The sequence below is a fragment of the Phaenicophaeus curvirostris genome, chromosome 2 (assembly GCF_032191515.1).
Source record: "Phaenicophaeus curvirostris isolate KB17595 chromosome 2, BPBGC_Pcur_1.0, whole genome shotgun sequence".
NCBI lineage: Eukaryota > Metazoa > Chordata > Aves > Cuculiformes > Cuculidae > Phaenicophaeus > Phaenicophaeus curvirostris.
Genome location: NC_091393.1, coordinates 33613003 through 33685091, shown reverse-complemented (window position 1 = coordinate 33685091; position 72089 = coordinate 33613003). Strand labels below are relative to the sequence as shown.

The window sequence follows — 72089 nt, the reverse complement described above, 5'->3', positions numbered from 1 at the left end:
CACACCACTTTCTCTCTTCCCAGGACCCACACCACTGCTTTGCTCCCAAGAAGCTAATCAGATGATGACATAAGCAAGGCTGACAAGACTGGGTATTCTGTATAGCTATGTTTCCCAACCGTATATATGTTTTAGACAATTGATTCTTAATTTACAAAGTTGCTTTTACTTATAAAGTTGAATACTTTGGCAACAGACACAACCCAATGACAAACCTCTCTGAATAACAATAGACGTCATAAAAAAGAAAAGGCATTGTAATAAAAAATAAAAATAAAGTCACCACTAACTAGCATTATAAATTCTGTTCTAGTGCTCAAGGTTTATCATGCATTCAGAGAGTAACAGAATGAATAACCTTTCCTCTCAGATCTAGATATTGAAATCATTCTTTAAAACCGAAGCTTGCTCATACTCCTCCTGCCCATGTTCCCAAGCCATGGTACCAAAAAACCGGCTCTCTGCAGGATGTATTCCCAAGCTAAGCTGCATCTGTTTTCTGGTTCCAGGGTCCCATAAGTCAAGTGCAGCTGAAAGGCCAGCCAACCAACTGCAAATGGCAAGGCAAACAAGGGAGTCCACAAGGTGGAGGAGCAACCAACAGTATGTGCTGGAAAACAGACTCCCCAGCTATGGTTCTGGCCATCAACAGGTCCACTGTTGCTTGATCCAGTGCTTCCAGGAGGGAGCAATCAACAGAAACCTTGTTATGTGTTTGGATTCAAGGAGAAAAAAGTGTGTGATGAAGATGTTGAGGTCTGAAAATTTCAAAATCCAAATTTGGGCTTCATGCAGCAGAGGAAACCACAAAGAAGAAATCTGGAAAACCAGCTTTTTAGCTTTTTTTCATTTTTAAGCTGAAACTAAGATAACATCAAGAATCCCATCCTTCCATGGCCTTGCTGTTAAAGGGAAACCTTATCTTAAAGTACACATCATCCCCATTTGCGTGGTGAGCTCTTTAGACACACTACTAAGTCTCATCCTGTCCTCTGGGATATACTCCAGTGCAAGGAAGCAAATGAGACTGCAACAGAAAGCTCGTATATCTGCATGTCTCATTGGGCTTGGGTTTGTTTGTTTTCTGCCTATAAATGCATGTTCTGAAGGACTGAAGAGATACTGGAAGCTGATGCAGAAGAGAAGAATAAGGGTAGTGTTTATGGGCGGACGTGTTTTTAAAATAAAAATAATGTGTCAGAATAGAAAGATAAGGAATGTAATAGGTAAGCTTAGGGATACAGGGCAGGAAATGGATTGTGAATTAGAGTCTTGCCATGAAGGGAAAGTATACATCATCTATTATCATCGCTGTCAATGGGTAAAAATGAAGTTGAAAGAAACATCAATATATAACTTTGTCTTAAAATGTTAAAACCAGAAAATTATATACTAAGAACAGGTGGACAAGTGAATAACAATTAAGAAGCTGATTAAGCATCAGGCAAGGAAAGAAAACTCCCTCTAATGGAATGCAGTAACTCTATTATCTGTCTTCAATGAAACTTGAGCTCAGGTTGTGCTGACTAAAGCAAAGCTACCCATGAAACCAAATGCTGTAGGAGCTTCTGGTGTAAAAGCTGGGGAGCTATACTAATCAAGTTTGCAAAATGAACAAGATCTTTAAATGGCAAATTCTAACAGACTGTGTTTAGAAATGTTGAAAAATATAAATATGATTGACTGATTGGTCCGAAAATTTGATCTTGGTATCTTGGAAGCATAGGACTTTTTGCTGAAAGTATCTATGTCAGCTATATCTTTAGATAAGCCCTGGTATTTCATTATCTTGCTGACATGTTGTATTTCTCTAGTGGTACTCATTAAAAAATAATTGATGAGTACTAAATCAATGTATGCAAACTTCTGAGTCTATGATTTTATATCCCTTGTGACTGTGGTAGTGGTCAATGTGTCTGGTTGCTTTTCAGAGAAGAAAGTACACAGGAAGGAACTGATTTTGTACCAAAACTCAGACAGATTCCAAACAAATTACAAGATAAAAGTTGAGAGGAAAAGGAAACAACAGCTTTTCATCCTTTGTTACTTCTCATATTTGTAAAGGATACTGTTATTATAAATGATGTATCAGGAAGAAGCTTTAACATCCCAAAACATTTTCCCTCCTAAATTTTGAAACATCCTACCATAACGCATTCATTTTATGAAGCATAGAACAGATCTCAGCAGAACATGAGTCATCTTTTAACCACGCACACAGATAACCTACATTTACAGGCACACTTGTCCCAGAGAGCAGGTGACTTTCAGCTATGGGATGTGGACTTCTGGAGGCTCCACTCCAGTGCATCTCCCACCTTTTGGCTATCTTCATTTTTAGGGGGTAGTAGTAGGCAGTTGCAAGGTGATGTCTCTGCTTTCTGTTGGCTTCTTACCACTCAAAACCCCAGAGTCGAGCCCCACAGCATCTTTTATCTGCCTGTTCTCCCCATAAAGCAAACACCCCAATGGAGACCATCATAGGGTATATTATGAAGCCTGAAGACAAATGTGAATTAGATTTTAAGGCTGAAGTAACTTTAGTGGAAGTGTTTTTACTTAACAGCAGAATAACAAGAGTTGGTCAGCTTCCGTGAAGAATTTTGTAAGACTGGAGGACTGGGGTGCAGGGAGGATGACAGTCTGTGTAAGAACCTTGTAAGACGAGAGCCTAGGAATCTGCCTGCTTGCAGAGAGCTGAGGGCCAGTGAAGAAATTAAAGGTTCGGGGCTGAATTTCCAGATGTGTTGTAGTACCTTGGCATATTTCACATGTGAGTTGAAGTGTAAGGGTTTTAATTGTGTTCTGGGCAATTTGTCTGTGTTTGCTGAGGGAGCAAATACTGAAGCTTGCCATGGCATCTCACAATGAAAGAATCAAAGGCAAATCTGGGTCAAAGCATTTTTTGGTATTTTGTCTTTTTTTTTTTTTTCAGTGCATGGGTAAAGTCCTGCTGGGAAATTACCCCTTTGTGGCAAGGTCTCTGTGCAGATCCTGGGTATCACTTCAACTTTTTAAGCTCAACTGAAAGACTGTATTGGCTGCAGAAAGAAAGGATTGAGCAGTGACACTGGAACAGTCAGGAGTTTTGCTGCAGAATAGAGCACAGCAAAGCAGCACTGTGTGAACAACCAGCAGGAACAATAACAGGAGGTTGTGGATGATAGCAGTAGCTAATGGTAAGTCTGGCCAGTGTGAGCAACTAGTACCGAACACAAGTGTGAGTCACTAAAGGCAAGGAGAGCATTTGTACCCCTGGCAGACAATGAGGGAATAGCTTGCAAAGTATTCCAGGAACAAGAATCAATATACGTCACTTGGATGTCTTCAAATCTGGACTGGAAATGGATATTGAACTTTCTTATGAACTTATAAACATTCAGAACTATAGTATGAGTATATAGTAAAGAATATTAGAAAAATAAAGATAGCTTTACAGGCAAAAGCCTGATGTTCATCTAGTCTGATACCTCAGCTCTGACAGCAGATGTTTAGAAAAAAAGCAGAAAACAGAGGGCAAGCGGGGAGTGACAAATCCCTGCCATTTCCTTCCTGTGAGTCTCAAGCAGAAGGGTTAAATCTTCAGCTTTCTTTTCTAGTGGAAACAAGTGAACATGGGGACTACACTTGGAGGTGATATTTCATTTTTCTGAATACCTTTCTGACTAGGAATGTTATTTTTAGATTACTTTCTCCACAAAATTTTCAACATGATAGTTTTCTCCTATCTAATTACTTATCAGTTAGGATACAATCAGAATAATCTACTGTAATTCATTAAGACTGACATCTTGTGGTTGCTTTTTGTATGCCGCCTTGTACTTTAGTTTCTTAGGAAAGGCAGAATTTCTCCCTTTGCTTAAATAGCTGTTGTACATCTCTCTATATCACCGGTTGTGTATTAGCTATGCGATTCTGAAAATTATTCAGTAACCCCTAGAGGAAGCTGAGAAAAGAAGTAATGCTGTTATCAAAATTGACTTCTATTTCTTTTCCAGAGGTTTATGGTTTTGAATTGCTAATGTACGAAAGCATTCTTATGACTGCAATCACAGTCCTTGTTAACAAGTCTCTGTTTACATGCTGATACTTATCAGCTTAAATATTTTTTAATCTCATAGAATCCCATCCTAGAACACTAAACAAACTTAAAGGCATTGGCTAGAGTAACAAGGAAGTATGTTTTAGTTTGAAAATATCTCTAATGATGTTCTGGTTTTTGTAAATTAAATGCCATCAGTGTCCAGCAGAATATGTGTAGTGAGGCCTGCCTTTTGCATATATTTAGTCAAGATAATTACAGAGAGCACTGCTGTGCTTCCCAAGGTTTCATCATTTATTTTGTTGTGGTACAAGCTTAAAAGACAGACCTCCAATGTCTGCAAAATAGGAACAATTTCAGAGAATGAAATACTGCTATTGCCAGTTCAAACAGTATAGCATTTACTACATTAATTTTTTAGATCTCAAGGATGTTATAATAGCAGGCTACTCGTTTGCATTTTTTTCTGAATTTAAAGGTAGAACTTTCTTTCTTAGACAGCACTTTGCAACTTGCAATACATTGATACAAAGATGGAAAGTAATTTGGATGTTTATCTGCAACTTTCTGATCATCTGTTGGTACTTTGTTAGCTTGCTTACAGTTATCAACATATTCTGCAGCAATATTTTACAGGTTTGGGAGCCCACTTCTTGCTGTACAGCAACAGCAGCAAGTAGCAGAGAAACAGCAGATAGGTTATCTCCAGTTATTATTGTGTTAAGTAGGGATAGATCAACCCAGTATTTTCTCATGTGTTTATAATTAATTCATTTATTTATTTGCTTGAGAACAAAAGATTGCCTGTCTTTCAACTTTCCTGAGTGACAGAACGCTCACAGCTAAAATTAGCTCAGTTTTAATACACTTCCAAGAAGGAAATCAGTTGATCAGCAGCAGACTAATAGATTTTGCTTGTCCTTCAACTTTTTGAACAATTTACAGAGTTAATGAGAATCCGAAACAGTGATAGATAATGAAAATTTCAGGATTTTAGGAACTCTAAATTTGCATCAAATGCAACAAAATAAGTAGTTCGAGTGTCCATTTAATATGTTTGGGTTCTTGTTCAGGGTGTAATGAAATGTAGTATTTCAACATTGTTCACATTGCAGGTTTCCTTATTGCAATCTTTACTTAGTTTAGAGATAATGAATTACATGACCTGAAGTCTACTATTGCAGAATTGTAAATATGTAGGTTCTAGAAACATAAGAGAATATGAAAATATTGCCCCAATTTTCTAGAGGAAAACCTCTGACATCTGTAGAGAGCTGCAGCTGCACAAATTAAAGCTGGAAACACAACTAACTGAAGAATTGGTAGGGAAAACATGACAGTCAGCAAGAATCTTACAAAACCAGCATCACCTAGGTTAGTCAGGCTAAGAAAGAATGATTATTGACTTCTTATTGCCCAAGCAGATATTTAATAATCAGTTCTTCACTGATTCCACCTAGGCTAATACTGAGAGGAGCAGAATAATTAGCACAACAAAGGCTCTTGTCTGTGTCTTACCATTTAGTATTTTGTGCTCAATGCAGAAGATGGGTTTTACTAAAAATAGAGTGATGCTGTTTTTTTAAACATGAGATACAGTTGTAAGCTTTCCAAGCTCCAGTAAAGATATTGCAAAGTTAAGGGCGCAGACATTATGGAAACAGTTCAAACCATCTTCACTCTGACCCTTGAACACTGTGGATTTGTTTTGAGGTACTGTAAAACATCCTTTCAAAAAATAAAACAAAATGCAGCAGAAATAGAGCAGAACTACAACAGAACTGACAGAATTGCTTCAGACCAGGAACATGGATGTATTAGACAAAGAGAGAGTCAAAAAAATTATCTTCAAGCCCAGACACTCTATTACAGAGAAATTTCAGCAATTCAGCTTTAGGGAAATGTAAGTAGGCGTAGTAGCACTAGCTGCTTCCCAGGGAATAGAAATGGATGCTGCACAAACTATAATTGGTGGTCCTTTAGTTTAAAAATATTGCTGAGAGTCAGCGTAAATTATGTGAGTCATAAAACCAGACACTAACATTTTAAAATATATGTTAGATTCTAATTAAATTTAAAACAAACAAACAAAATGTGTACCTCTTTTGCAGCACTGTAATAAGACTCAGAAAGAAAAACCAGGATTTAGGATGGTTCATATAACAAAGCAGGAAAGAAATAGAATAAAAGAATTAACAACTCAGATAAAATAAAACCAGAAAAAGTGATGGGGATTTTCTCTGATGTTCTACCCACAGCTAGTTACCTGCCAACTGTCAGAATCAAAGCAACTGCAGTGCTTTCAGAGCCTTCTTTGAGTGTATTTCGCCTCTTGATGAAATCTCTTCATAATAAAGTGAAAAGAAACCCAGTCAAAGTATACACAAGTAGTACTTTTCTAGAACATGGGTTTCAATATTATTTGGGGAACTAAGTTTGTCCATTAAAAGAAGATACTAAAATAGTTTTAAGAAATACCACAAAGTGATTATAAATCCAGCATATTTTTACATAGGATAATATTCCTCAAAAATAAGACAATACATAGAAATAATAGGTCTTATTTTGTAAGAGGATGATGATGATTATTATTATTACAGTCCCTATTAGTATTGCTTTGTTACCTATGGTATAAATAATGTGGAACAGAACAGCCCAGTTCACATTTCGTTCAGCAGCAGGAATTGGTGTGGACATAATCCATATTATTATTATTGTCTTATAAATCTCATTGACAACACAGCGAGGCTACACTGATTGCTTTTAAGATGGATATACAAATGGAACTATTGATTTCCAGTCCAGAATACAGATAAAATTGATGCAACACTTTCTTACCCTCAATACTATTGATCATGAAGCTAAAGATAAATTCTGGAATCTGAAAAGCATCTGGAAAACCAAGAATTCATGTACATATATATAAAGCCTATCTATCCAATGATACACAGCCACTATATCCTGAAAAGGTCTCACAGTGGCAGCATTTTACATAGTCAGATGTACTAAAATATAGCTGTACGAATTAGAGTATAGGACAGAAATTAATCTTTGTTAACAGTGGAATTCACCAAGATACATATAGATTCTTCATCATTGTTTTCACTGGGATTATGCACTGTTCTCTGTCTGGAGTGGCTTGACCTGATTTCCTCAGTCCCTAAGAGCTTGTATCCAGCAATAAGAACAGTCTTCCCAAAAATCGAGGGAAAACAGCATGGACTTGTTATCTCTGAATGTCTTAAGTTCTTTGATGGTAACATGCAAAAGAGGAAGGTAGCTGCAGTAGGTTTCTGTGAATTAAGTTGAACTATACTATAATTCTGCAAAGGTCCTCTGTTAACGTTGCCTCATCTTCAGCAAAGGCAAATTTCTGCACAGAAGATGCAGACAGTTTCCAGCCTCGATCTGCTGGTGTGTCCAGAAGAAGCTGGCTCACCCCACAAGCAGCGTGTGGCTGCTGGGAAAAATGGCTCCAAGCCACACTCTGAAGATGTGCTGAGTCCTAAAACTGCAATGCAGCAGAGAAGAAAATCTTTGCTGGCAGAGCACCTTCCAGGAAGGACTTAAATTGCACTTAAGAGTCCACTGGCAGAGAAGGAATTCAAGGCTAATGGAATTGCAGTGGGAAGTACAACAGATTCTACCTGCCTGGCTGGATTATCCCATCAAAATATCACACTCTGTTAGATTTTAGTTAATTTGTTGATGAAACATGAGCTACCATGCTACCTGCTCTTTCAGCATGAGTTGCAGGCAAAAAAAACAAACAAAAAAAACAGGAAAATATACTTCTTTACCTTTCTAGTAAATATTTAACAATATTTTTCCTTTCTGAGGAGATTTGATGTTTTTTTGATCCAAGTAGTCCTGTTTCATAGTTTGCCAGTAACTGACTAGAGGCTGCTAAAGTGAACCTGAACTTTAGCAGAACCTCTTTTTTTTTTTTTTTTTTTTTTTGTAAAAGAAGGCAATATAGCTTTAAAATTCTTTCCTGTATTCTGGCATCCAGTGATTCCAAAAGAATCCAATTGAGGACTGGCAATCTAATGATAGGCAAGATACGACAAAAAAACAAGATCCAAAGTTCACTGAAGGCTTTATGCCACAAATTTCTCCAGGGATTTCAACACAGAAATACCAATATCAATATCAATTTCTCTCTTTCTTCTATTCAGTAGGCTAACTAGCTTAAAATTATAATTCTGTAAGTCTGTGTGAAGAATGTGCAGAGGAAAAAAAAGAGTGAAAGAACTGGAAGTTTTTATTTTTACATAGCACTGGATTCCCTTTATGATGAAAATCTGCATCCTCCAAATCCTGAAAATAAAATGATTTTTATCCTCGCAGAAGACTTTGCTTGTAGCAAAATAAATGCCTTGAGCTCTGCAGTTTTAATTGTTTTGAAGGTACTATCTTTTTGAAAAGAGACACAGCCTTTCTCTGGTCTTCCCTGAGAACGCTCACAACTTCCTGTAAAATCCAGTAACAGTGTTTCTCTTGCAGGACTGATAATTGATTTCATTCACTGTGAAAGACAAATTTGACCAACTGCTTTTAGGCCCTTGAACATGACATCTTTAGAAATGCGAGTGCAATGGATAGATATATTAGTGTCTGCTTATCTCAGCATTGAAGAGAACTCTGTTGACTGTGGAAGTGTTGTTCTGCTGGAGGGTAGGGAGGCTCTGCAAAGGGATCTGAACAGGCTGGACCACTGGGCTGAGACCAATGGCATAAGGTTTAACAAGGCCAAGTGCCGGGTCCTGCACTCAGGACACGACATCCCTATGCAGTGCTACAGACTAGGAGAAGAGTGGCTAGAAGGCTGCCTGAAGGAGAGAGACCTGGGGGTGTTGGTTGACAGCGACTGAACATGAGCCAGCAGTGTGCCCAGGTGGCCAAGAAGGCCAATAGCATCTTGGCTTGTATCAGAAACCAGCAGGTCCAGGGAGGTTATTCTCCCTCTGTACTCGGTACTGGTGAGACCGCTCCTTGAATACTGTGTTCAGTTCTGGACCCTTCGCCACTAGAAGGATGTTGAGGCTCTGGAGCAAGTCCAGAGAAGAGCAACGAAGCTGGTGAAGGAGCTGGAGAACAAGTCTTATGAGGAGTGTCTGAGAGAGCTGGGGTTGCTGAGGTGCTCAGGGACATGGTTTAGTGGTTGATAAGAATGGTTGGACTTGATGATCCTGGAGGTCTTTTCCAACTTTGTGATTCTGTGATTCAGTGACTGATTCAAGGAGTAAATGACTTACAGGCCGTTAAGTGGTAAGATGCGACTCTTAGCCTTTCCTTGGGATGACATTTTTATCCTTGACACCAACGAAGTCAAGGAAGTTAATAAAATCTGTGAATATTATTGATGATACCTGTCATGGTATAACAAATTTTAGCTAACTTTACGACTTTCATCTAATTTTAGTCACTTATAAGTTTTCAGTTTGTGGCTTACTTTTACTACAGGTGTCTTACAGACACCTCAGAAGGTGTTTCATCCCTCTATAGTACCAATTTCTAAAGCAGATGAATTAATTACCACCTGGAGGTGCCTAATTCTCCATGACAGTCAATATAGGCATAGACAGTAGCAATACTACTGGAGAAGCTCACTTTTCAAACAGGAATTTCCCAGGATATACTAACAGATCATAGGGTTGAGCTGAGGTGTTTTTGGATAATAAAGTCTACCATAAAGTAGACAACTAAAAAGAAAAACACTTAGCCATTCATGCAGCCCTAAAACCAGCTGAGTGGATCTGGAGTTTAAATCGGCCTCTGAAACTGACTGAAATTTGTGATCACTGACACTGACTACTGAGATCACATTACCACTACGTGCTTTGCTATTGGGCCTCCACTGGCTTTTCCCTCCTGCAATTTTTATGCAGTCATCAGCGTATCTTCTGCTACAGTGGAAAGAATAAGGCTTCAAAGCTGCAAACGCCCAACAATATGTCCTAAATGTTTGGGAAAGTCATGGCAAGCAGAATGAGTTTGTTTAAGAAAATCTTAAATAAGCAGGAGCAAAATTAGTCAAGGTGCTTGGCTGATGATCTTCCCTGATGAGTCAGGAAAAAGGGTCTTATGTTTCCTACCCTGATGAAGCCCAAGCTGTTTTGCTGAAGAGCAGACCTCATGAGACAGCTAGTGGAAGACCTTGTATTTAGGTCTAGGAAAACCTTTTATTTAAGGTTGAGAGACTGTGTAGCTTATTGCTAGGGAAATGAGTCAGGTAGTGGCTATCCTCCTTTCCTTCTTTACGGAGCAGTTTGTCACAACATGGAAGGTAATAACCATTGATTCTATCCATTCTGTTTCCCAAGAACAAAGAAAAATCTTAAAACCACGGCTGAAGTAAGACCAAGAGCTTATGTTGTTCTCTTTGCTGTCTACCTGCTCTCTAATAGCATTTCTGTTCTGCTGATTGCAGATCACAGTGCACCCAATGTTTGACTGTAAAACATTCTCTGTTTAAAACAAAGTTTACTAAGGATTTTATATCACTGCTGTAATAATCCTTTAACTTTCAAACATGCATCCCTTGATATATTTTGCATTTAGCACTGAACTGGAAGTTAAATACATAAGAATTTATAGCAAAAAATTGCATACCCTTAATGCTTTTCTTTTGTTCCAGCCCACTATTTTGATTCTCTTAAAAGGTGCCACCAAATACATTCTGTTGCAGTGGTGTACCCTTGAAATATCATTGCACTCACAGAGGGTCTCAAAAGACATTCACTTAGACAGGACAGACGCTCTCAAATTTTCCTGCTTTTCTGCTCTTTGATCAGTATGATGAGCAAAGGCAAACAATGGTTATTGTTCACACATGTTGTGGTTATACTATTAGGTATATCCAGAATCATACAAACATAAAAGGGACCCAAAGAGGTCATTGAATTCATCCTCTACTCCAGTAAGATCATTTAGAAATTGGAATAAGCTCTAATGAAATTAGAGTAAGCTTTGATCTTGGTCCTTGAACAACCTTAGTTCTTCAAAAGTTGGAATAAAAGGGAAAAGCTTTGGATATGCTCACAGTTCATCACTGTTTAGGAGCACACTAATACTGTTTATTTTCATGAGCAGCAGCAGCCTTTGGCAAAGCTGAATGCGAAGCGTTGCCAACTTACATATAGAAGCAGAACAATGAGGGGAGAATTGCATTATATTGTTCGTTTTACTTAAGTAGAATTCAAATATTAATTTTTTCTAAGTATACTTTAAGTATGGAGACATTCTATAGTCAATCCTTTTTCTTTCCTGATATCAATGAAATAAGAAAGAGAAAAAGGCAACTATAGAATGTTTCGGATGAGTAGAGGTAGGCTGTGACAGAGGATGGATTTCAAAACCATGGATAATGTGATGACACTGCATTTATATCACATTGCTTGTTCCATTATCTGCCAGAAAAGTCATGTGATAAACTCAAGTTAGGCTGATATTCTTGTCAAAAGGGGTCCTCTACTCCATCAAGTATTTGCAGCAAAATAAATCACATTTTTACATAATATTAAAAAAAAAATTTTTTTGTGCTCTATAAAGCAAGTATGGGACGCTTACAGGAGGTGTTCTGTACAAGAGCTGCAGATGAATATTGTCCTGGCAACAATATCATGCAGGTCTGGAAAGGAAGGACGAAAGTGTAGCAAGATCCAGAGAGCAGAACCCCGTGAACAAGGATTTTTTGGCAACGCAGCTAGCAATAGGCACATTTACTCTTCTGTGGAGATCCGCAAAGGCATCTGCATGGAATTAAAAGTGCCAGATGTGAGCACATGCTGTTCCCAATAAGAACTGTTGTACTACATAAGGCCAGTCTGGCTTCTTGTGTCTGACCACGATAGGTAATGAATACGTCCTCTTATGGAACAAGGCGTGCACAGTGTAATTCTTTAGCTGGTTTCCACACCCAGTTGTGGGAGTCTGTCATTTAGTGACTGAGTCAAGATTCACCCACCCTCATCATGCTTAAAATATGCTGATGACCCAGTACTCCATGTGCTGTTTAATTTTTACTGGAACACATTTTGCACACTGGCTTCTGCAACACATTTGTTTTAAGCTTGTTGCTTGCTAACTTCATTTCCTAGTCACCTTCTCCACACAGATAAGATTTTAGTATTTTATAAACCTTTCTCATGCTCACTTGAATCCACCCTTTTCACAAGCAATGGTTCTAGTCTTTTTCATCTAATACACAAGCCATTCCACGTCATTGACCATTCTTCTTGCTTCGCTTCCTGAGTTTTCAGAGGCAATAAGAACTTTTTTTTGAACCAGGTTGACCAGATATGTGTCCATAATATTCAAAATATCTATTTTTTTTTCTGCTTTTACATGCTACAGAGCTACAAAATCAACAGCTTCACATATTGTCATTTGTAATTTAAGCTACCATTCTATCACCAATAAAACAAAGGCCTGAGAAAACAGATGGGCTTTGCAACATTCTTGAAAGTTGAGATTCAGACTGTCAGATGAATGGAGACCAGGAACTCCAGTGCTGAAGGTCTCTCACTGTGTGTGCCCTCTTAACATTCTCCAGTATTTTAATGGGCTGACTTTCAGATGGAATACTTCAACTGCAATCACCTGCCAGGGGAGTTCAGGCACCTTGGTGTTATCCAGATATCTCAGAGCCTTCTGAAGATCAGGCAGTGTTATTACATGTTGGCTTGGTTTTTTTATTTGGGTTTTTTTTTTTTTTTAGATATGTAGGCAGGTTAGCAACCTGTTTTCTTCCTTTGAACCTTCACTTAATATCTGTTCATTTTTTCCCTCTTGTTAAAGGCTGTCTTAGAATTTAAACAACTATTCTGTTTTTACCTGCTATCTGTAAACTAAGTCTGGTCCCTAGGAAGCACAGTCACCTTTCATTCATTGTTGGGGTGTGTTAAAATCACAAGTCCTGTCTGCATAATCAACATCTCGATGATCTTTTAAAAAACACTGTGAAAAATGAATCTGATAAAAGGACTGGAAGACATCTTAATTTCTTAGAGAAGACTGGAGCTTACCCACTACATGTCTTGTAGGTATTAGTTTGAGACAGGAACTCATTGATGCAGCACACTAATAATTATTCTCCCTCTTTTCTGACAGATCTACTACAATATCCTGTGTAATGTTAACCATTAGAAACATTCGTCTGACAAAACAATAGTTATTAAATTGGCATTCAAATAATTAAGTAAGCCATTTTGCTGAGAAAAGAAAGTTTTTAGTTGGTATCTCATACATAAATTAATGGTAAAGCTTAATTTCTTAAGTTTATTAGCATTTTCAAAATACAAAATTTGCATATAATGAATTAACATACAGACTTCTTTTTTAAAGTGCTGTGGGTATTTGCAACATTTTTTTTTGAAAAATGGAACTTTTTTTACATTTTCACAGTATTCCATCATCCTTCGCTACAACATTAAAACCCACTGTATAGTTCTATTCCTCCTCAACGATTTTGTATTTTCACTTAAAATTGTCCTCTTTGCATTTTGGATTTTTTATATTATGTAAATTACCTGGTTTTGTGATTGGGAATACTTGTTTAAAAACATTCAGGGTGTGAACAATGTGTGATTAACTGACAGCAATCCCCATTCCTCATCCCCCTGCGCCATCGGCTGGGGAGGAGGTAGAGAATTCTGGACTCAAGTTGAGCCTGGTGAGAAGGAAGGGATGGAGGGAAGGGTTTTTTAAGATTTAGTTTTTATTTCTCATTATCCTGCTCTGATTTGACTGGTAATAAACCTAAATTATTCTTTTTACCCAAGTTGTGTCTGTTTTGCAGATGACAGTAATTGGTGCATGATTTCTCCCGATCCTTATCTTGACCCACAAGTCTTCAGTTATATTTTCTCTCCCCATCCAGCTGAGGAGGGGAGTGATAGAATGACTTTGATGGGCACCTGGCATCCAGCCAGGGTCAATCCACCAGTTGTCTTCTGTGGATGTTCATTTCATTAACTTCTGCAGTGTTATTATGTCAGTTTTCAGCAAATATCACATCATTTTGCAAGAGCTGCAGTTTCTTGATTGTCCTTGTTGTCCTTTCTGAATTTTTTCCAATTCTTAGATCTCTTTTCTCTGATTTATTCTTCCAGGTTGGAGTCATTGGAAAATGTTATGGTATTACCTCACTGAAACATTGTATAGAATGAAACAATGAAACCATTACACAAAGTCAGGTCAGGACAAATCCCTGTAGATTCCCACATGCTTCCTTGCTTTTGGAAGTATATAATTAATAACAACTTGTTAGGTTATAATTATCCCACCATTTTTATGTTCTCACTATACAGCTTTTTCATATAACCCACGCTTCCCTGACTTGCCAAGATTACATTAAGTAACACCTGAAGCATCATTAAAGCCAAATACCTGACATTGAATGCTTCTTCACACTTGACAACATGTATTATACTGCCAGAGGAAGAAATGAATTGACAGACTCATGTTGGCAGTTGTTTCCTTGCACAGTTCTAGGTGTCTGCAGTTTTTGTTCTGGCACTTTCATTGGAATTTAGCTTACAGAGGCTTGCTGATAAATTCCCAGGTTTTCCTCCCCCATACTGGCAGGTACTACACCTGCTCTTTTCAAACCCCATCAGTCCTCCAGGAGTCCATTTCAACAAGGCTTTGACAAATCTTAGGAGCGAGATCATGAGGTGCAGCTGACTTTAGAGCACCTAACTGATCTTTCCTTAGCCTATTCTCAGAATAAACACTTTCTCCTTGGATTCAAGTACTTTATCTGTATTTCTTTTGCAGTTGGGAGTGACAACTAAACCAAAAATTACTTCACAAATAGTTTATGAACATTGGCTCTTTGTTTCTTATGTCTTACACCATTTATTATCACTGTTATTAAATGCTGGTTTCTTTTTTTTTACGTTACAGGTCCTAAATCTTCCTTTTCCTGTGTTTACTTTGAACGTGCTAGTAAAGCTGATCACACTTTTCATCCTTGCTACATGCCTTCTTTTTCGGTAACTCCTGAGGTTTAAAGGTCCTAGAATCTGGTTGGTGAAAGCCTCTTTTCCCCTAGCCTGGGGGGGTCTTTAAACAAGTATGCAGCCTGGCCTGCAATTTCAGGGTAGGGATGACAGCAGAGCTGCCCCATCCTGCCTCAGTGCCTTTGCCAGGCACTGTTACAACCTCTGGCTCTGCGGGAACAAAGGCCCTGAAGCCACACTAGCAGGGCCACTATTTCAAAAAGCAGTAATTTTTTTCAAAAGCTGTAACAAGCAGATGTTTAAATACCTATATTCCACAGATTTTGAAAATCTATACTCCTACATCCCGTTATTCCCTTAGGAAACTAAAGCAAAAATGCATAACGCTCCCCTGCGAGGAGAGGCTGAGAGAGCTGTGGTTGTTCTTGGTGAAAAGAAGACTCCGAGGAGATCTTATTGTGGCCTCTCAGTACCAAAAGGGGGCTTATAAGAAAGATAGGGGTAAGCTTTTTAGAAGTGCCTGTAGCAATAAGACATGGGGTAATGGTTTTAAACTATAAGAAAATAAGTTTAGACTAAATATCGGGAAGAAATCTTTCATGCTGAGGGTGGTGAAACTGATACAAGAAGTGGAGTGTTTTTGATTTAAACTAAAGTTTCATCTAAGTAACTGTACGTCATGAAAGTTAGACAAAATGTCCATCCATCTGATAGTATGTTTTCTTTAAAACTGTTTTTCCAGACATTGTTCATTCTTTGAAGAAGGTAATATCTTGTGTGAAGTGTGATCTGTGCTGAATTGTGGGAGAGACACCAAGTATATGGAAGATGAATTGCGACTAAGATAAAGCATGAAGCTGGTACCAAGCATATCAGAACAGACAGGATTAAAAGACCAGGTGATTCCAATAAGAATCTTGAGCGTGTGAGAAAGCCAGGCTGGAAAATCTCACCTGGGAATGAGAATGTGTGTGTGAAATAGACAACCCAAAATATCCTGTTCCAAAATATCTTGTTTGTCTTCTTAGTTTGGGAACTGAAGAGCTGTATAAATCTGCTTGAAAGAGAGAAGCCAGTGTATTTTCTTAATTGGACTTCTGTGTGCCTTTCTGATTAAAGGATTATACTTAGAGAAAACTGCAAGGTCTGTGTCTCCATCACCAAACTGAACAGATGCCTCTTCTTCTGTAATCACCTCTGTTTTCAGTCTTTCCCTATATTGAATGTAAGGTCATAGAGAGAGCCAGAGGCAGCTCAAAATTAGCAAGAGTTTTGACTGTTATGAAATTCATAATAACATTAAAAGTAGACTTTGGAAAGTAATAGAATATGCATAAGGTTTCTGGGAAAATTTATACATATGCATCTAAGTGGGAAATATATTTTGTAACCAGCTTTTGTCTCGTTGTGCGTGGTTGATCACTCTCTTGTGTTATCCAGGCCTGACAAAGGATGCTTGCTTTCTGAAACACCAAAACAAATCTTCGGAAGTTTTATTTGCTGTCATTTTCAGTATCAAAACACTGGAGCAGGTTCCCCAGAGAGACAGTAGACGTCCCATCCCTGGAAACACTCAAGGTCAGGTTGGATGGGGCTCTGAGCAACCTGATTTGGTTGATGATGTCCCTCCTCATTGCACGGGTGTTGGTCTGGATGTCCCTTACAGCCCAAACAAACTTGACATGAGCCAGCAATGTGTGCTCGCAGTCCACAAGGCCAACTGTATCCTGGGCTGCATCAAAAGAAGCGTGGCTAGCAAGTCAAGGGAGGTGATTCTGCCCCTCTATTCCTGTCTTGTGAGACCCCATCTGGAGTATTGTGTTCACTTGGAATCACCAGCATAAGAAGTATATGGAACTGTTGGAATGGGTCCAACGGAGGGCTACGAAGATGATCATAGGGCTGGAGCACCTCCCTTGTGAGGACAGGTTGAGAGAGTTGGGCTTGTTCAGCCTAGAGAAGAGAAGGCTCTGAGGAGATCTTGTAGTTACCTTCCAGCACCTGAAAGGGGCCTACGAGAAAGCTGGAGAGGGGCTGTTCACCAAGGCTTCTGATGATAGGACAAGGGGGAATGTGTATAAACTGGAGAGGGGCAGATTTAGACTAGACATTAGGAAGAATTTCTTCCTAATGAGAGTGGTGAGAAACTGGAACAGGTTACCAAGGGAGGTTGCAGATGACCCATCCCTGGAGGTTTTTAAGGCCAGGTTAGATGGGGCCTTGGGCGGCCTGGTCTGGTGGGATGTGTCCCTGCCCATGGCACGGGGGTTGGAACTAGATGATCTTTAAGGTCCCTTCCAACCTAAACTGTTCTATGATTCTGTGGTTCTATCACTACAAGCTTTTGTAAAAAAAAAATTCTATGGAGGTGCTCCAGCCCTCGGATCATCCTTGTACCCCTCCTGTGGACCTATTCCAACAGTTCCATATCCTTCTTACGTTGAGGACTTCAGAACTGGACACAGTACTCCAGATGAGGTCTCCCAAGAGAGGAACAGAGGGGCACAAAAGAGGAATAGAGGGGCAATAGGACTGGGGGCAATGGGTCTAAACTGGAGAGGGGCAGATTTAGACTAGACATAAGGAGGAATTTCTTCACTTTGAGGGTGGTGAGGTGCTGGCACAGGTTGCCCAGGGAAGCTGTGGCTGCCTCATCCCTGGAGGTGCTCATGGCCGGGTTGGATGGGGCTCTGAGCAGCCCGGTCAGCACGAGTCGAACACACAGCCCCTCACCGCTGCCCCCCGCCACCCCTCACCCCCCTCAACCCCCCCCGCCCTACGCGCCTCCAGCCCGGTGCCGCCGGCCCCGCCCCGCGCACGCGCAGCCGCCGCGCACGCGCAGAGGGGCGGGGCCCGGGGGCGCCACCGCCGCCGCCGCCATGGGCTGAGGGTTGGGATAGGGGTGAGGGGTGTCGCGGCGGCGGCAGCAGCGGCGGCAGCGCGGGGTGGCCGCGGGTCCGGTCCGCTCGCCCCGAGGATGGAGAGAGCCATGGAGCAGCTCAACCGGCTGACGCGGTCCCTGCGCCGCGCGCGCACCGTGGAGCTGCCGGACGGTACGAGGCGGGGAGGCGGGAGGCGGCGGCGGCGGCGGCTTCTCCGTCCCAGCCCCGCGGGGCGGCGCGGCGGAACGGGAACCGGCTCCCCTCCAGCTCCCCGAGGGCCTCGTCGTTTGTTTTTCGTGGCGAAAACGACGGTGGCAGCGGCTTCCCCGCCCTCTGCCTTCCCCCGGGGTCTGCGGTGCCGCGCTCCCTGTTATCTGCCTTAAAATCCTCCCTCGGATGCTTCGTCGGTGGCGCATCCTTGTGGATTTGCTCTTTTTATAGTGCTGACTTTTCTTTAAAAAGGTGTTATAAGTCGCTGCTGCCGTCGCTGGTCGCCGCCTAATTGTTATTATTCTTTTTCCCACTCTGAACTACTTGTCGTGGGTGCTGCCCTCCCAGTACCAGGATGGTGATAGAATCATAGAATAACCAGGTTGGAAGAGACCCACCGGATCATCGAGTCCAACCATTCCTATCAAACACTAAACCATGCCCTTTAGCACCTCGTCCACCCGTGCCTTAAACACCTCCAGGGAAGGTGAATCAACCACCTCCCTGGGCAGCCTCTGCCAGTGCCCAATGACCCTTTCTGTGAAGAATTTTTTCCTAACGTCTAGCCTAAACCTCCCCTGGCGGAGCTTGAGGCCATTCCCTCTTGTCCTGTCCCCTGTCACTTGGGAGAAGAGGCCAGCACCCTCCTCTCTACAACCTCCTTTCAGGTAGTTACAGAGAGCAATGAGGTCTCCCCTCAGCCTCCTCGTGTAGCTTCACGTTCTCACGGCAGGTAGTTCGGTGTTCCAGCCGCCTCCAGCTTTGGGAAGGCTGCTCCTGCAAAAGCTGTTGGATGTGCAAAAAGTTTCTGTTCTTGTGAGTCATGGGCTGTCATTCTGCTTTCTTCAGGGTTTGTGTTTACAGGTGATGCTTTCTCTGTCTGCTTTCCAGCTTGCATTTCCCGTGGTGGAGGACAGGGAGTGAATGATATTCTGTTTTCTTTGTGTTCCCGGTTTGGGCTTTCTGGCAGCTGCACATGGATTTCCCCTTATGCGGAGTTGCTATGCTCTTTCCTTATTTCCTTATATGTCAACAGTTGTGGTGTCTGCCAGTGTAGTTGCTCATAAATTTCACAAAATGACAGAAATTTCCGGCAGATTTTGCTGCTTCTTTTAAGCTCTTAAATGGCAGCAGTGAAAACTGATGTAATAATGTAAGCTTAGACTTAGAGAAATATTGTAGCAGCCCCAGTTTAACTAAATGATGATGGTAGTAGGAATAACACTTAGCACAACTGCTTTGATTTTACTACAGTGCTGTTGTAGGCAAAGTCATTCTGAATTTGAGTTCAGCTGTTTTCTTCCCATCTTGACCATTCATTAGGCAATGGAACGGTCTGTCCAGAGAGGTGGTTGACTCGCCTTCCCTGGAGGTGTTTAAGGTGCGGGTGGATGAGGTACTGAGGGGCATGGTTTAGAGATTGGTGGGAATGGTTGGACTCAATGATCCGGTGGGTCTTTTCCAACCTGATGATTCTATGATTCTGTGATTATTATCTTATGCTTCAGAGGTAATAATGTCTGTGGCAGTCCAAGTACAAGCCCTGTGACCTCCGGAACAAATACTTATCTTGCCCTTCTCTCAGAATTACATGAAACAAATCACAGCTGGACTGAAATAAGGCGATAAATGGATTTAGTCACTGAAGTCTCAAATTGCATTCCAAGATATTAGCCTGTTATATGTCTCCTTTCTTGATCTTGGTGTTCTCTAGGTTGATGCAGGCGTGCCCAAACTCTTCTTGAGAAGCAGATTTGTGTTGTACTGTTTTGTTCCAAAAATGTACTAACATGATCAGCTTGGAAAATACCACCGCTGGTCTAATATGGCATGTGGTTCGGTGGCTTCTTGTGTGCTGTGTTTGGCCTCTTGAATTATGAGGGTTATTTTCTCCACTTACGCATGAATAGCTTTAATTTGGAAGAGATATAAGATTTCCAACCTTAAATTAAGAGTCGTAGTACGCTCTTAGGAAATGAAAATGTATTGGAACTTTATTATGTTGAAGAAGGTACTAAATCCAGGTATTCTTTTGCACGTGCTGTAGCCATTAGGCTATTATATGGATAGTGCTAAGTCTTCTTTAAGATTGTGTTCTGTGCGAAATTCAGGCCAGTATGTCTTATGAAGATAAAAAAAAAGTGTTTACTGCTGAGTACAGTGCTAATGAATATCCTGAGCTGACCTTGCCAATAAGAAGTAGTGTTGTTTTTTCATCACTCTTCTGAAATATCCTTCAGCAAGTGTTTTCTCGGCACTTAAGGCTTGACACAGATTTCTGGATTTTGCTGTTAAAAGGTCAGTGCCTGAAAACTGGGTCTTGCAAACCAAAGCTTGTAGGTTTTAGGCCTTTTGTTGGCTCTGACTCTGCATTTTGGGTGCTTTTGTGGTCTAGATAGTGATGACTTGTAATGCATACAAGTTAGATAAGTTCTATGTGTTCGTGAGGCATATAATGATTTCTCTCTCTCTGGTGTCATGTACTTTAAGTCAATAGGAGTTTGTTTATAAATAGGGATAATATTTAATAAAAATAGGCACAAATCTCTTCAGTCTCACACCATTTTAATTCTTTCTATGCAGGAAAACTCTGGGAAAATGCATAATGCTCCACAGTGTCGATTCTGTTAATAGAAGAGTAAAGGACTTAGTTTTGCAACTGTGCCATAAACGCATTTTATGGCCCAGCCATACTCATATTTAACTGTTGTGTTTTTCTAGATCACAATACTTGAAATATAGTGAAATTGAATTAGATTCAATATTAAGCATTTCACTCAAGTGTGCTGGTATATTTATATTTAAAGTTTTTTTTTTTTTATTTGGTCTCGTCTCTTTAATAAAGCACAATTTTGGAAATACATAGGGATGTCATGCACAGATACAGTTGGCATTCTAAAGTTCTGTTTTCCATTTCAGTTGAAGAGCTGTATCTTCTTAGTAAGAGATCTGTGGAACAGAGCTCAAACAAGAATATTTTTCTCAGTTGCATATATAGGAGCTAATCGTAGGTACATTTTAAAAAAGTGATAGAATCTTTTCCATAATTGGTATCTTTATTTAGCATCTATTTAATTTTATTTCCAGGACTCTCTCTCTCTGCATGTGTCCCCTCCTTCCTAGCCTGCTCCTCCACCCCACAACAGTCAAATTCTAGTAGTGTGAGTTGGGTATGGAGTTATCTGATGATCACAGAGCTCTGCCATAAGGAACAATACGTAGACAGTTAAACCTCTTGAACTTGGTGACAGTTAGGATTCCTTTCTGCATCTCTGGAACATCATTTGGTGTTTTGAGAGACTTGTGTCTCTTCTACCATGTATTCACAGTAAGCAACATGGATTTTTATTTTTATTTTTTTTTTATAAATAACAGAATTAATATAATTTGGGTACACTTTAGTGTTCAAAGGTAATAATAAATTAGCATTGTTTCTTTTGTTGGCTACAGACTGCTTCAGAGAGTGGGTAACATCACTAATCTTGGAGCACTGTAGAAGAATAATAATGAATAACATAGCTGCAGCATTATAAAGGTTTCTCTGATTCCACTTGAAGAATTCTTTGTTTAATGTTTGGTAAATGTCAGCTTGCTTATCTAGTGGAATGAGTGAACTTAGAGAAGCAGGGTACGTAAAAGATACGAGAAGCTGTAGTTGTTTGGGTCTGTTTTAATTCTTCCTGTTCTGATTGCTTTGTAACTTTGGTATGTGGGTCAATTAAAATGATGAGTAAAAGATTCAAAACAAAAGTTTTATGAGAACAGTCCTACGCTTCCATATCATGGAACCACGTACCTGAGTTCTAAGAAAGTACAATCTCTCCTGTCATAAGCTGACACCTATGAGGAGTCTTTTAAGACTGTACTTCCAACGGTGGATAGTTTGCATTAAGACAGATATTATAGTCATTATAAATCAATAATAGTTAATAGTAATTATTATCCATTAATATTCTTAATTATTATTATACATTAAAGCAGTTTAAATTTTGTGAAGTTCATCCTTTGAAAATAATGTTTTACTCCAGAATGTCCATAAGTGACCACACAGGCACCTCATACCCATAGAGTGTGCTGCTGTGTGCAGCAGTAGTACTGAGAGAGACTATATAGCTGAATGTCATTCTCTTCCCACTATTGACTTGGATCTTTGTGTTCTGGCCTTTTTTCATTGCCTTCAAACGTGGAAACTGGGTAGGAATTAAAATGAGATATATTGTATTCAGGCATTCAAATTTAGAGACGAAAATTAATGGTTATGGAATAATGTAGTTTAAAGAAATAACTTTTACAAACTTATAGGTATCAGGACTATGGAGGTCACCTTGGAACACAGGACATTTTCTTTTTAAAAGAAACTATTTACTTTTTTTTGTTAATGCACATTTCTTAAATACTTTGACTTAATTAATGGAATTGTCAGTTGAAATAAATTAATGCTCCATTGAAAATTCTGTAATTATTACTTTGTAAAAGAAAAAAAACTACATTGAAATGCCACGTATTGTGGTCCTGTTAATTACATCTTCTGTCTGAGTATGGTGGCTTTTTCTTTATAATGAAACTTTAGGTATGTATAACTTCTGTGAAAAGAATGGTCTATTGAACAACTATGATCTATTGGACACTTTAAAAGGTAAAGAAGTGCTGCTAGATGAGTTTACTTTACATAGAAGATTTCTTTTTGATAATGGAGTAATTTAATTTCTTCACAGATAATGAAACTGCTGTCTATACGCTAATGCCGATGGTTATGGCTGACCAGCACAGGTGAGAGCTTCTTTCAAATTTGATTTTTTTTTTTAAGGTTTGGAAAAAACAGCTAGAATTGTAGTTGCTAGAGCATTCTCAGTTCTGCTGCTATCTTCTGTAGCTGAAGTTAGTTACTGACTGTATACATCCTAGCATATTCTTACCTGAGAAACTCCTTTTGTCCTATGTCATAGTCCAGGGCTGGGATTTGTTCTGTTGATGCATGTAGAGAAATTTGTCCTAGCATAAGAACAGCAGCATTGCTTTGTAACTGGGTTGTAGTTCTGAGTGTGTATTTATTGATGACATGGAAACTCTTAGTCTCATTAGACATCTTGGAAAGACATGGAATAAGAGTTTGATACTTCTGGGATTCCTCATATGAGCAGCTGTTTCCCTTATCCGGTTGTTGTCAAAGTGATTGGGATCTGGGGGCTGTGTAGCACCAGCTAAGTGGTGCTACCTTCTGTGGAATTGTTAGGCAAGCAGGTAGTAACTCCTCCTGAAGCTGTAAACTGTTTATCTAATCAGGATAAACATTTGTTCTGCTACATAAAACCTTGTTGAGATTGTGTGCAAGGGTTTTAAGTTGTGTGGTCAGCTCATTACTGGAGGTTGAAATCACCAGTTCACTTTCAGTTTGTACTGTTTTGAAATATTTCGTCTTAACTAATTTTATATCTGTACTAATTAACTAGGGTTTAAAGTCTCCTATTTAAATTTCTTACCCTATTGGTGTATCATGTGTCCTACTTAATCATGGTGGTTTCACGTACCAGACTTCCTTCTGAACTTTGCCTGTGTTTGGGAAACCCACTAGGTTGGTGTCTGTGTTGAAAATGGGAATCCATGTTTTTTTCAAGCCAGAGCTATTAGTACACTTGTTTTCCCTATTTGTAAAGAATTTATTTGGCTATCCAGTCTAATTCTTACTATTTTACATTTGAAACAGTTGCCCAGTGTCACAGTTCATTTTTTATGTTTAAGTAAGAAATGAAAGAGTAAAAATACTGTTGATACACAGATGCTTGAAAGCTGTTGGATCTCTTGTTCAGAAATTAGTTGCAGGGAAAAGAAGTGGTGATCGAGTGAGAAATGAGCACTTGTGTACGTGTTACGTTTGTTTGGATGTTGTGAGCTATTTGTTTAATTAAAACTGTTTTTCTGTTTGAAGGTCTGTTTCAGAGCTGCTGTCAAATTCAAAATTTGATGTGAATTATGCATTTGGACGTGTGAAGAGAAGTTTACTTCATATTGCAGCAAAGTAAGACTTACTTGAGTCCAGTCCAGAAGTTAACAATGAAAATTTTACCACAAATCTAAGGCACCAATGTAAGCTGGAAAACTCTGTAGTATCAGTTAACATTTTGGTTTTTTGCACTTACTTTTTGTATTTTGTTTGTTCTTTTAGCAATGTGCCTGCCTCATTTAGAGGGCAGACTTCACACATGGCTTTCCAAATTTTAGTGAAGGAAATCTGGATGGATGCTTTTATCCTTTCTGTGACTTCTCAGTAGATGAGTCTAGAAATATAGCCGTTATGTGTATCCTGTATAGCTGAGTTACTTTTGCCTTTGTAGACTTAGAGAAACTGTTTTCAGGTGCTGATTTTTTTTTGAAGTATTCTAAAACAGTGGGAAGCACTTGGATGTTCATTGGGAAGCAGCTGTTCCAAAGTGTTTCATGTGACCATAACTTTAGGACATACAGTTTGACCTCTCCTAATACATTTTTGTATTCTGGGTAAAGGACTTAAATGCAAATTTCGAATCCATTACCTAGATTATTTATTATTTATGTAGCTCTTCAATGGGGATAAATTTGTATTGCCAAGAAACAGCCAGATTAACATTGTTGATAGAAATGAACCAGATGGTTTTTTGAAATGGCCTTTTGGGAAACTAGACTTTATACTTATGAATGAGTGCTCTATATTTGCGTTCCATTTAAAATATCTTGCAAGTTTTTACTTTAAAGTAAAAAGGAAGTAATAATAAAAGAAATAGTAGCAGCATTGTATATAAATGGCAAATAATTGGGCACAATAAAGGCAGAAGTTCTGTCTTCAAGCAGATTGTTTTAGAAACACCTGTTTGCCAAACATTCCATCTCAAAATTACATGCTGCTTATATAAAGTTTACTTAAAGTACTTAAAAAAATGCAAGCAAATTTTTAGCAAACATCTTAAAATTATGTTTGAAAACTAATATCTTTGAAAATTATCTTTGAAAAGCTGTATTTATTGTGTTAGGCAGTTTGTGGACTCTTAGTTTGTGGATCATGGCTAGTTGTTGGTAAGAGATAGAGATCATCAAGGTGCTAATTTTGCAGCTTACTGTACAGTTAGAATTTAGTTTCTTTGGATTGTTATGTAGCAATTCTAGCATTGGGAAAACTAATAACAATAGGTAGATTTTGATGTATACAGAAATACTGTATCCTCCCGATCAGCTCTTTTTCTTGAAGAGTTCAGGAGTAAGATAAACATAATGCAGAGTTTCTTTGTTTTTGGTGACATTGATTGTCCTGAGGAGCTGCTATATTATGAAAAGTAGAAGGAAGCTATAGATTCAAAACAAATAGCAAAAATATTTGTAGGAGTTCTAGAATTTTTCTGATATTTAAACTTTTATATGTAACTTCCAGGCACTGGTGCGTAATAAAAAAAGATATTAGAATTTTTATTTAATGGATAATTCAGTGCAGTGAATATATTAAAGCTGAAGGAGTAGAGAGGAAATAGTAAGCAAAACATTTTAGACAGTGTATGTTTCAAACTGTTCGTAGTCTTAAAGAATCACGGTTGTTTAAGTCACTAGAATCACGTAGTATGTAAGTACACAGTTTATTAGTACAAGTTATGAAAAGTCTGTTCTCATTGCATTTAAGTATCTTTCCTCTAGCTTTGTGTGACTTGGAACTATGGAGGGTGTGAAAATAGTTTTGTGTAAAGATTTCCTACTGAGTGTATTTCGTACATAGTGTTGCTGTTGTCTTTGTCAGTATAGATTTGGTTTATAAATATCCTTGTTACAGTTTTTCTCTTCCTTATTTTGTTTGTAGCTGTGGATCAGTTGAATGCCTTGTTCTGTTATTAAAAAAAGGAGCAAATCCAAACTATCAAGACATTTCAGGATGCACACCTCTTCATTTAGCAGCAAGGAATGGGTAAGAAAAATGTTTTTAAAACCCTTAAATTTTGCGCATAGTGCATTTGAGCTGACATTTTGTTGTATTTGTGCGTAGTTCAAACAAAATACCTTTTTTATTTTTACATTTGAAAATGGAGATTACACACTTACAGGTAACTTGGAGATTAAAATCTGTACTTGAAATATTCAGAAATTAATTTTATATAAATAGGAAATTGTTTGAAGTGCCAAATTCAGCACCAGTCATGTTAGTGTTTTCTTCTAGGCAAGCGCTTAATGGTTCTTACAACAGTGATCAAATAAAGGCGTGTGTTCAGCTTCTGGTTAGCTAAGTAAGAAAATAATTTGAAGAGAACACTGGAGCGCTTGGAAGGGTTCAGAGGTTTTGGATTTTTACTCGGATATTGTCTCCAAGGAAATTTTGACTACAAGAAAAGGAATACAAAGTTTGCATGATATTAGGAGAAGGAAATAAAACCCCAAAACAGTGGGAAAACACCTTTTTAAGATCTTTTAAGATATTATTTCTTGAATTGTAGTATGTGGAAACACACAGCTGATAATAGTAATACTGTCTTTTTCTTATTAGAGTGTGTGTGTTAATAAAGTAACTGAATTGTGTCATGGTTGGTACTTCAAATGAGGAGCAGGTAGTGTTTAGTGTTTAGGTATGTGGGAGTGGTAGCTGTAGAAGGTAGAAAGAAGCAGCCAAATGGTACATGGTGAATACAGAAATACACAGAGGAGACAGTTATGTGGAAAGGAAGCATGAAAAAGTTGGAAGAGGTACCAAATAAAAAGAATTAACTCTTAAAGGTAAAGCACTTGGAGCAGTACAGAGGATTAAAAGACCAAACAAAACATGAAGTAGAAAAGCCAGCCTTGCTTTCATTAAAGCAGTTATTGTACTTGCCAGAGATTTACAAAGTGTTGCAATGAGTGTCTCATTAAATAATGATTTAGTGGTGTACTGTAAATGTGTTCACTGAAGTGTACCAATGATGATGAACTTCTTGGACTTCCATTAGCTGAACTCTAGCTACTTGTCTTAAGAGCGTAGTTCATGCTGAGCTGAAGCTGTTGGAGTGGTAGTTAAGTACTTCTACACTTTCTACAAAAACATTCAGCTCTACAACTGTGGTTTTAGCCCTGTGTTGTCGTATGCCACACTTGCACTGTATGAGTCTGTAGTGCTACTGGTGTGCTCAGTACTTTATTCCTTATAAATTAAAACTATCTGCTGTGATATGTACAAAGATGAATTGAGTGGAGCTTAAGAAGTTATTGGATCTTTGTGAGTGATTTTATCTGGCTGGTTTTTAATGTATTCTTTTGTTTATAGCCAGAAGAAATGTATGAGCAAGCTGCTGGAATACAATGCGGATGTCAACATTTGTAATAATGAAGGCTTGACTGCAGTAAGTGCTGTTGATTCTCACGGTGCTCTTAAAATGAATGAAGAACTTGAAGATTCTCATTTCTTAAACTCTTGCAGTCTTACATGTAAATAAACAAAAAGGTTGTGTCGAGTGCCCTTAAGAATCAAAAGATTTGATCAAAGTACCTAAGCATATGATATTATTTCAAAGCTTCTCTTTGTGAAAATTTTGTCAATAGTATAACCAGATTTAAAATCGTATTTATGAAACACTTATTTCTAAAGAAAATATAAGTTGTAATTTTGTGCTTAGATTCATTGGTTGGCTGTCAATGGACGAACAGAACTGCTTCATGATCTTGTTCAGCATGTCAGTAATGTCGATGTTGAAGATGCAATGGGACAGACAGCACTTCATGTGGCTTGTCAAAATGGACACAAGACGGTAAGTTTCTAAATTTTATTAATGTGTTGGGTTTGTAAAGAATTGCTTAATGCCTCGGTGGTTTGTGTGTGGTTTTCTTTACAACCTTTAGGTGAGTCATGCATGTGATTGTGGTTAGAAGTGTGAAGAACTCTGTTGTTTGTCTAAGTATTGACTGCATGCACTTCCATGGGAATAACTGATTTATTCTTGTAGAGATGATTGATTTCAGTGTTTGTATGTTCAAGTGACTTACTGTATTCTATTCAGCTGTTCTGTAATACTATTATTGCCTTGTTTAATGAAGGTTTTGATGTACTGTTAAACATTTGAAAATGTTCTTCCTTACTTCTTAGAACATGTTTGATTCATAATTGTACCAGTTATTATGTGCTTTTGAAGTCTGAAATGATCTTCATGTACCGTGAATAAAAATGAACAGAGTTGGGTCATTTAGATTTTTAATATTAGAAATAAACAAGTAGGCATAGACTCCTTCATTTTTTATTGAGGTGCGTGAATAATTTTTAGGCTTAGTCTTGCATTAGAGCTGACTGTTTACTCTCAGAGTCTGGCTGCTTTACTTGAACTGTCTCACAGCCAAATAGAGTAGTGATTTTGAATTATGGAGATGTCTCCAGGTGTATGTACTGTTTAAAAAACTCATAAAAGTTACCTTTTTACCCAGATCCTTTCTGTTGTCGTTGTCAGAGCTCAAATTTGGAAGATCACGTTCTGTGAAACTGTTATCTGTATACTTACCTACTTTATGTGACTGGAAAATAGCAAAAGTTGTTTGAGAGTCTGCTTAATGTTCTAATATTTTAGAATTTGCTTACTTATTTCTTTTATTCCAGAGTATGTTTAAAACTTTGCCTTGTGATAAGGCTGTCACTGACCCGAAGCTTATTTCTCTAGAAAGTGTAATTTTCAGTTTTGAAATGGCTTGTAATTCCAGGAGTCTTTGGGATTAGCTGAAGTTCAATAAAAGGCATTTTTATTAAAATGGGAAGTTCAAAGGAAGCTTTATGAGCTTTGACAGCTATCATTTTCCATCTAGTGTTCAGGAATTTTGGTTTTGAGATTCATTACCAAAAATTAAATTTTTGGTAATGCAGACATGCGTGGCATGGTTGCAAGCCAATAGAAATTTCTGTTGCTCTTTCCTAATGCTGATATTTTCTTCTGTTCTAGACAGTGCAGTGTTTGCTGGACAGCGGTGCAGATATAAACAGGCCAAATGTGTCAGGGGCAACTCCGCTCTACTTTGCTTGCAGGTATATATTCTTAAATTTGAATACTGTGCTATAGGTAGAATCGATTTCCCAACCCTCCCCACCCCCCGCCTTGTGCATTAGCAATGGTTAGAACACATAAAATCTAAGAAACAGAGGCTGACTGGTATCTATTTGATTGTAGTTTGGTGTCTTATTTAAATACGTAGCTTAGTACTGCAGGCGTGTATACCTGTTTCTAACAGATGTGTTAAACATATAGCTGTGCATCTTCTAATACGATTCATAAATTAATAACTGCTGAACTTTTTTTCTGAAAAAATGAGATCTGCCAACATAGACTATTTTGAGTAAACTAAAAATGCAGCCTTTTATAAGGCAAGTGCATTGCGATATTACAGTGTACGTGAAATGTGCATATATGCCTTAAAGTTACAATCTTGATTTGAAACTATGTTGTTGCTTTGATCAGTTCTGTTTTCTTCACAGTTTAGTTTTATTTCAAAACTAATCACATATGATAGACGACCTTTTGTTTTAATTGGAGCATTTCTGCTATTTGGTAGAACATTTACAATTTTATAATCCCTGTGCTTTGGTTACAGGTTAAATAGTTCACCTATGATTAAATGTTAGTATAAACAAAAGAGGAAATGAACTAACCTGGCAGCCTGCCAAGAGTTATGTTGAGGGAGTCCTGGTCTCTGGAGTTAGTTTAAGCTGACTTCTGGCAGTTGAGAAGAAGGGGAGAATAAATAGCTGCTAGCTAATTGAATGCCTTGGTGCTTGATCTAGGGACTGGTACTGGCATCCACTTGAAAGGAAATAAGCAACTTGCCTTGGCTTGGAGATTTGCGATGAGAAAGGAATGTGTTGCATCTACAGTAGTGATGTTCTTTTAGAAATTAACAGTTGGAGGCACTGACAGGCTAGAATGAACGGGATGCATAGTGGAAATTGATGTCTTCGCATTGCCAGTTGATTGTGCTGCCACCAAGGAAGAAAAGTTGTAGATCCTGGGTGGTAGGAGGAGCAAGATGTGGTAGCAGTGGCTGGTTATGGCTGGAGAAAGGGTATGGACGCTCAAAATCTGACTCAGAAACCCCTATCTTTTCAAGGCGTTGGGTTTTGCACTTACTCTAGAGAATTACAGTGAAGCGATGCCTCAAGCAGACTATTAATCTTAGCTCCTTTCTGAGATCTGGTACCTGACACTGAATGTTTGTTTGCATTATATTAACCTGTTGGTTGCCTGGGCTTGGAAGGACATGGTTGAGAAGAACTAAACAGGGAACTGTTGAGAGACCCTCAGATGTTAATTGTTGCTTTTTCCTCTGCCCTTCCTGAACTGTTAGTGCAGGCAGCCTTGGTGTGCTTCAGGGCAGCAAATACCCTTATACATTTGTGTAAAGGGCACACTACAAACTAGCTTGTGATCCAAATCTTCATTGAAAAACTTATTTGTAAACCTAATTATGTGTCTTTTGTATTGTTATTTTGTTTCACCCGTTAGATACTTCTGTATTACATTTGTCAGTATGTTCACTAAGTACTGGTGAAGGCAGCAGTGAACTAGTGTGTCAGTGTGTTTTTAATGAAGTCAACATCTAACTACTGGTACCTAATTTCTCATTTTCTTCAGAAGAAAGGGTTTTGGAAAGCATGTACTCTAGGTGCTGAGGCATATAAGTCTTACTGTTTTCTAGGCAGTGATGGCCTGTTGGAATAGTTGTGAAATTCTCAACTCTAAGAGACATAAATGTCCTATATAACCTTTAAATAGATGAGTGAGACTATGAAATAAACTGAGTGCGAAAATAAAACTCACTGTTCTTCACATTTAAAGGCTAGGTAAAATATTCACTTGTATTGATTGAAAGCAGTCGGAGCCAAAAGTGATAATTTGAGCTCTGGTGCAAAAAAAGATTTTGTATCAATAAGAAAACCTACTAATGTTTTACTAGTGGTTAAAGCACAATTAGAATATTTTTTCTCTAGTAGGAATGACCAAAGAACTTGGTGAAGAAAACTTTGTGAAGTAAATTAGGGTGTGAATTGAGAAAGAGGTCTTCTTTGGGTAATGCAGCTCATGCATATTTATGAGGCTAGGCTGACATGAATTATTTCTGAATGATGAGCGTGACTCTTGCTTGATAAATGGCCTATACTGAATTTTGTACTGTGCTTCTGCAGTGGCCTTGAAAGGTAGTAGAGCAATTTAAGTGGTGTTATCTTCCGTCCTGTGTAACTGCTTAGTTTCATACCATAACTATTTGTTTTCTTGTAACTTACATTGGTTTTGCTTGTTTGATGCAATAAAGCCAGATTCATCACTCGTAATAAGTGCTGTATTAACTCACTTTTTTTTGTCTTCTTTTGAATAGCCATGGCCAGAGAGACACTGCACAAATTCTTTTGATGAGAGGAGCCAAATATTTACCAGACAAAAATGGTGTTACTCCTTTGGATCTCTGTGTACAGGTATTGAGTTAGCAACACTATTTTTCTGTGAACTTCTATCAGTTACTGTAGTGTAGCCTGATCAGTGTTAAACTTTTTTTTATTTTTAAGGCCTTTTTTTAGGTGTGAATAGTGACACCTGGTGTTTGTTCTTTTGTAGTGATGATCTTGCTGTGTTCGTGATCAGCTAGTTTATAAGGTCATGATACTAAGTGAAAAAGGAAAAAACCAAACTATTTGCTTCCCTTTAACTTGAAGGGTTTTATCATTTGCATACAGCTTTGCTTTTCAGAGTAGATCCACGCTTTTAAAAGATTGAAATTAGCTTCGTATTTTTCTTGCCAGGGATATTACCTTGGTTTTGAAGAGCTGACTTTTAATTCTTGCAGATTCTGGATGGTTTAAGTTTTAATACTTGGTTTCTTGGCTCCAGGAATGATTAAATGCATCTGTTTAATGAATCTGTTGTTAGTGAAGTGAGTTATAAACTGTCATGCAAAGAGAAGAAGCCTCTAGAGTTGCAGTATTTAATACATTGCATGGTCCTCTTTCTGGTGTAGAATGTGATGTGTTTTAAGTGCCTGCTTAAAAGTACACCTGTGTTAAATAAGTGTTGAACAAATAAACCACAAATTCAAGTTCTCTTCTTTCCAAAAAATGTTTTTCTCAAAAGTTTGTGAAGTTAGTCTGGGCTGTTGATTTAAAGCAGAAGTGGAATCGTACTTGTGTGTTGATTTTTAAAGTTAAATAACTCTTTAAAGCCCTAAAATAGAGTTTATTCTGTTTCTTCCTTTAACGAGTCATACTTGTGCCTTTATGAACCTTTAGGAAAATATTTGTTTTTAAGGATTAGAACCTGGATGTAGTTAGGTAGGTGTGTCATCCATCAGCGATGGGAAGAGAAGATAAATATTGCACTGTTTTCAATTTCTGGTAAGCTGTAAGGAGTTCAAATGTTACTTTGGCTTTCTAAGTGGTAAAGTGTTTACGAAAAACAGAAGAAAGGGACCAGGTATATGTGAGCAGATACACTGAAAGTATTTGATTCCATCTTCTGCTGAAAGTTGTTGATAACTTTGAAACATATTTAATTCCGGTTTGTTTTAGGATTGTATTTTTTCATTCAGATTAAACAAAAATTGTAATCTTTAGTAGATTTTAGTGCTTATAATACTAGAGACCCTAATTCTAATATTTCTAATGGTTTTTCATCTGTTGATTTTTAGGGTGGGTATGGAGAGACTTGTGAAGTATTAATACAGTACCATCCTCGACTTTTCCAGACAATAATTCAAATGACACAGAATGAAGATCTGCGGGAAAACATGGTAATAGTGTTACGTATTTTAAAGCTACCAGTCTGTCTGTGTTGTGGAGACCTGATTGCTTAGTGTTAGTGTTCTGATTAGAAGACATTACCAGCAGCTGATGCACAGTGCTGCAGTAGATGACCACTATGTACTTTCTCTGACTCCCCCATGGAAAATTTACAGTCTTCACATAGTTTTGAACACAAGAATTTGGGATTAAATGTAGGATATACTTTAAATTTAGTGTTCTGACTTTGGATATTTGCCAAACTTGTTGCAAGCTTCAGTACCAAGGTGCCGGTGGAGTGTTCTGTATGTACCATTTCTTTGCAAAATGGGGCCTGTTTTCCTTCATTTAGTGAATATCTGCAGTTATCCATTTAAGCTGTGTCTTGAGGCTTGAATCATCTAGAATGAACTTGAATATTTGGTGTATGAGCTCACCTATATGAAGTTGCCTTGTACAATTAGAGTATAAAAGACTACAGCTGCAATTTCATTCGGTTATTGTTGCTGTAGATTGAACTGTTCCTTTTTTGGTGCTTCTTCTATACCTATTTTTTTTATTATTGTGGGGTAGTACAATCTAAAGAAAGATAAAGTAAGGAAAAGAATTTTTGTTTCTTGATTGTGTAGGGAGAAGGAAGCATGGGATGCTTATTTCCCCTTCTTAATCCATCTAGCTGTGGGTTTTTAATATATTGTTTGCTTGAAAATAACTGCAAACAATCTCACAGACTTAAAAGTAAAAAAAAGAATTGTGTATTTAGTAAGGTATTGGCTGCCACTTCACTGAACTTGGTTTGCTAGATTTTTTTACGTTTGTCTTGTTCTCTGTAATACCATTATTTCCACTACGGGACTGAGGATTCACAAATCTGTTCGGAAACAGTGTTTAGATTTCTGAGGTAGAGTTGAGTTTTAAAAAATAAAATGGCAGGTGAGAGTTCTCAAGTATGTATTAGAAACATGGGGAGGTGGTGTAGATGTTTTCAAATAAAAGGGAGGGGTAAAGGACTAAAACCATGGAATGAAAAAGACGTACAAAACAGTAAATGGCGAAGTATGCTATCATGTATTGTAGTAGGGAAAGCAATAAGCAAGAAAAGTGAGGGTTTCGTCTGTCTGTGTAATGGTGGAGGTGTGTGCAAAACTGAGATCTGAACAAGGAAGTATACAGACTATATTATATAATACATGTTATAGTTACATGCTTCCGTCAATAACACATATTAAGTATGGTTTTCTGTGGCTAAGATCTGAGGTATTTCGCCCAAAGTCATATATATATGACCAATTAATACTCTCATGTGTGTTAGAAGTCAGGACTCGCATTTTAAATGTTCTTGACAAACTGGAAAAACTATCAACAGACTGCACGGAGAAAGATACAGCCTTAGATATTTGTAGCTAGAGATTCAGCTGAACCCTGAGGAATAACTCACGTGATCAAGGACGGTGAAGCATTAGGAGAGATCACTAACGCAGGACTTCTGGAGTAGAAGACATCTGTTAACCAGGCAGACAAATTGGGCAAACCAGTTTAGAGCGCAGATACAAGTGCTTCTGTCTCAAGGTGGAGTGTTGGACTAGATTATATTTGTGAGAAGGATTCCTTTTAATTCCACCTTTCTACAGTTCTGTGAGAAGGATTACAGAACTTTCTGAAGGTGAGAGAGAAGAGTGTAAACGAGAATACAGTAGGAGTTAATGAAGAGCAGTGCCACTAAAGAGTTAATTTTTCTGTGGTAAAAAAATAGTCAAGGCTACAGGAAAGTGTAGGAGAAAGGAGTTAAAGACTGGGCAGTGTCTGGGTGTTCGCAATGTACTCTTTGTGAGCCATTTGATGGTATTAGTGAAAGAAGAGGGGCAATTTTGAGAAGGGCGTAATCGTAACAGTTATTGATTATCAGGGTATGACTTCTTGTCCAAGAAAGGACATTCAGTATCTTGAGCAAAAAATTAATATAGTGAGAGCAAAGTCTAAGATGCAGGGTTCATTTACACTGTGTCATAAACTGAGGAGTGAACCGAGGAGAGTGTTAAGTTATGAATCATGAAACTTAAAATATACTTCTAGCTTTCAGAAGTTGAAAGTGTATTCAGCTTTGTTTTCATATTAAAATAAGTTGTTCTTATGAATTAATAATACATGGTTAAGCATCCAGCACTCGACAGGTTTCTGTAATATTACATATCCTATAATACATACATTGACACTAGAATATATATCTTTCAGCATGCTTTTTAACTTACAGTGAAATGTTAACTGAGGTTAGATTAGCCATTGGACGATATAGATGTACATTAATATTGGTAAGTATTAATGCTTGGATGATAATGTTCTAAATTAAATGTTTGTCTGATGCTTCATGACACTATGGAATTTCTTTTGTTTTTATGTATCAGTTGCGGCAAGTTCTGGAACACTTGTCTCAGCAGAGTGAAAGCCAGTATCTTAAAATCCTGACAGGTCTTGCTGAAGTTGCTACAACAAATGGTCACAAACTGCTTAGGTAAGTGTGAGAGGATCATAAGTAGCCTGATAAGCTACCTGGTAGTTAGTGTTACTAATAGTTATAATAGTCTAAACTGTCTGATGCTAGGCACATGCTGGAGTAGATGGATCTTGCATCTGATTCTGTATGACAGCACCTACTTATATTGCTGTATTCATGAGGACTTCAGGAGAGAAAGTTGGTGTCCTTGTGTAGCTGCTGGCAAGTGGAAGCTTGAGTTCCAGAGAAGTGTATGTTTTGCTTGGTTAGTTTGGCTATGTCAGCTCTAGGTAGGGAAGCTTTTAGCCAACTATCAATCACACTTCCCCCCGCCCCCATCTTTACTTTCTGCATGCTTTTGTTGTATGTTTGAAGAGATTTTTTTACTTGTGTTCTCAGTTGCATTTTTATTTAATGTAATGAAGATGAAGGCAGGACTTGATGAACACAGACCTCTGAGCTTGGGCTTCTTCTCTTTCCTCCTTCCAACATGTAGTGTATAAAATGCATTCTGTACATTAAAACCTCCAATAATGATGCTTTTGCATGGCTGACCTAGTATCATCACTATTAATTTCCTGGGTGTTATCCTGCAGCCTATTGCTGTTGGGTTTGGTGGTTGTTTAGTTTAAAAGTGCCTTAAGTTGTTTCTTGTAATGCTTCTAGCAGGTAGCTAGGAGTGCCACCGAGCTTCTGCTGGAGGACTTCTGACTCGAATACCAGAAAGGCTGTTCAGTTAGCTTTGCTGCCATCATGTATTTCTACTTTCCAAGAAATAATTGTACTATGGCATGATTTGGTCTTGCTGGTGCAGATAGAGCCTAGGTGAATGTTTAAAAATGTTCTAGTAAAAGCTTCAGTATACTGTTAAACACACTTCAAAGTTTCCCTTTTTAAGTCCTCTGCTTGGAGACCAAGGAATTTAAACTGAAATTTTGCTTGGAAAATGCTGCTGCTGCAGTTTTTGTTGTGTGTTCAAGATAGAATTCTTACTGCTTGAGGCTTATAGACATAAAACTGAGTTGAATTTGATGGAGAATGTTCTGCTTGTGCATGCATTCATGAATATATCTGATTCTACACTGTGTTGGTACAGAGTTCAGTTAAGGCACAAAACTTTTAATATATTTATCAGATAAAAAGCATATGAGGCTTTTACATAGTATCTTTTAGATCATGTTTCTCTTGATTAGTAGTGCCATCTTTTATCATCCTGATCCCTTGTCTAATTGAGGTAGTCAATGGGTGTGTTGGATAGTAGCTAGGTGAGGATGGGGCGTGGCAGCGTATCTGGTTAATCAGTACACTTCTACCATTGGATGCTATATTTTCTAGATTAAAAATGTTTTCAACCAAATATCCCAATTTGTTTCATATGTTGTGATCCTTACTGTACTAAGTTAAATTTCTTAGCAGTGGTTCATAAAAAGTTTACACGTGTGTAAAACCAAATTAAGTATTTTGCAAGACCTGGAATTCTTATTTCAATTCTAGTTAAAATTTTGAGTACATACTAGTAAAATTATAGTGCTTATGTTTGATATTTGGGGCTGGTGCAGGAAAGAAAAGTTAAAATTAGTTAGCGTTTAAAGCTTAGAATCTTTCTCAGCATGTGTGTCGGAAGCTACCATTAGATTGTTTAGTCCTTAACATACTGAATTGTTTTATTTAGGAAGAGAAACTTATATATTCCATTTTTCCCCCCAGCTTGTCAAGTAATTATGAAGCTCAAATGAAGAGTCTGTTAAGGATCGTGAGGATATTTTGCCATGTCTTTCGCATTGGCCCATCCTCTCCCAGTAATGGAAATGACATGGGCTACAATGGAAATAAAACTCCAAGAAGTCAGGTGTTCAAGGTCAGAAAAGTATATGATGTTGTTAGGAAGATAGACGTTAAAGAGATGAATTTCACAAAGCATGCATTCATTAATCAGACATCTCATGAACAGGAAGTAAGTTTGGTTGATGTCCCTATCCCTTCTTAAGTTAAACCTACCTTTTTCCCTTTCCTTAATTATTTTTTTTTTTCACCGAATTCGTTTGGCCACTGATGCACATCTCATCTTCTGATCTCTGTTTATTTCTTGTTTACTGTTTCATTTATTAGATGTTGAAAGCTTAGTTGCAGAGCCAGTTTTGGTAAACTTTGTTTTTATTTCTATTATTGTATTTAGGAGCGTAGTAATCTCAAGATGTGATGATGGTAATATAGTAGATTTTATTAATATAATTTTAAGATGGTATTTGGAGAAGCATTGAGAGTTCTGATCACTGGTTCATACAGCTTCACAAGATAAATGGAAATAATCGAATTCTTAATCTGTTTGGTGTTTTCACTGTTATGGTGAAGTATTTTCCCAAGTTGTTCTTGAATGTTATTTTACGTATTTTGAAACATACCAGTTTACTACCACCCTCACAATGTTATTGATTTATAACTGTTTCCAAATGCATGCTTTAGGTGCTTGCCATCTAGATGTTTAAATTCTGAAGTTTTTAATTTTGGTACTTGTCTGAGGAAATCCCTCTGCTGAAAACCATAGCTTGCCTTTCTCTAAAGCAGTTTTTCCTGTGTGCCAGTCAATCTGCATTGGGGATGACTGGCATGCCATTCAGAGCACTTAAATAATAAGAACTGAAGGGTAATCTCTCTTTTTCCCTTGTCTCCCTCCATCCTCTTAAATAGCACAGTTCTTATCAAATTGAAATGGCAGTGATTACATGAGAATTTTCCTCACCTTTGCATTTCTTTCAGGCTCTCTTGAAAACAGTATTTTGAAATTACTGCATTTATTTGCTGGTATGATGTGTTCATCAGGTTACTTCTGATGACTTTTAAGACAGAGCTGTATTGATAAGGTCACGAAATATGATACTTTTAATTCCAGCTATATTTAGTTAAGTAGCTTATCTCTTGAAAGACAAAGTATTAGACTATCTAAAAAACAAGCACAAATGTTTGTTTTTCTGATAGCATAACAGTTTTAGTAATTGATTTATATAATGATTATAAAACTAGTGTTTGAGTATGAAAAATACTGTGTGGAAGTTGTAGTGCATTGTACATATGCAATGTAATAATTTGTCCTTTACACTGAACTGTGTTGAGATAGATTGGCACGTTGTGAATTTAACCAGATTTCTGTTTTCAAAAAACAAAGCCTTACCTGAATCACAAGAATAGTTTTGTTAGACAGCATTTTCTAACGGTTCTAATCAAAATTGGTTTAAATATACCAGCTTAAATAACTAGCAGATATTACCTGTGTTTAATGCAGGAACTATCTGTGGTGAGATACTCTGTCACCTTTCTGTGTAGGTATTCTGCTACATTTTTTCTTCAAGGTTTTAGGAGTAACTGACCTCATCTACTTGCATTTTGTGTTTGTTCATAGCCCAAAAAGAAACAAAAATGAAGATTTCATGCTTTTCAACTCTAGATCATTTCAGAACTCACTATAAAACAAAAACACTAAACTTGATATTTGCAAAGGAAATTGTTTCAGCAGATTCATGTATCTTTGTGCCCAAACAACTTTGTGTGCTGAATGAGTTGTTTCTCAGTTTAGTATAAAGTTAAGTTTTTTTTGTAGTGGACTTACATTACGCAACTGGCAAATATCAGTATTTCCAGTTGTACTGGAAAATATCAGTAATTCTTAATTGTGTAAAACCAACATTTACAGTTTTAGTAAATAAGTAAAATACAAACTACTGTTGCATTAGCTAACAAACCAAGAAGTTTCAGGATTATTTAAAAATTATTATTGTTAACTTAGTTATTTGAGAAGTATTAAAACTGAGGCAGCCCTTCATTGGGACCGCTTGTCTCCGTGATAATTTTAAGGTTGGTTTGAACTTCAGTCTTCAAAAAAACCTCAAAACTGCTGATGAGAATTTATTCTTGTTTGGAAATGGGGCACACTGGTCTGGCAATGCTAAGGTAGTCTTCAGTTGTGTTCCTATTAGCCTGTTCTGCCCTGAATTTACAGTAGCTGGGTAGTGGGAGAAGAGACACAGTGCTGTAGTCAGTTGAGTGACTTTTCATTCTACCTTATTCCTACCTTCCCTTTCCTTTTTTGTCCTTTCCTTGAACACAGAGTGGTTGATGATCCCTTTGGCCTTTTAGGAGAAGGGAAAAAGCCTACTGTATATCTAGATTATTATAATGGTATGGAGGAGGCTACATGAAGACCTGTCAGTTTTATGTCTTCACTTGTACCAGTACTTGCGTGTGGGACGTGCATGTCAGTGGAACAGAACTGTTTTTCATTTTGTTTGTGTTTTCTTGAATATACGCTGCGTAACTCTTTAGTGGAGACTATTAAGGAAACTGTAGAGATTGCTGCTCTTACAAGGAACTTAAGGATTTCAAATTTCAGATCAATATTGAAAATTTTAGAGAAAGTAGCTTTAAATTGTAATTTGCTGCCAATCTTAATATTCAATTATGGATATAAATATTGTAGATAATTTCAATTTTGATGCAGGTTTTATGGGGAAAACAAGTCTCTTGGAATGCTTGTTCGTGTCCCCTGTAAGATCTTGAGTACTTTACAGAGCACAAGAAAGTGGTACAGGTCACCACCCACACCTTGAATGTACTTCTGCTAGGTCCAAATAGATTTTTACCTGATGACCTTTAATGATGCTCTTCATAACTCCTTTTAAAAAGCTAGAGCAAAAACATTTTATCCAGTTTAAGAAATAAAATATTTCTTGTGGCTTTTTTCCTAATGCTGTTCAATTATTACAATAATACAGAAAAAAATTTTGAAGAATTGTCACTATACCTAACTTAGAAGGGATTGAAAATGTGGGTATATCTAGATCTGGGGCCATCTTTGCTTTATGGAAGTTCCCTGCATGTAATTCATTGCAGGCCTGGTAAGTTGAGGCCTATCCAAATACTTCACAAGTGGAATGTTATGGTTTAACTCAGCAGGCGTCTAAATACCACACAGTTGTCTGCTCAGTCCCTCCCAGTGGGTTGGGGGAGAGAATCTGGGGGGAAAAAAGGTAAAACTCATGAACTGAGAAGATGACAATTTAGGACAGAAAAGGAAGGGAAAATGATAATCGTAATAATGAATATAGAAGTGATCTGCAATACAATTGATCACCACCTGTAACTGATGCCCAGCCTGTCTCCAAGCAGCAGCTGCCCCTCAGCTGAGTACCTGCAGTTTTTATACGGAGTGTGCTGTCCTATGGTATGGAATATCCTTCTGGCCAGTGTGGGCCAGCTGTGCCCCATCTTCTTGTGCATCTGCAGCCTGAACACTGGCAGGGCATAAGAAGCTGAGAAGTCCTTGACTTAGCGTAAGCACTGCTTAGCAAGTTCTAAAATAATATTTTATCAACATTATTCTCACACTAAATCCAAAATGCAGCACAGTACCAGCTACTAGGAAAGTTAACTCTATCCTAGCTGAAACCAGGACATGGAAACATTAGCTTTTAAAGACATGTTCTTGTACTGATCTTGGAAGAAAGAAAATGGTCATTGAATTTGAACACTCAATCTTGAAACAAGCTACTGCTATCTCAAATGAGGTCCTGCTGATGAGAAACTTAATAAATAGTAATTTTGACGATGTTTACGTTCATTACCTTTTCATGTATTACTCTTCCAATTGCTGTTCAGTATGTTCACATATTAAGGAAACTTGCTGCAAAATCTCCCTGTCTAGTTGAACAAAGTTCAAGCTTGTAACATTTTTTTTCCTCATTTTAGAGAATATTCTTTTCTAGAATTGAATTGACTTCTCTGCTCTGACACAGTTACTTCATGGATTCAAGGACTAAGTGAGTGTCATACAGTATGTTGAGCAAAGCCTACCAGTTTTAGAGATCAGGCTGACTTTCCCCAGAATTCTTGTTGATAATGGTAAATTTTTTGTTGGTAAATTTCAACAGAAATTTTTAATACGCAGCCTCTACAAGAACTAATTTACTGTGTATTGAGAGCTCTGAGGTGTACTGACAGTGCTCTAGCTAGTGTAGGCTCCTGGTAGAATGTGCTCTGTATAGGTCTTGATTTTAAAAGGCAACTTTGGAAGACGGGAACATATTTTTCAGTATCTGCTAAGTCTTTGAATGGTTTAACTGGTGAAAAATGTTGATGCAACGTTAATATACAGAAAAAGAGTGCATTTGGAAGTTCATTCTTACTTTTGAAATGTAGTGAAAAACTTGAGTTAGAATTGCCTTCTTGTAGGGTGCGTATCCCTGTGCTCACTAGATTGTATGCTTGTGAAACGTCCCATTAAACTCCATTAAGGGACAGGACAGTCAACCCTCCTGTTTTTTTGAAATGCTTACGAGAAAGCCACAGGTTTCTCAGCCCTTTCTCTCCTCTGTAGTAGGCCCACACGTCAGAGCAAATGTGTAACAATGGAACTGTACCAAGTTTCAATTATATTGATTTTAAGCTAGTTAAAATAAAGCTTGTTAAAATAAAATAAAATAAAATAAAATTTACAGCTTTAAAAATTTATACATGATTCTGCTGATACTTGTTTCTGTTTCATAAAACTAGATATTAGTGACCCTTACTCCGAGGCATCTGTGATATTATCAAAGTGCCCTGTATGAGCTCACACTATGCATAAAGCACATTGTACTATATACAAGCATGAGTCTAAATCTCAGTGGTGTGGTCTGCAGTTTGTTCCATCTATCTCACAGAGGAAGCTGCTTTGGCCTTAAAGAACTGACACTCTGTTATTCTAGAAACTCAATGTATGTGTTCTTGTCTCTCTACTTGACAGCAGCAGCCAGGCAATAGTGCACTGTGTAATAGCCCTGAGGCTAAACTCTGTTCAGTGTTTCACTCTTTCTAAATTATTTTATCTTTATTCCATATGCTACTTGATTATTCTCCTTCTGTATAAAATTTTCACTTTGTGCTCTGTGGTTACAAGTATGGATTTTTTTACAAGTATTTGTTTCATGTCTATAACATGACTCTAAAGGAGCATTTAAAGCTTTTGATGGATATGCATGATGTTTAGTTGCTTTAAGAGGATTATCACATCATTTAGTATTACCTAATGTTGTCATGTTTCTTTTTTGTCTGTTTTTGCATGTGTTTGTTGCAGCCACTGGAACTGCTCTGGCATTCTCTAGATGAATGGCTTGTTCTTATAGCCACAGAGCTGATGAAAAACAAAAGGGACTCTGCTGACATTACTTCTATTTTACTGAAACAAAAAGGACCAGATCACCAGGATGCTACTCCTACGCCTTCCTTTGCCACTGCAGGAACTGAGGGCAGAAAAGATCTCTCCACTGATGCTGGCAAGTCTAAAACATATGATGTTGCTGGGAAGCAGGAAGCTTGTGCTGATTGCCAGGATGTTATCTCCATGACAGCAAACAGGCTCAGTGCTGTCATTCAGGCCTTTTATATGTGCTGCTCCTGTCAGATGCCTCAGGGGTAAGGAGGGGATCCTGTTTGTCATCTAAACTGTTACCATTTATTTTAAAAAACATATATGCTTTCTTGGAAGAATGTCGGTGCTGATTGGGTATTAGTAACGGTCAAGGATGTGCTTTAACTAGTTGAATTTGAATGATTTTTTCTTTTTTTTCTGGCTTTAACGGCACCAAACAGCACAACAAATTTTCCGTAGCGCTGCTGCCTGTGAACATAGCTATTCTGGGGCAGATTTCTTATTGAATGTCTAATGACTCTTTGTGATTATATGGGATACTTGCAGGCAATGTAATTTTGGTCTCTTGAAAGTTGTTCTTGCTGCTGATTCTTAGTGTGAAATTTTCCCCTAAATTTAATGTGATTATCCAACAACAGCTACATTTCAGAAAAAAAGTAGAAGTGGGTTATATTTGTGTATGAAATGACAACTGGAGCAAAACTTCTTTGGCTATATTAGCGAAATTTATAACAAGGAGAGTTCAATCTCAAAGTAACTCACTTGGTGTGCAATCTAGGGGTTTGCAAGCATAGTTTAGTGTGGAGCAGGCACTTACAGCCTAGGGAAATTTCATGCCATCAGTGTCTGATTTAAAAAGTAAAGTAGTGTGTCCACTGTAACTGAGGTCATGGTCTGTCCAAGATTGTTAATGATAGCGTGTGTGAACTTGCAAGGAAAGGATCCTTAGACCCCCTTGAGTGGAGGATTAGGCAAGTGCCATGGTATTATATATAAGCTTTCTTGAGGAATCTGAAAGCAAGGTTTCCACTACATGGCAACTCTTCGTTATAAGCAGCCACTGTAAGTATTTTTCTTTCTTGGCCAAACCTTGTGAAATAAAAGATTTCAGGTTGACCAGTAGTATTTGTCTGGGGCACGCTCCTTTGTGGACACTCTGGAAGATGATCCAGGGATCAGTATGTTTCACAAGTGCCTCAGTCCTTTCAATTTTAATTTTATTGCACCTTGAAAAAGGAACTGCTGGTCAGCCATTTCCCTTGAAATCTCCACCAAGCCTTGCTAAGATAAAATGCCAGTAAAATATTATTTATAGAAGTGATTAAGTATATTCTGCTTACCCCACACTCTCCTGGCAATTTATCTCTTTATACCAAAATTCAGTTGGAGAGATGACTGTTTCCATTTGTCCAGGAGACTTACTGATGGGCCTGTGGATCTGTCCTTGTGCATAATTTACACTTCAGATTAGGGAGAACTGCAGTGGATGGTAGGTAGGTTTAATTGAGAGTTATTATCCTAAAAGCCAGGAGAGTAAGAACTATTCCAGTGACAACTCCCTGGGATGCAGGAAAGTAAGGCAGAGCACATCTGAATTCTGTGTTGCTCTAGGATTTTTCGGAACTGCATAGAAAAGTGCAAAGATCTGAGACTCATTCTGTTTTACTGAAGTTTTCATTTTAATAGGAGCAAATGGCACAGCGGTGTAACTCAATACTGCTGCCTCTTCAAATAACACTTGAAATTGCAACAAATCACATTTTCAGACAAAATTATTTAAAGTTACTCTAATTTTAGGTTTTAATGTCTGTGTTTAATGGAGGAGAGTAAACACAGCTCAGTTTTCCATTGTTCCTAATATTCATACAATAAAGATAACATTTCATGCTTAAATGGAAAATTAGCTAGTTAACATTTGAAATACTGATGTTATTTTCTTTCACTTGCCATGATTGCTTTTCTTCTCCAAATGCTGATATTGAATCTAGGAATTTTGTTAATATAGTGAAATAGTGTTCCAAGTTTTCAGCACCAAACCTGATGAGTGATGTTAAGTGTTTTTTTGTGGCTTTTTTTTTTTTTTGTAATTTTCTCCGTATATTGTATCTTACGGCTTGTGTGGCAATTTACAGGTAGAGAGAGTTTATTTCCTTTCAGGGAAGACAATCTTCTAGTTATTTAATATTTTCAGATCTTCTTTCAGTAGAGAAGTGGTTTTAAAATGTTTATATTTGATCTCTGGAAGATTTTATTTGCTTGTTTGGGTTTTTTTTTGTGTGGATGAGAGGAAGGATATTATGAGCTTATTGCTTCGAAACAGAGTAAAGGAGAGAAGGGAAATAGCTCAGTTCTGTGTCAAATGAGCAGCTTTTTTCTAAATTGGTGTGGGGAACAAATAGTTGTAGGATTGTTATCCTGAACTTTTAAAAGTGCTATTTTTCACAACCTTTCAAGGTGCTTGATGAGAGGATTTTATCCTTGTTTGCAAGTATCAATTAACTTTTGCTGAAGCTAAAGGATCCAGTTAGGATTTCCTCTTTTTAAAAAATAATTGTATTGAAAGCTGGAAGGATTCAGAAGAAAACAGGGAATGGAAATCCATGCATTAGAAACAAAGGGAGTGCCAGATAATGGTCGCTTAAGAATTAGGGCTTCTCCTCCCAAAAAGGTGGTGGATCAGTAGCCCAGCTGAAGTGCACCTACACCAATGCCTGCAGCACAGGCAATAAACAGGACAAGCTGGAAGCCATTGTGCAGCAGGAAACCCATGGCATAGTTGCCATTGTGGAAACATGGTGGGATAACTCACACAAGTGGAGTGGATGCTGCACTGGATGACTATAAACTCTTCAGAAGGTATAGGCAAGGGATGAGAGGTGGTGGGGTGGCCCTGTATGTTAAGGAGTGTTTTGTCTGTAGAGCTTAGTGATGGTGATGATAGGATCGAGTGTTTATGGGTAAAAATTGGGGGCAAGATTTTGTTATAGACCACCCAACCAGGGTGAAGAGACGGACAATTTACTATATAAGCTGCTGGGAGAAGTCTTACGATTGACAGCTCTTGTTCTCGTAGGAACTTCAACTTATGAGATGTCTGCTGGAAATGCAATACAGCAGAGAGGAAACAGTCTGTGAAGTTCCCGCAGTGTGTGGAAGATGACTTCCTGACACAACTGGTGAGGGAGCCAACTAGAGAAAGTGCCCTGCTGGACCTGTTGTTTACAAACAGAGAAGGAGTGATGGGATGGTTGGAGGCCCTCTTGGGTGTAGTGATCTCAAAATGATAGAATTCTCAATTCTAGCGTAACTAAGGAGGGGGGTTCAGCAGAACCATCAGCTTGGACTTCCATAGGGCAGTCTTTGACCTGTTTATGAGACTGGTTGACAGAATCCCTTTGGGAGACAGCCTTGAAGGGCAAAGTAGTCCATGAAGGCTTGATATTATTCAAGAAGGAAATTTTAAAGGGGCAGGTTGTCCCCATGTCCTGAAAGACGAGCCGGTGGAGAAGATGACCAGCCTGACTGAACAGAGAGCTTTGACTGGAGCTCGGGATAAAAAGGAGAATTTATGGCCTTTGGAACTGGCAGAAGTGGTCATCAAACCCCTTTCCGTTATTTATCAGCAGTCCTGGGTAAACAGGGAGTTTCTGGTTGACTGAAGGTTAACAAATGTGATGCCTTTCACATTTGGTGTGAAAGAGGATCTAGGGTACTACAGGCCTGTCAGTCTGACCGTGGTGACAGAGAAGGTTATAGAGCAGATCACATGCTGTGTGATGGCACTCAGGGTTCAGGACAATCAGATGATCAGGCTTGGTCATCATGGTTTTATGAAGCAGGCAAGTTAGTCAGGCAAGTCCTGCCTGACTAACTTGATCTCCTTCTATGACGAGGTGACCTGCTTAACAGGTGAGGGAAAGCCCTGTGGATGTTGTCTAGCTTGACTTCAGTAAAGCCTTTGACACCATTCCCCACAGTGTTCTTCTAGAGAAGCTGGCTGCTCTTGGCTTGGATGGATGCACTCATCACTGGGGAAAAACACTGGCTGGATGGCCTGCCCCAAAGAGCCGTGGTGAATGGAGTTAAATCCAGTTGGCAGCCAGTCACAAGTGGTGTTCCCTTGGGCTCAGTGTTGGAGCCAGTTCTGTTTAGTATCTTTATCAATGTTCTGGGCACAGGGATAGGGTTTGCAGATCACACCAAATTGTGCAGGAGTCTGCTTGTGGGAAGGAGTGCACTGCAGTGGGCTCTGGGCAGGCTGGATTGATGGGCTGAGGCCAGTTTTATGAGTTTCAATAAGGCTGTGTCAGGTCCATGTACTGCTACATGTTGAAGGGAAACTGTATCATGCTTTACAACTACCTGAAAGGAGGCTGTGGTGAGGTGGGTGTTGGTCTTCTCCCAAGTAATAATTGATACGGCAAGAGCAAATGGTCTAAGTTGAATGAGGGGTGAGTTAGATCGGGTATAAGGAAATATTTCTTCACTGAAAGGGTTGCCAAGCCCTTTGGAACTGGCTGCTCAGGGAGGTGGTAGAGTCTCCATACCTGGAGGTATCTAGATGTGTAGATGTCGCACTTACAGACATGGTTTAGTGGTGGACTTCGCAGTGCTAGTTAGGGGTTGGACTTGATCAACCTAAATTATCCTATGAAAAATACTTATTTCCATCAGTTTGAGCTTTTTTGTTCATATATTTAATAACAGTGGGTAGGTTGCTTGATCTTAATTATTGGCATTTTTGCCTATTCTGTTAGTTTTACTATAAAATCTTAATGCTGCTGAGTATTTCGTTTCATGTTTGACTAATTGAACAACAGGAGTTTTTATTTGCATAGTATTTTATTTAAAAGTATGCAACATTATGTAATTCAAATTCTTTTCAACTTTAATTTTTAAATTTTTTTAATTTTTCAAATTTTTTTCAACTTCAAATTCTTTTCAACATTAACTAAAAGCATCTTATGATTTTCTTTGAACAGGATGACTTCACCTCGTTTTATAGAATTTGTCTGTAAACACGATGATGTCCTTAAGTGTTTTGTTAACCGGTAAGCTTCAAGAAATAGGTGATTTCTAATTCCTGTGTTTTTTTAGTCAAGAATAATTCACACTCATATTTTTGTTCTTACTGCATTGTGTTTTCGGTTTATTGTTGTGACATATGCACTTTAATGATCCTGCCAAATTCAAGGAAATGTATATTAATGATTCAGAGCTCAGAACTCTTCTCTATGTGTAAGTGATTGTTTTGTAAGATTCTGCAGTATGTCATGAACAAAATCTTTTTCACAGAGCAGCAGGATAATTTCCTTAATGTATTCTTTCCTCGTCTTTGTTCCAAATAAAGCCTTTCCTTTAAGGCAGATGAAAACTTTCGTTCTGCCTCAAGTTTGTTATACTTACTGACTTCTTAAAGGTGCCTGAACCATCTTTGTATGCTTGGCTGTTTCCAGAGTTTTGCTGGGACTGCCCACTTGATAATGTCTTTTCTCTCTGGAAAGCTGCTTGTAAACCTCTGTGCTCAAAGGATGAGGTAGTATAAGTAGTTTGGAAGCAAGTGTTAGGAAATTGTTATGAAACAGAAGAGTCTGGAACTTTTCTTTATGACTAATTGCATTATCTCTTTATGTAGACTATGTATATCATGAAGGAGCATTGTTACTAGATCTCTGACTAATAGCCTTCTAACCTATTTTTCTTTCAGAAATCCCAAAATAATTTTTGATCACTTTCATTTTCTTCTTGAGTGTCCTGAACTAATGTCCAGATTTATGCACATCATAAAAGCTCAGGTATGTCAGGAGATACTTAGTTGCAACTTCTGTGAGTACGAAGCAGAAAGATAATATTTCTAAAAATTCCCTTTGAGGAGGATGGAAGAACTAAGTGTGGCCTCCAGTGAATGTGGGATGTATCAGATTAAACAGACATGGCAGCCAGATTTCTGTACTTCTAGTTCTTTAAAATACATGTGTAAGTCTATTTGAGATGACCAGTGTTAAATGTGTCATACAAGTCCATCTTACAGTTAAACAGACTTAACTTTCTATTATTAAATCTGTTTGTGCACATCTAATAGGTTGAGCTTTAAAATGCTGCACTTTTTCCTTAATTGATTTACATTTTGAGACAAACCAGAGGATAAATACACTAATATTAGTTGATTTGAGTGGCAGGTCCTTCAGTGAAACATCATGTTGGCTTGTTACCCTTTGCTGTTTCCTACCACTTCCTTTTGTTTGCTTGGTTTTTTTTGAGTAAAATCTTCATGCCTTGCATACCCTAAACTCACTTCTCAGTTTAACACAGGATGTGAATTCAAAACTGAAGAGTTACTCCAGAGAAGACTAGCGTAATTAAGTGGAAAAATTAGCGAGCAAACCCCTGTATGGAAGTCTGCTGCTTTACAAGTCACTGTAGTGTTAAGCATTTACCACTTTCTCATAACTGACCTTTAAAAGGTTATGGTTGTCTACGTGTAGCTCAGGGACAGAGTTGTGTATTTGTTAAATTAGAAATGATGACCTTTGGGTGATAATGAGCTATCTGAAATTCCATCATTTAGGACATACTAGTATACTTAGCATTGTTCCCTACTAGAAAACTTCCTTATATTAAGAGATTTTTGGTCAAAGAGAGAATTTGCTGAAAACAAAGGTAGAATTTGTCTAATCAACCAGAACCCATGTCCCCCACTGAAATAAGTGTAGAAGGTCTGTTACGAAAGCTTTCATTTTTTGAGTTGCAAACAGCTCTGTACCTTCATATTTAGTTATACTTTGGTTTTGGTAATCCAGTTTTGGTTTTAGGCCAGTTTTGGTTTTAGACTTATTCTTTGGTTGGAGTGCATGTTTTTTAAATTCTTTACCTATGAATAATGAAGAGACCTTGAGAACTGCTATCCTGTGTGTTAGATCAACTAAAAATGCGTGCTGTGAATTGTGATAGGTGAGAGGCTATAGCTGTGTCATGTCAATTTCAGAAGAACTGGAAGCTGTCAGGCTAAATATTGAATCAAGCTAGGACCTTCTCACCTAGGAACTGCTTTGGAAGGTTTCTGGTTCCTTTGGGCTGTTTTTTATTGCCTGTACTACGTTACGTTTACTACAAATAGACTTATTTGTATTGCTTGTACTTCTGTTGTTAGCTGTGGTTAATAATCAGTAGAGTTACAGAAGCAACTAACTTACTTCTTATCTATATTTGTAACACCCTTTCCCCCCTAAGAAAAAAAAAAGTAGATTTGTGGTATTTTTTCTCCTGTGTGGGGAACTCTGGTAGCTATTTCTAGATAACTGGTGGTCCCATCTTCCTGCATTACAGACTTCAGCAAGCATTCAAGAGTGTGTCTAGTCTTTTCGTCTTCCCAAAATACTGTCTAGCATATTGAGGTACTACCAAGTAATTCTCTGCGCATCTCAGAAATGAGTGGAGAAATATGCATAAATATTTTCCAGTCATGCTCGTGAGAGAGGGGTTACTTGGTTGAATACATCTATGTAATATAGTTTACTTCTTGTTTTGTAGCCATTTAAAGACCGCTGTGAATGGTTCTATGAACACCTGCATGCTGGGCAGCCAGATTCAGACATGGTGCACAGGCCTGTCAATGAAAATGACATCCTTTTGGTTCACAGAGGTATTGTATTATAAATGGAATTAGTTTGTCTTTGAAATACATTGAAATATAATGAATTAAGATAAAGAATTAATTGGTGCTTTGTATTTAGATTCTATTTTCAGGAGTAGCTGTGAAGTTGTGTCTAAAGCAAATTGTGCAAAACTAAAGCAAGGGATTGCTGTGAGATTTCATGGAGAAGAAGGCATGGTGGGTAAAATTACATGGTTTTTCTTTATGGTGTTTATGTATGGAAATACTAATTTTCTTTCACAAGTATTGCTTTGAACTAAATCCTAATGTAAAATAACTTCTGTGCTTCATTAAGAAATATGTGGTTACACAGAATCACACAGAATAACCAGGTTGGAAGAGACCCACCGGATCATCGAGTCCAACCGTTCCTATCAAACACTAAACCATATCCCTCAGCACCTCATCCACCCGTGCCTTAAACACCTTCAGGGAAGGTGACTCAACCACCTCCCTGGGCAGCCTGTTCCAGTGCCCAATGACCCTTTCTGTAAAGAATTTTTTCCTAATGTCCAGCCTAAATCTCCCCTGGCGGAGCTTGAGGCCATTCCCTCTTGTCCTGTCCCCTGTCACTTGGGAGAAGAGGCCAGCACCCTCCTCTCTACAACCTCCTTTCAGGTAGTTGTAGAGAGCAATGAGGTCACCCCTCAGCCTCCTCTTCTCCAGGATAAACAACCCCAGCTCTCTCAGCCGCTCCTCATAAGGCCTGTTCTCCAGCCCCTTCACCAGCTTTGTTGCTCTTCTCTGGACTCGCTCCAGAGCCTCAACATCCTTCTTGTGGTGAGGGGCCCAGAACTGAACACAGTATTCGAGGAGTGGTCTCACCAGTGCCGAGTACAGAGGGAGAATAACCTCCCTGGACCTGCTGGTCACGCCGTTTCTGATACAAGCCAAGATGCCATTGGCCTTCTTGGCCACCTGGGCACACTGCTGGCTCATATTCAGTCGGTTGTCAACCAACACCCCCAGGTCCCTCTCCTCCAGGCAGTTTTCTAGACAGACTTCTCCTAGTCTGTAGCACTGCATAGGGTTGTTGTGCCCCAAGTGCAGGACCCGGCATTTGGCCTTGTTAAACCTCATGCCATTTGACTCAGCCCAGCGATCCAGCCTGTCCAGATCCCTTTGCAGAGCTTCTCTACCCTCCAGGAGATCGACACTTCCACCCAGCTTAGTGTCGTCCGCAAACTTGCTAAGGGTGCAAGTAACAGTTACCCAGCGTAATTGTTCATGTGGTAAAAGTTCTGTCTACTATGTTTTATTCTCTTGACATACAGGGCCAGGGTGTGGTGCGTGAGTGGTTTGATATCTTATCCAGTGAAATAGTTAACCCGGATTATGCCTTATTTACTCAGTCGGCTGATGGTATGTCTCTGCTTTTTTTTCCTTTTCCTAATTTTAGGGTATTATCTTTTATAAAAGCATTTGTATAATCCAAGAAAAAAAAGTCACTTAAGTTTCAGAATGTAAAATTGTCTTTTTTTAAAATCAATGCTGGCAGAATTGGTCTCATATATATAGGGAAATGATCTGTTAATTGTACACTTTCTAACTGCAGATAAAATATTTTTCTTAAATTGAAGTTTCTTAAATTTTGTTATCTGTTTTTTGAAGAGGAGGGTAAGTTGTTTTGACGAGTCTGTGAGATTTCTGCCTGGTAGTAGAAAGACATAACACTTTCAGAGCAGTGTAGAAAGTGTTTCGCATTTTTCTGCATCTACAAGGGAACTGTGGAGGTGTTACTTTATTCCTTGTTAGAAATCCACAAATTTAATCAGTTATTTTTGTGGCAAAACCAGATGTTGATCTCCAAGGAGACCAGTACTGGACGGTCTTCTATGTGTATCTGGCTGGAGCCAAATGAAAGGAAGCAGATGCATTCTGATCCTTCCTTTGAGCACGTTCACAAGTTAATAGAAGCATGGTCCATTAGAGCAAGCAGAAAATGCATATAACAATAGAGTAAGATAGAGGGCCAAATTTAACAGATCATAAATTGCCCTTATGTTGATGATAATTATTTCAGAGTTGTGCCTTGGGAACTGGCACATCATGGTAATAATAGGATGCCATTATGTTCTAATGCATTTTCTTTCTGATGTCTTTTTGATGTTCTTCCAGAACCCCAAAATAAAACTCCTTCAGTGGTTTCAGGTGCTTAGTGTATTTGATAAATACGTCCTTCATTTAAAAAGAAAAATTAGTCATGAAGTGTGGTAATCTTTTTATTTTATAGGAACAACTTTCCAGCCCAACAGCAACTCTTCTGTAAATCCAGATCATTTGAACTACTTCCGTTTTGCAGGCCAGATCCTGGGGCTAGCTCTGAATCACAGGCAGTTGGTGAACATCTACTTCACGAGGTCATTCTACAAACATATTCTTGGTATGATTTTATTAAATTCCTTTTTATTAGTCAGAACAGCTGTCTGAGCAGTAAACCTTTTCCTCTTTTACTTTTTTTGATTGTGTGTGTTGAAAGTGAAAAAGTCTTGGAAATTATTTTCTTTCTAATTTGTTATGTTCCTTGGAGTCACAATATAATATAACAGGAATTGCTATTCCAGCCTGAGCCTCTCAGGAACTGTTACAGTTGCAAAATAGGGAAATATATTAGCAAAACTATGTGGGAATTTTATACAGTTAGCAACTTTTAATAAAATAGCTAATCTTTCAATTTATATTTGAGTGTGGATCTTAAATTAAAAACAAGGAAGGCATCATTAATATGTCCAAAGCAGAATTGTAAAATTTAGTTGTCTTAAATAGCGCTAACTAGGAATGCCTGAATTGCAGACTAGCGCAACCAATTGTTTTTGTGGTGTATACAATTCTTTGCATCACAGCTGTGAAATTCATCTGCCCTACCACGTAATTTTGTTCTTGAGAAATGAAAATAATCGTTCTATAGTTAACTTAGGACAGACTTATAAAGTTGGTGATGTTTATGGACTCTGGCAAAAATCTATGGGCATTCTTTATTATGCCTGCAGTTGTTCAGTCATGCAACATTTTAACAATGTGAATAACTGTTGAGAACCTCTCTGTGTACCCACTCCAAGAAATACTACTTCTTCCCTGAAACAGTGTTTCAGAACTAAGCCAGGTTCATAATTTCTCCTTTCTGAGGAAAGTTAATTCATATGCATACTGTGGCGTTCAAGAGGATTGGTCAGAAGTCTATTAAAAAAAAAAAAGTAACTTTTCTTTTAGTAGAGGAAGATCACTGTTAGCTGGTGGTATCTGTGGTCTAGGGCTCTTCTCTGTTCTTCTTTGAAAAGCTTTGTGCCTCTTGATTGTTGAACATGATACCCCTGTTATGCATTGTTGTGAAAACTTTTCCTGTTGCCCGAAGATGTGATGGAAGGGTAAATTCCCTTTGCATTTCCTGGTACATAAATTCATTTGCAGCTGCATACAGGATTTCCTTTGTGTTTAAGTGCTATTCTTTGTTCATCTTTGGAAGTATAAGATATCTTGATGTTCAAAGTTTTTTAGCTTTCCTGAAGAACCACTCCTTACTCATAAGACCCAGCAAGATTTTCAAGGAATTGTTTGCATCTTGTTCTGTTTTTCTGTAATCATTCTGTCTGCCTATGGTCTTTCGGTGATGTTGGCTGAGTCTGGATCAGATCAACTCTTCAGATTTACTTTTTCTCTTCCCCCAAGTATTTGGGGAACATTGTTGCAGTTTGGTAGTGTAGGCTCAGTCAGCTTTCTCAAAATCTTCTAGACAAATGGATGCATTTTACTTGTCTCTCTCAGTACTACTTTCTGCTGCAGGAGAGTGACTGTCCTGGGCGAGAGACAATGGAGGACAGCCAATCTGAAGCATCACCACGTTGTCAGTGCCTCATCAGGCTTCCCTAGTCATTGATCTTTGCATAGGAAAGTGGATCTAAGTAGACGCATCTTTGTGTGGCACGATTAGGGACCAGCTTAAGGGCTGGCCTTTGTAATCAAGAGGTTACTCAGTGTGAGCAGAAGAGTGGTGCTTACAGTCTAATGACTGTATGATATATTCACAAATGAGAAAAACATATTTTTCTGCTGTTCAGTGACACCTTGAGAATAGGCAAGTGTTGTTATTGTCACCTCTTTTGGAAATAACTACTAATGAATTTGGGTTCTTTTCTAGCTTGACTCGTAATTAATTGTATACTGGATTTGTTGGCTTTTGAATTGACAAGATGACCTATTGTTTAGTCTTTCTCCTCCGCCTCTCATTTTGGTAGAATAACTTGCAAACCAAACAGCAGTGAGTAGTCTCTATTAATAAATATCTCACGAGTGCCTCTTAGTAAGGTCTTGTCATTCTGTTGAACAGGCATTCTGGAACTCTCCAGAGGCTTATGCACATTCAGCTTCTTTAAGCTCAAAAATTTCACAGGTTTTTATCACTTGTTACTTAACAGACAAAGAGAACTGGAAAAATTATACCTCTGCTTCCCAAAGTAGTTGCTTTTTCTGCCTTGATCACAATGTAGTTTTTTAAACCTTTCCAAGGCCTTTTCTGTCAGCTTTGTAGATCTCCTCTCTTTTTGGTCAAGGAACCTGAGTTCACATCAGCAGATGACCCTGAGGGGTTTTTGTTTTATTTTTATTTCAGGTTCAGCTATGGGTTATGCTAACTGTTGTTCATGCCAAATACAAGTTACCAGGTTACAGACAGATTCCCTTCAGCTACTTGTCAAGCCTTAAGTAATGGAGCATGAAATCTTTTGAGGCCTGAGACAGTTTCCATTCCTTTGGTTTCTCACCTTGTACCGAGATACTTGTTTTGTGTAGCTCTTCCTGTTGGCGGCACCAAATCCACCAGTTATATGGTGAGACATCCTATATCAGAGGAACAAAGTGAACCTCTTTCAAAGGAACTCTTCTCTTTAGTCAACAGACATGATGTGGAAGTGCCTTAATTAGAAGCTGAAACCTCTAAGAACAAATGTCGCTACTTTTTTGAGACTCAGGTGGGTGCATCACCTTTTTTTCACTGTGATGAACTGAGATCTTTCTGCAATAGTATCTAGTAGACAAGGAAAGATCAGCAACTTAAGTGATGACCCAGCTAACACGCAACTAATGTGCTTTATATGATGTTCTGTAGCTTGCATGATTTTTTTTTTTTGTTGTGTGCTTTGAAATCAAACATGTAGGTCTTCGTGTTTATTAGGGCTGCACTCTGTTATGGATATTAAACTGAGGCAGAAATATAGCCAGAAATTAATAAGGCCTCTAGGCTTTGTTTTTAGTCAAACTTCTTATGTATATGCCTTTGGCTTAAACGGGGTAGGAGAAGGTATTTTCACTCATGCTATTGTCTAGAAAAAATACAAAGTGTAATAACTAAGGAGCCAATTACTTTTCTTTTTGGAAAAGGAAGCTTCTACCTGCAACCCACCAAGACACATAGTGGATAAATTCCTAGCTATGCTATCTGCTGTTAGACTTAAGTCTCCTCTTTTGCAGTGTAATAAAAAATACTCCTTGAAGTGGCATAAGCAAAAATTAATTTCTTGGTCAGCGTATTTTGAGCTGGAGGCCTTAAATCTGTGAATATTACTGAACTTGTCTCAGAGCTTGCTTGTAGTATCTTTTTGAAGTTCTGTGGTGCACAGAAGTACCTGTTCATCACAATTATGCCAAGATAGATTTCTCTTCCTTTTCAAACTACAGACACCTTAAGGGTGTAGTAAGAGAAAGTATTTAATGGGATTCAAATTTTGTCCTAATACATCTAATGGAGTTTCTTTATAGCTGCCTGGCTTGAGTCTGTTGGTTTGTAAAATATCGTTTACGTAAATGAGTGAGCTTAGTGTTCTGCTTTCAATATGCTGACTATGAGCGTAGTCTCATCATAATGCTCCAGTTCAGTTTCTTCTCTAAAGGAGTCTCAGATTCCTACTTTTCAGTCTCCTTCTTTTCCCATGTGGTTTGCTTATATCCCTCAGAGACATCATTATTTCCACATTTCATATGTGAAATGCACATATACTTACCAGTTGACAAAAGCGAAAGTCCTCTAGAAACTACTAGACAACTGTTAGATTTTTTTGTTTTGTTTGAGAGATGATTGTGAAAATTCATTTGTAAATTATCTACCCCTCTCTTAAAATGGAGCATTGCTTGATTTTATTAGAAAAGCATTGCCTCACAACTTGTGCACACACCATTTCAGCACTGCTTAGCTCTTGCAGGGAAATACTGTAACTGTTTTTGCACTTACATGTTTGCACCAGCTGCTAACCTTTTGTGTTACTCTCTGGGGTGCTGCTTTTGCAGACCACAACATGCTAGGAGTTCTACTAATGGGCAGCCTTGTGACACTTCACAGTGCACAGAAGATGGTGAAGCAAAGAGAGTGCTTCCCGATTAACTTGCTTTTCTCTAAACCTTCTACCACCCTTTCTGCGTGCCCCTTTTCCCAGGTATTTATCTGCCTTGGTAGAGTTAAAGTATCTATCATGATGGAATTAAAGTAATTTGGGTTTGCTTTCTTGTGTAGTGAAGAGGGTAGTTTTCTTGTGCAAACTGTTTTGGGAGCATTTGCTCAATTTGTTTCAGTGCCATGTCTGTGAAAGGGCTGTAAATAGAAAGTTTCTATACTTTGGTAAGAGTCAGCCTCTAGCCACTCTCCTCTTCTTGCTTATAAATGACTTTTAAGTTCAGATTGAAAATGTAGAATTCCTATAAATAATTCTTTTCAACTGTATGGTGTGTCTCGTAGCAAATGATTAAAAACAAGCAAACTGAAGAGTAAAAGAGTTTTCTAAGTACAGAAAGAGTCTCTTTTTTTTTTAATAGAGATACATGATATTTGGTTTTCTAAAAGTTATGTAGAAAATTAAGATTTTTTTTTTGTTTCGGGAACCCAGTCAACATTGCGTGTTCTGTGTGGGTAGATGCTTTTACTGAAATCCACTAGCGAGCTAAAATTGTGCAAATTGTTGCTCAAATGCTATGCTATTTGCTTCACTAGGAAGGAAAACATACAGAGGAAACTTGATTCTTTACTGTTTTTAAAATGTACTATGTACTGTTCTGCTGTAGGTAGTAATGGTGAATCCTTTTTTTCCCCCGTTCCTATTACTGCATTATTCCGATTTCTCTCTAGAGGGCAGTCTTCTACCATGTATTAAGTAAGAGCCTCTTTTTGCTTTATACTATTTGAGGGATTTTGTCTTTATTTTTTTTTTTCCTAGGTATACCTGTAAATTATCAGGATGTAGCGTCTATTGATCCAGAATATGCAAAGAACTTGCAGTGGATTTTAGATAACGATATCAGTGATCTGGGTTTAGAGCTGACCTTCTCTGTTGAGACTGATGTGTTTGGAGCAATGGAAGAAGTGCCGTTGAAGCCAGGGGGTGCAAGTATACTTGTAACGCAGGAAAACAAGGTGAGTACACAGGTTTATTCAGAAGTTGATAGTATAAGGAAAATCAATTGGTCTGACTTTCTGAATAACTGGCAGCATAAATGACGTGCCTGTGTTGAAGGAGATACACAAAATAAAAAAGCCACCAATGTTCTTCCTGTATTTTCTGGCTTTAGCATATTGTAGAAATTGTGCTATTTAAAATTTCTGTAAGTGTTTAGCTTTGAGATTGTTCTTTCTGACAGAACTTTTGGAAGGAAGATAGGATAAACTTTAAATGAAGGGTTTATTTTGAAAGTTACAAATATTCCCCAAGTTAAGTCCTGGATACGTATACCAGGAAGGTAAACCAGTAGCAATTGCCAATAGTAACAGTGTAAGTAATATTGCCAAGTGTCCTGCCTGCTAGGGCAGTCTGCAGCACTCGGTTGCTATACAGTAGCATATGGATAATTGACAAGAGTGAAAGGCTGCAGGAAGGTTTTTCAGTCATTTGCAGTTCACTTGATGTGTTTGAGAATAATCTACCTTTTTAATTTACTTTGATAGTAACAGCTTAGAATGTGCAGCATTAGCTTGAAAACAAATATGGAAAAACACATCCAGATTTTGAAAATTATCTAGAAATTAGGATAAGCATCAGTCTAGTTGCAGTTACTCAAAACTGTCTAGTGGGTAACTGCAGGAGTGTCATGAGTAGACATGCATCTTTTTTGTATCACTGACTCATTTGATCTTGCTTTGTGTTTTGTTTTCAGTTGTGTTGAGCTAGCCTAACTTGCTTTGTGTACACGATATTCATTCAGCTCTACCAGTTGAATAGGCAGCTGCTGTATTGGTAAACGACCACTAGGTGTCAGCATTTATCTAACAAAATTTTAGTTTGTACTGGAACAACTGACGTTGGATTCTTGTATGCTTAGTCCTCATTTTCATTAAGGCAGTGTCATTCCAATAACAGGAATACATATTACTAGCCTGCTTCTGCACTGTTTCCTGCAATATAATAATTCATGAAAAAATATAGATGGCAAAACAAGTCTAATTGTGAAGTAAGTGGTTGATTAACTTCTTTATTATCTGTCAGAGAAAGCAACAGTGTTGATTCTTGTTTCTGGGCAGTTGTAGCTCAATATATAAAATAGATATACTTGACATAAATTGTGGTTTCGTAACAGCTATTTAAAAATTATCAGCATGAAATTAGAAGCTTGCCCATATGAGAATACCCTTAGTCATTAGTGACTGACATTGCTCTGTTAACTTTTGACTTGGGGCACACACTAGAGTGTGGTTGAACATGTGTAGAACAGATGTATCCATTCTAGTTCAGCAGCCTTCCTCAGCTGTGGCAGGAGGGGATGAGAGTTTGTATAGTTTTCTTTTGAAAGGTGATAAGAAACAGGTGACTGTTGTCTTGGCTTTGAAACTGTTAATATCAATCGATTTTTTTTTTTTTTTTGCACCTGCAAAATGTGAAGTTAGCAAACATCTGTAAGATATTACTGTCTCTTGTTCACTGATTTTGACTGTGACAAACCAAGCAGTTGAAAATTATAGATCTGTGTTTTAATGGCAATTTTTGTTTTGTTTTTCCTCCTATTTCTTTATCATCACATGGTTTTGCAGTATGTTTTAGCTTAACATTTCTAATAGGTTAAACAGGAAAATGTCTACTTGGCAAAATATCTTTTTTTTTTTTTTTCCCTGCAAGAAATATCTTTCTTTTTCCTGCCTTTACCTGTGGAATAAAAGATAAAATACCACTGCTTAAAGCTCATTGTATTTGCTATATCACTGGGGGAAGAAAATATAGCTTCTAAAGGAATATGCTGTGAATGCACACTAGCAAATTACCTGTTTAAAGGACGGCATTTTAAAAAATGAAATAATGAGTAGATCTTTATTTCTTAAAAAAAGTCAACCAAAGAAATCCCCTGCCAAAACCAGACACACTCCTCCCCCAAATCACCCAAACAATCCGTCTCTCTCTTATTGAAAACCAGAATAAAAGAGAGTAAATGTCCCATTGAGGAGCGGTAGTAATAGCTATAAGAGAGAATTTTCTTTTTTAAGTCAGCTGTGTAATAGGTGAATGGTTGTGGGACCAGCAAATGTTCCAGTTTTGCAGTTGAAGCATCCACATCGCTCCAGCTGAAGAATCGGTTATAGTAGTGATTCAACTGCCTTTTTTCATGGTAATGAAGAGGCTTCAAAGGGAAAAGTCAGGCTTTGTCCAGTGTCCGTGCTATGCATTTCTCTTTGTTCTTTGCTGTGTATAGTTTTCCATCTTTCTGCTTAGTTTTTAGGAAAAATAGAATTGAGAAAAAAATAGAACTAGGCAAAGTCTGACAGTACGCTGTTTTAAAAAATGGTGCAGATGTCTACAATTCTTTGGCTTTCTCTGTCTTCCGAGGAGTGGTCTGTGTGAGCTGCCTGTGCTGTTTGGCAGTAAAAAATTACGCATTTCTTTTTTTTCAAGCTGCTTTAGAATTGAGCTGCTCTCCGAATCTGAACATCATAATGAACATTGATCCTTGTCTTGCAGTATATGGGGTTGTGAAATCGGGAAGCGTGATCTCTGCCTGATTTACCTCAAAGGGAAAATAAAGAGCAACCCCTCACTCAGACTAGAGTTTGTCATCATATTTGTGATGCCCATCTTGTGTGTGTTCAATCAAATCTCCCCTCTTAAAAGAAGGCTGGATTGTACCTTTTCAGCACTGTGTAGGAATGCGTATGTAGATCTGAAATTACGTAGATATTTGTTTTGTAATGTGCTCCTAAGGCTCCTAAGAGGGAATAAAATGTAAAGGAAGAGAATAGAGGGAAAACAATTTGACCAGTTTTTTTTACTGACATATATTATGTGAATTCTGTGGTGCAGGTCTTCCAGCATGCACCGGTGGTAATAGTCAGAATGCTTGGCTGATCCAGGCTGTTTAAAATGTTTCTTGTTACAACTAAAGCACAGCAACTGTTTTCTCATAATGAAAGTATGAAAGTGTTTTAATGTGAATATTTTTGTAATGCAGAAAGTGCCATGTTTTTTTCTAATGGATTTTTTTAAAAATAAGAGTGCGGATTTTTCATTCTACAGCCCTGTTTTCTGAATAGCCTAATTTATGTAAAAGCAATTTAAAAGATATAAAAGAAATGTTTCTAATCATTTGAAGACAAGTGTTAACACTACTTCTAATCCTGATATTGCCAAAGTTTGATATCTTCCTAGAGCTCATAAGATGTGTTTATAGAGACTAACTTCTGCCTAGTGCAGTTAAATCTCCTTTGGCTACCCATCTAATTCCTTAGAGAAGGGAGGTGTCTTCTGTTCCTCTGATAATAGAAGCAACCTAGAGAGATTACTAAATCAAAACTAGATTTTTGTGAACAGCTCTGCAGTTGAAGATAGGATTAGATAATGTTCCTCTTCTTCAAAGCACTTCACAAATAAATTGTATTCTCACTCTAACAAAATGGTGGTATTTGATTTAAAAATATCTTTCGGCTGCAAAGCAAATGAGAACTCCTCTACACTTCTGTAAATGCAAAGAACTGCCTTTGAAAAACAGTATTCTGTTTTGAAATGCTTCATACATTGTTCTGTTTTTCAGAAAGGGAGGAAAGAAATAATACTGGGTTGCTTTTGTGCAGGTTCAGAACCTTAAAGTTTAGATTGATGTTCTTTGTTAAATTAAAAATTAGGGTAGTATTTTTTTAAGATTGTTGTCTTGAATGGAAGATGATGGTTGAGATGGTTTAGCTGGGACATATGTTTCGTGATGTCATTATTAAAATTATGATTAGGAAGTCAAAGCTTTACTTTGAAACTGAGAACCTTAAATAATCTAGAAATAAATTTTGTTCTCAAGTAGAAATCTCATTTCTTGAGTAGAGAAACTTTATTAATAGACTTGCACAGTTTTATCAGGGTAGGTGAGACATGTTTCATGTAGTCACTTTTGTCTGTTTCATTCTAGAAACCTTCCTCCAGTAACTGCCTCCTAGGCTTTTGTGTTTTCAACAAAAGCAAAGTTCTGGTGGTTTCTTTCTTTTGAACTGGCATCTTTTAAAGGAGACGGAGCCCCCAGATTTCTAAAATACGCAAAATATGATGTCTTTTTGCATGGTTATGGTATAAATGTTTTTCTGGTGGTTTTTTTGCCCCTTTTAAAAACTGAGGCAACTTTCAAGACTTAAGAAAATTGAAGTTGTTTTTAGGACAGCAAGGCTTGCAGGGATAAGTAATGTATTCTGTTAGACTAGACTTTTAGAGATGCAGAGAAAGCAAGAAAGGTTTTTGCCTCTCAAACTTCTCCAGAATTTACCCTTTTTCCTGAATTATGTCAGTTTGCTCAACAGAATAATTTTCTTTACAAACTTTGCCTTGTTTATGTCCTTAGATGATCACAATGATGGATGTATGATATCCAGGCATGAGATACTAAGTTTTATTCACTTCCTTTTCTTTGGTCCAAGTCCCTGTTTTTTGACTGATTTGTGTTACGGTTTAAACATTTTGTTTGGGAATTGACGGTGGAAGGAAGGAAAGGGGAAGAGTAAATGCAACCTTGAACCCTGGGAGGCCTCCTGAATTATTTTAGGCTGCTTCCTTGTGTGAAAAGTGCATAGGGCCTCTTAACGTCTTACAGTAGATGAGATTTGTAATGTATGGTGGATTGCATTTATGCCTTTGTGAGTTTGCATGAGCCCTATGTATGTCTTAATGTAATTTTCTGCATTGCAGGCTGAGTATGTTCAGCTTGTCACAGAGCTTAGAATGACAAGAGCCATTCAGCCTCAAATAAATGCCTTTCTACAAGGCTTCCATATGTTCATTCCACCGTCTTTGATCCAGCTTTTTGATGAATATGAACTGGTAAGAAGAAATGCCTATACTTTCTAAAAATACTTAGTTCAGCATATTTCATCAGTAATGTAATGCCAGAGAAATAAAACTCATTACACACAAAATAAACATCTTGTGTCTTTCACTTTGGTTTGGCTTCCTGTGCATAGCTCAGTGAGGATCTCAATATGTATATTCCTGCTTATCTTAATTACTTGGAATGACTGTCTTCCTGGAAGGTGATAACTTCATGCACCAGTGATAAATGCTTTATATTGTAATTTTGAAATGATATCAGAATGTTGTGTCCTTTAAAACTGTTCATATTTTCTTTCAGGAGGAAAAGTCCTTTAAAATTAGGGAGATGCTGTCTATTGTTTTTACTACTTCTGAGTCACAGAATCAAATTCCAATAAGTTTTTTGTGATAGTTTGATCTTTTGTAGCTAAGATAGGTCAAATTTTGTCTCTCATCATGCCAGTACTTGGAATGTTTTTCTTTTAGGTTCTTTGGTGATAATTTCCACCTCTTGATACTGTCTGTGTGCTTAAATTAAACAGATCATGTGAATTCAACAATCTTTTTGTATTAAAATTTAATTGTAGGTTTCACAAGGTGGCAACTAAACAGAAATAGAAATGTAATTTTTATGCTTTTTAAAGCAGTATCTTTTAGGATAGCATAACCACTTAAAATTAATGGTTAGTCAGGACACAATCTGTGTTCTTCTTTTGAAGGAGCTTTTATTGTCTGGTATGCCAGAAATTGATGTGAATGATTGGTTAAAAAATACAGAATACACCAGTGGCTATGAGAGAGGAGACCAAGTTATTCAGGTAAAATTATTTTTTTTTTAATAATGTAGACTATTGCATTTTAATAAATAATAATCTGCTTTTATTATTGTAATTTTTCTGTGTATGCTTATGGAAGCTTATTTTGGCTGAAATTTATGGGGATTTTTTTTACACTATATTCCTATATTAAATTACTTGGTTATGTATGAATTTAATATGAAAATTTCCATCATTTAAGTAACAAATGAGCAAATATTTGATTTGTTGTTTTACAATTACCTTTTCAAGTACTGCAGGTATTTAATGGAAGATAACTAACTTATTTTTTGTTTAGTGGTTCTGGGATGTTGTGGAAGAGCTAACTCAAGAAGAGAGAGTATTACTATTACAGTTTGTTACTGGCAGGTGAGAAACTCTTGTTAAAAAATATGTTGTTTGCATACTCTGAAATAAGTCAAGAGACTTCAGATTACCGTACAAGATCACCGAACTAGAAAGTTGTTTTGCATGCTTTTGTTCTTTATAGGTTGACCAAAGTCGACAAAGTATATGTTAATATTTTTGCTGCCTTTTCTGCCAGTAAAATGATCGATTACTTATTTATTACACTTGACTATTTGCAAGAGGCCTTTGTATAGTTAAGTTGCCGTCCCAGACAGTTTTTAACAAGTCAGTAGTGAATTTAACAGGGCTTTATATTCTTCTTACTCTGTTGCATATTTATGTGGCTCTTAGCTTTTCCAGTAATCAATATAGGCTTTAATATATGAGGTAACTAGGTATCGCTTCAGTCAGTGTAAACAGAACATCCTTCTTCTAAAGCTGAGTTGAATTTAACATTAGTGCAGCGTGCCAAGTTCAAGTGAAGATATAACCTTATGCAAAACTGTTTGCATTACATAGAATTTCTGTATCAACTGTTATTAACTTAATGATTTGAAGGCAGTGGAGGAAGATTTTGAGCAATAAATGCCCCTATGTGCATACAGACATGTTGCAAAGTAGATCCATAAGCATACAGGTGGCACCTGAGCTCTTTGATCTGTCTTTTTCTGGTGGCAGGTAGAGATCGTACCATCTTCTACTGTCATGTTCTTTTTATATTTTAGGATTAGTAGAGCGGTTGACTTTTATTTATAAGGTTTGTGGTTAAGCAATGGGCAAATACAAATTAAGATCATCAAACTTGTTTCGTACCAAGGAATTTCATAGTCATAAATGTATCGTCAAATGACACTGTCTTCAAACTCTATTAATTTCACTTGATTTATTATCAATTTAATTGGTTTTGGGGATCACAGAGAATTTAAGAAGCTTGTGCTGTGCACATCTATCTTTTAGTTTTCTGCTGAAATGATTCCTGCAGTTCTAGCTGCACATCTGTTGCATGACAGCTGCTGGTCTTTCATTTTTAGTGGACTAGTCCATTTCTAAACCTAGATGGCAAATAAGGATCTTTAAGATGTAAGGTCATGTTTCAAATGCTTCTTAAAACATTTGAAATGATACTGAAGTGTCATCCACTATTTTCAGGCATTTGGGATGATCTGCTAGATTCTAAGGGATGCTTTCTATCAAGTAAGCAATTATGTTGTCTGGTTAATATGTGCTTGAGCACCACTCATTTTGGTCACAAATCACAGTGACTTGCTCTTACCCATTTCTTCTTAGCAGGAAAGCAATTTTTGGTATGTCTTTTAAGAACTCTGTTCTGGGATTTAAAACCAAACTGCTTAGGTTTTTTTCCGTATCAGCTAACAGGAATGCATTGTGTTTTTATTTCGTTGATTGAAATGCAATAGGTGTAGTTTGAAAGGTGCTTTGATAGTGGTATGCATGTGGCATTTTTTCATGTGAATGCCCAGGCAGTCCTAGATTCTGGGTATGGAAGAATTAGCTCACTGACCTCTCAGCATCTAAAACACTTGTTAGTCTAGTACAGGCCAATATCTTAAGTAAAGTTGTACTCTAATAGTATACTTGATTTCAAACTATGATCTTTTTCTGGTGTCACATTTCCTTAGTGAAGAATTTGTTTCTGTATGAAATGGTTGGCAGCCTGCATTCAAAATTTTCATGGTTTTTTTCAGAGATTATAAAATTAATGTAGGAAGTTAAGTAAAAAAAATATTATTATAATGTCTTCAGCTTATACTATCTAAATATTTCTTTAAACTTTGCCTTTAGCTTTCTCACATTCTTACACCTTTTTCTCCTCAATGTAATGAAGTCTTGGTTTGGTAGTTTCAGGAGAGATACCATTGCATTCATGATTAATATGAATCTTCAGGCATCTTTTAGCAGTGAATTAATTGTCGTGAGCAGTGTTTTAACTGAAGATTCTGTGTGTTTGGGGAACTTGGCATGCTCAAGGAAAAGCCTTAATGTTCTTGTGCCTCATGTTGGTGATCTGAAAGTTTACTTATGCACCATGTACTTTGTCTCTGCTGACAGCTGTTTGAGATGGTATTGACAATTTCACATGCTTTTACTTCCTCCCCACTGCCCTTGATCTCTTTGGTGTTTCTAATAGTATTTGGTTGAGTTATTGTTAATTTTCCATGAGCAACTTTTGATCAGGTTTTGAGTTAACAGTTGGAGGGAAGTGTTGACAACTTATCATGATAAATGCTACTTTATTGGTATTCTGCAGATATCAAGATTGCTGTGTAACTTCTTGGAGGACTAAAGTTTCTCTTGAGTAATAAGCTGTATGCTATTGTAAGGGAAACATATTTAATACGTATCAATATTTATGTATGCTTTTAGAAAGTAAAACAAAACACAAAGGAGCTGGCTTTAGTGTCTCCTGTATTGTTTTCAAGTAAATTAATGCAAAATCTGTAAGTGGATAAATAGGTAAAAAAGTAAGGATTCATGTGTGAAATCAGACATTTTCATATTGTTGAAGTTTGCAAAGAATATTGTCGCTCTTGCTGAAGGATATTTGAGCATGCAGTAAAAGACTTAAGATCTTTTATCTTATTTGCACGTACTTGGAAGGCCTTCTTTACTATGTTGGCCATGTTTTGCTTGGAAGGAAGACTCATTCTTGGATGCATAAGTTGGCAGCCATCTGTTACTTTTAAATATTCAAAGCCCTGATCATACTATATGAATTTGACCTGTCGCTTGCAAAACATTTTAATAAGTTAGACTGTGAAAAGCTTTCGCTAATAGTGGGCTGAATGAGAATTTTTCAACAGGTTAGTCTGTGTTTTATTGCTGGTTTGAATGCGGAATTCTTTTAGTTCATCAGAAGGAGGGAAAATAATGGTCACTGCAGAGGTGGCACTGTGTTAGAAAAATAAGCCAAACCCATGGTATAAAAGTGCTGCTGTAAAATCTTTACAATTGTTCTGAACTGTGGCTGCGAATGCTATTCTTTGTGTGACAGAAATGGCATGCTGCAAACGGTCAGTACTTTCCTCCATCATGGTTACCTTCTTTAGCAGTTCTAGTATTATATGCCAAACATAGCTGTCAACGAGCTAGGTGGTATAGATTTGTGTGTTGGCTACTATAGTTAGGTCTTAAAGGTACGTTTAAAAAGTATTACTGTGAGCTCTGTCTGAGTTCCTTAACATTTGGCAATAGCAACCCATACTTTTTTGCATGTTTGCCGAGTAGTTTTACTGTCAGTGGAAACTTTATTTCTTTTTTCTTTTCCATTCTTGCTCCTAGTTTTTATAGTCACTTTGATTTTGTGAGTATTGGGCATTGTTTTTAACATAAGTACCTGCTATCTAAAATTATAACAGCTGTTGTGTTTTTTTATGGAAGGTTTGTTTTGGTTTTTTTTAGATTCTTTCATTGCTAGCTAAAAAAAAGTCACAGAATAGCTGTAGTTGGAAGAGAACTCTGGAGATTGTGTAGTCCAATCCCATGCTCAGAGCAGGATCAGCTGGATCTGGATACTCAAGGTTCTTGTCCAGTCAGGTTTTGACTTCCTTTAGGGATGCTGACCCCATAACTTCTTGGAGCAACTAGTTCCAGTGTTTGACCACATCACCGTAAAAAAGTTTTTCTCATGTTTAATGGAATTTCCTGAATTTCACTTTATGCCCATTGCCTCCTATCCTGTCAATGGGCACCACTGGGTGCTCCATCTTGAGACTTGTGCTTCGCCTTATTTATTCCTCCCTTTTGGTATTTATATGCATTTATCAGATTCCCCTGAGGCTTCTCTTCTCCAGACTGAACAGTCCCAGCTCACACTCCTGTGTCAGGTGCTCCAGTCCCTTACCATCTTTGTGGTCCTTTGCTCATCTTGCTGCAGTTGTCCTGGCCTGGCCTACAATTCCTGTCCCTCCTCTAGTAGGGAGCTTGGAGTTGGACTTCTGATATTTCTCACAGAGTACAGAGAAAAGATCACCTCCCTCGACCTGCTGGTGATGGTCTTCCTGGTGCAGCCCGAGAGGCTACTGGCCTTTGAAGCAGGGATGCATTGAATTTTTGATAGGAATGGTTGGACTCGATGATCTGGTGGGTCTCTTCAAACCTGGTTATTCCATGATTCTATGAACTGCTTCAGTTCTTGTCCTTTCTCTGTAGGTTTTTGATTTTTTTTTTTTTTTAGCTTGTTGGGATTATTTTTTCGTCTGAGGGCTGTGCTAATGACATCTTACCTTGCTATGCATACCAGCTTATATTACTATTATAAAAATATCTGAATTTTCTTCTATTTGTCTGTGTTTGTGTAAAATATAGGGAGAGACTCTGAAGACTGCAGGGCTATTGTCTGTTTACCCCTCGAGTAATTCTTGAATAATATATTGGTAAAAATTAAAAAATTGAGTAATATGATTAAGTGAGAATGCATTCCTGAAGATGCTAGTGACTTTTTTTTTTAGTGTGTTCTGGTGTTGCTGTAGGTTGTCACTAGTTGATAGTGTGACTGATAGTTTTATTAGTTACTTGAAGTATGTCGTCTGAAGTGGTAAATGAAAAGACACGTCAAGGGCACTGGTCAGTTGTCTCATGGATAGTAATTGGAGAATAAATTTTTTTATAATGCAATATTTCTTAAACTGTAAATGTAGGTAAACATACGCGTTTGCCTAAATGGAGATAACATTCTGTTATAAACACTGGTTGTAGAAATGAGTCCTGTTTGCAAACAGGATTCTCTTAAATGTCATTCAAACAATTTGCCTAATGTAAATGTAAAAATGCATTGTTCAATATTTTAATAAAAAGGATTTAGACAATGAGAATTTTGATACAGCTAAGAAAGAGGGAACCTCTGTCTAATTATTAGCAGTAAGAGATACTTGCAGTATAAAGATTATATTTTTTTTGTGTATAAAATTCCTGTAATAGTCTAACTTCTGTGAATTTTCTCAGTTCCAGGGTGCCTCATGGTGGTTTTGCTCATATAATGGGTGGCAGTGGATTGCAAAATTTTACAATTGCTGCTGTGCCATATACTGCAAATCTTTTGCCGACATCAAGCACATGGTATGTTAACTAGTCTCATTGAAATATCTTAAAAACAGGGCTTTTTCATGTTGGTTACAGTCAAAAGTACAGTTCCTTTCAATATTTACTTTAAATGGCAAAAAAAAAAATTTAGACAGTTTGTGTAGTATTCACTACCCAATGTGCATGCAGTGGGTTTTAATGCAGATAATGTTACATTATGTTTGCTCATAGTTTACTGTTTCATTTTGCTTAACTGAAGGCCATGGGATCAATAAGGGAATATTCAGGTTAAATGATTACAGTTCACTGAAGTGAAAAAAAACGTAATTTGCTGCAAGATATTTGAATGCTCAGTGGTACTGTAATGCAGCACAGGTTTGTTTTCTTCCGTAAATGTGACATCTTCAGGGTTTTCAATCAGAAAACTTCACTGTTTTTTTTCTGAACTGTGTTGTGGCTTTTTTTCTTCTTTTCATCTCAGTATCAACATGCTCAAGTTACCCGAATACCCAAGTAAAGAAATCCTTAAGGATAGACTTCTTGTGGCATTGCACTGTGGAAGCTATGGTTACACAATGGCATGATGAAGTCTAGAGAACTCGTCTGACTACTGATGTGCGATTCAGAATGGCAGAAGTAATTTTGGAAACTGTCAGTAGAAGAACAGCTTAGATACCGCAGCCCATTGGTAGAGCTGAGCCTCAGAATTCATACACGATCATCAACTTTTCCTCCTTTATATGTTGTCAAAGTAACTTTGATACCATCACAACAAACTTCTCCGTATGCTGTATTTTCATTTTTTAAAATGACAGATCTGTACGGAAATCAGTTTACATGCTTTTCATTATTACTTCAGTCTGAATCAGATAGTTTGTCAGAATCTCTTTCCACAGTTTACTTTTGATTTTCAACTATATGGTTGAATGACATGTGTTTTAGTTTACTTTGCACTCAGATGGCATTCTACTAGTGGACAACCTTGTACTTACGCCTTGTTGCATGTGAAAGTGCTGTTTATTTTTGTAGAGAACATCACAAAGTTCAATTTGGATATTGTACAGTAAGACAGATCCAATGTATTTTCCATTTCTTTGCATAGTAACAGAAATAAAGTTTTATAACTTTTTAGTCTTTTAATGTATATAGTATGTAAAGATTCGACTGTTATCACTGGAAAAATAACAGATGAAGTTAATATCTAATTTATATTAGAATTTACACTATATTCTACTAAATATTTAAAGTATTTGTGACTTTATAGTCAAGTTGCAGTTTAGAATTTGTAAATACTATTTAAGATCTATATTCATTTGTTTGACTGCCTTTACTCTTTCCTTGGCATAATTGTATGTTCAAAAGATATTATTAAATTTTAATATTTTTACCAGAATTGGACTGTGGCAAGTTAGTGTCTTTGTGGGTGGTTTGTTCTTTTTCCCCCAGGATTTTATGCATCTTACTATAATTAAAAATGTCGTGGAAGCAGCATTTGAGGAGGCATTGTCAAAGTTTATGGGTGGACATAAGCAAATCCACAAGGAAGGAACTTGAGCTTATTGTGGTTAACTGACAAGACTATAGTAATAAGAATATAATGTTAAAATTTATATAAAATTAGAATATATTAGTGATACGTAGAAATGCATAGCAGTTGCTAATTGGCATGGGTTTTTGATAGGCTTTTGCAGATGTTGGGGTAGATGATGCATTTACGTAACTGCTTTTTAGGGACCCTAGGATAGGTCTACCTTACTGTTTTGGTTCAGGCTAGGAGTCGGTTGTTGTTGGGGTTTTTGATTTTTGCTTATTTATAAATTAATCTGATCATCCCTGCTTGTCATGCTGTTGCTGCAGAGACTCCAAACTGGATTCTCTCCAGCTGAATCTAAAATATGTGATCCAAAAGTGTACCAAATGCCTAATGGGTGAACATCTAGTTATGTCTGCAAGACGACAATGAACTGAAAAGTTTCCTACTGATCCATTCATGTTTTTCTTACTCTTAAGTGCTAATACATGTGCAGCCTGAGTTCACCAGCTGATAAGCCTGGGCTGCTTATTTTCTTTATTTATTTTAATCTATAGCATACCTAACTTCTCTTGGGGTGTGAGAGAGAAATCTAATCTGATTCTGTGATGCCACAGTAATTTTCCTCTAACTTTATTTCCCTTCCAATTCTGTTGATGTACACGTAGGCATAAATGTCAGTTTAAATTATTATGCAGCGACTTAAGAATACCACTTTTAGTTGGTGGAAAAAACAGACTCTGCCAGCAGGGCAATCCAATGAAAGCTGTTGCTTCAGTCAGTGAAGAGGTGCTGTTCCTCCCTGGCATGTTCTTGGAAGCTTAAGACTAGACAGATTAGGTGTTTAAGGCTGTGGGGCAATTGTAGTGTTAAATTCCAGCTATCTTGGATCCTCCAGTTAGGAAAAGTAGCTTTTCTTCACAGTTAACCAATGCCCGGTTCCCTTCCTGTTGAGCTTATTTCTTTGTGTGCCCCTGCAAGGTAGACTGATTGCAGGACAGTGTTTTGAGCAATACAAGGTATTTGTCAGGAATTATGTATTTCTCTACTTTATGTAAACTGGGATTTTATCTGTGTCTTAGAGTTTTACTGTAAGTACTGTTGTTCGTTACTACGCATTCTGGGACTGAGTTTTTTTTCCTTTGCTTTTTTTTTTTTTGTTTCACGGAAAGGGTCATTGGGCACTGGAACAGGCTGCCCAGGGAGGTGGTTAAGTCCCCTTCCCTGGAGGTGTTTAAGGCACAGGTGCATGAGGTGCTAAGGGGCATGGTTTAGTGTTAGATAGGAACGGTTGGGCTCGATGATCCGGTGGCTCTCTTCCAACCTGGTTATTCTATGATTCTATGTATTTCATGGTAGCGCGTAGTCGTTTGCAGGAAACAGAAACCTTACATACTGCTGCTGAATGTCCGAAATGCGTCATACTGTACGTCTGAGTGAAGGGGAGAAAAAAGAATCAGATTAGTTTTTTTTTCCCACTTATAATTTTCTATTATGCTGTAGATGACATAGGTATCAACAAGCTGAATTTGGTCTCAAACAGTATTCCTAAAGTATTTGGCAACTGGTTTTGAAATGTAAGAGAGTGTAGAGCTTTAATGTTCACAGCAGTTCCCTATGACGGATCTTCCTCACATATTGTTCAGAAACAGATTACTTCTCCTTCCTCCATGTGTTAGTAGTGTCCCATATGAATTATCTTGTAGTATTTCTTGTAATATTTGTACCAAATACTCCCTTGGTAGATCAGAATGGAGAAGAGAAGGCTCTGAGGAAATGTTATAGTGACCTTCCAGTATCTGAAGGGGTGTGCAGGAAGTCTGGGGAGGGACTTTGTAAAAAGGCATGTAGTGATAGGACTTGGGATAATGGCTATAAGTTGTAGAGGGGAAGATGGAGACTAGACATGAGGAGGAAATTCTTCACAATGAGGGTGGTGAGGCACTGGAACAGGTTACCCAGGGAAGCTGT

At 37.7% G+C, this 72089-nt stretch overlaps 1 protein-coding gene across 4 annotated transcripts; it reads left to right on the top strand.

Moving 5' to 3' along the window:
• Positions 1–17944: 17944 nt before the first annotated feature.
• Positions 17945–69962, top strand: LOC138717799 (E3 ubiquitin-protein ligase HACE1-like). Of its 4 annotated transcripts, none has more exons than XM_069851641.1 (24): positions 17945–18062; positions 22817–22871; positions 24028–24117; positions 25918–26022; positions 27349–27424; positions 27698–27829; positions 29003–29085; positions 31428–31524; positions 32730–32831; positions 35223–35329; positions 37019–37169; positions 42417–42754; positions 47474–47542; positions 48199–48286; positions 50022–50133; positions 50225–50322; positions 51420–51507; positions 52379–52528; positions 57342–57538; positions 62265–62396; positions 63104–63202; positions 63498–63568; positions 68510–68623; positions 69069–69962. In XM_069851641.1, exons 1-24 carry the CDS (start codon positions 17987–17989, stop codon positions 69169–69171), a joined length of 2733 nt encoding a protein of 910 aa, XP_069707742.1. In that variant the 5' UTR covers positions 17945–17986; the 3' UTR covers positions 69172–69962. The 4 variants fall into 4 exon arrangements, with proteins under 4 accessions (XP_069707742.1, XP_069707740.1, XP_069707743.1 ...); XM_069851639.1 differs by having other exon boundaries at positions 37019–37265; XM_069851642.1 differs by having other exon boundaries at positions 17948–18024; positions 37019–37265; positions 69069–69961.
• Positions 69963–72089: the final 2127 nt, after the last annotated feature.

Coding starts and splice junctions, on each gene's coding strand:
- LOC138717799 (XM_069851639.1), top strand. CDS start 17,987: ATGGAGAGAGCCATGGAGCAGCTCAACCGGCTGACGCGGTCCCTGCGC. Junction 24,118..25,917: donor TTACTTCATATTGCAGCAAA/GTAAGACTTACT, acceptor TTTTGTTTGTAG/CTGTGGATCAGTTGAATGCC. Junction 50,134..50,224: donor CATCCTTTTGGTTCACAGAG/GTATTGTATTAT, acceptor CTTTGTATTTAG/ATTCTATTTTCAGGAGTAGC.